General features: G+C 33.6%; 1 pseudogene; it reads left to right on the forward strand.

The window, feature by feature from the left end:
* The first annotated feature begins 20,844 nt into the window (after positions 1-20,844).
* LOC141507212 (heat shock cognate 71 kDa protein pseudogene) lies at positions 20,845-39,293 on the forward strand (annotated as a pseudogene).
* The last annotated feature ends 32,796 nt before the right edge of the window (positions 39,294-72,089 follow it).

Below are 72,089 nucleotides of genomic sequence, written 5' to 3' on the forward strand. Positions count from 1 at the left end.
GAGGGCCTGCCAATCAGTTGGGGAATGGCTAAACAAATTATGGTACATGAACACTATGGAATATTATTCTATAAGAAACCACAAATGGTTGGAGTTACAAGATTTGACGTTGAGCAAAGGGAGCAGAACCAAGAGAACAATGTACACATTAACAACAACATTATGGGGTCATCTAGGTGGCACAGTGAATAGAGAACAGACCCTGGAATCCGGTCTCACACTTAACAATTACCTAGTTGTGTGGCCTCGGGCAAACCACTTAACCTTGCAAAAACTTAAAAAAACAAACAAACCCAAAAACAACATTATGAGATGGAACTCTCAGCAGTCCAGAGAGCTGGGACAACTGTTTGTGAATGGTTTGGGACTATATTGTCCCCAACCAGAGGAAGAAAAACAAAACAAAACAAAACAAAACAAAACACATAGGAAAAAAAAATCCTTCCAAATCTGATGAACATCTTTCCCTTAATCCTAATTCCTCATGCCAAAAATTACTAATTTGTAAACATGTTTAATGAAATATGCATGTAAAATGCCTGACTGTTCCCTGCTGAGGGGAGGGTGGTGGGCAGGAGGATGGAGGGAAATTTTGTAACTTGGATGAAAACATATGGATGAAAATTTAAAAATAATTAAGAAAAAAGAGTCAAATAAACAAGAATTGATAAAACTCTTTTTATATATCTGGTACTTTTCTAAGTTTTAGAGATACAAAAAAAAGTCAACAACAGAGAAAAAACGAATTCTCTCTGCTTAAGTTTGAGATTAATTTCTGTCAATGTTAAAATCTCAAGAAGGAGACATGAGAATAACTTGCTCAAATGTGATATACAGAAGTGGACCTGGAGGGAATCATAGAATTACAGAGGACCAGGGGAAAGTTGCTTTAGGAAGATGAGATTTTAGCTGAGAATGAAAGAATACATGAGTCAGAGATGAAGAGAGAATTTAAGGCATAAGAGATAGCCAGGGATAAAAAGGAAACTAAGATGCAGAAAAATAAAACAATTTAACAAAAGTCATACAGTTAACCAATTACAGAGAATGTGAAAACAAATCTTCATGATCCAAAGGAGAACATGCTATTTACTGTATTATTATATTGTCTCTCATGCCATACACTCCAAACATACATATTTCAGAAAACAGCAAATGTCATGCCAATATGGGAGGCAATCAGGGTTTTAAGCATGTATATAAATATATATATATGTGTGTATGTGCATTTATGTATGTATTAAAAATACAACTATGTCAATTTAATTAAAAACAGAGAAGTAAAATTTTTAATTAGTAATCAAAAATATGTCCTCCTTGAGCATAGGTTCTATTTCCTTTTGTTCTGTAAATGCTGACCACCTTGCACAGAAGTACAATAAACTCTTAAATGTGTGTTAAACTCACTTAATTCCAAATCTCATATTACCTATGAAATATTTCAGGGCCTGAAAAGTTAAAGTAATCATTTAAGATCACAGAGCTAGTATGAAGCAGAGCCAGCATCTGAACCCAGTGTCTCAGACTTCAATCTAATTTTCTTTCCACTTTGCCATAATCATAACAAATGCCTCCCTGTCAAACCCAGCACTGACCTACTGATATGTTTTCCAGAAAGCAGTAAGCATAGCTAAAGGAAAAGTAAGCCATGATATGTCATATTTTCTTTGTTTTCATGAGAAAGTCAGTATAACACACACTTATAAAAGAACTAAGCCACTGGAATATGAAAATCAAAGAATTAGAATTTATTCATATTCTTTAAATGAGTCTATCAAGGAAAGAGCTTGTTTTAATCACATCAAGTAGATGCTTCACAACTCCAGAGTTTGTTACAGGTTAAACCTCTCTCTGTTCTTATAGGCAAAAATTAATGATTCGACCAAAAAATTAGATTAGCTAGAGCAAGTCACCTTTGAAGATCTATAGAATAGACCTACACAACATTTTGAAGCTGTCACCCCATGAAATAGAAACTTAAATGCTAAATCCCATGTGAATTAACAAATCTGATGATAACCTCCTTCATTCTTACCACTCCTAAGGAAAAAAAAAAACTTCCTTCTTTTTTTATTTAAAATCTCAGGCCTTTAAAATGTTGAGTTAGCTTAAAAGCTACAAGTATTGACCTAGCTACTGTCCTCTCTCTCTCTCTCTGAGGTTAATATAATAAAAAAAATAGATTTAATATTTGTGAAAGACCCAAATGAAAAATGAATTAATCCATATTACATTTGTCAGAGCTTGCTGAAATAGTGGCTTTGGCTTTGCCATTGTGTTGTGAAGTAGCAACTGGCTTTTGAGCTTGTGTATTCTTTTTAAGGCATTCTTAAGTTTCCTCATATTTCTATGGAAAGACAGTCATCATAAATGAGATGCTTAATGAATCTGATTATTATTAATGATAGTTGACATGTATATTTTATTTTTTGTTAATCAGAGTGCTTTTAATGTGTGACCTGATTTGATCAACAACCCACCCTGCTGGTTGCCAGGATTCACGGGGCTGTCTCCTTTGATCTTTTGAACTTTATAGATGGGCTTAGAGTCAGGCTTTAATAATTTTGGGTGCTGTAGGATTGTACATTATCATGGTTTTAGAGCTAGAAGGAACCCGAGAGGTCATCTAGTCCATTCCCCCTCCTCACTACCATCATCATCACTATTAGATCATTATCAAACCTAAATCATTATCTATTTGATGTTTATATAGCATTTTGAGTTTGTTTGTTTTCTCAATATTTCCTACATGTCTTTCCATTACCAACTTTTTTCTATTAGGTCACCAAATAGCATACAGAATAAACATAGGATTATATTATCAATGTTTGTGATTTTTTTTCATGTTCAGCTATTCTTTTTCATAGCTATCCTTGCAAAGTTCGGTAAGTAGTGAGACTTCCCTTGTAATTTTACAATGACTGCACAATTGGTGTCCTTGATCACTTGTCCCTTATAAACTTCGTCCAGGAGAAGCTAGGTTATCACTTGTCAGCACTGTAGTAGGAGGGATTTTCAGTAATGTAAGATTTGGGCTAGATTGAATCAAAAATTTCTCTATAAAATTATTTCCTGTGGAGGGATGGGAATTTAAGCAAACCTGGAAGGATTTGCATGAACTAATGCTGAGCAAGATGAGAACCAAAAGAACATTGTACACCCTAACATGAGGGTGATAAGCAACTTTAATGGACTTGTTGATTCCATCAGTGCAACGATCAGGCACAATTTGGGGGTATCTGTGATGGAGAATACCATCTGTATCCAGAGAAAGGACTGTGGAGTTTGAACAAAAACCAAAGATCATTATCTTTTTCCTTCCTTATTTTTCTTCCTTGAGGATATGATTTCTCTCTCATCACATTCAACTTAGATCAATGTATGACACGGAAACAATATAAAGACTAACAGACTGTCTTCTGTGGGGGGTGGGGGGAGGGAAGCAAGACTGGAAGAAAAACTGTAAAATTCAAAATAAATAAAATCTTTCTTTTATAAAAAAATTTAAAAAATATTTCCTGTGATTCCATGAGCTGAGACTCTAACAGAGATTCAAATATATGGGGGATAATAAGGATAAAAATTCTTGAGATATATTTTATAAAATTGGTGAATAACAAAAGTGTTTAGGTGTTTAAAGAAACAAAATTGAAGAGGACATTTACTGATGAGCTCAAATTATAAGATTAAAAGTTTTGAGTGAAGACAAGTAATTTGAGGCAGCCTTAGAATTACTGGTAAATTCTGAAAAAAAAAAAACAAGGAAACACAAAAAATTTTTAGCTATATTTGAGAGAAGTTAAGAAAAGGACAAATTTTTGTTTTTAGATAGGAAAATTATAATGGATGATCAATCAGCCAAGCAATAAGCATCTATTACATGTCTACAATGTACAAATAATTTCCCAGGCATTAGACATACAAATGAAACAAAAAGAACAATCCCTGCTTTCAAGTTGCTTACATTTTCTCAGTGATTATGGAACAAACATAAAACTATTTACCTCCTAAATTTATTTTTTTTCTATGAAGGGTAATGATCTTCAAAGGATGAGACACAATTTTCTTATCCACTGATTTAATAAACTCTATCTAAAGAATTATTATCCCTCATAGATTGTAAATTAAGGGGAATAATCTATCATTTATCTATCTATATCTATATATCTTTATATATGTAAAAGAGGAGAATATCTATAGGGGACTTAAGACAGCAACTTAGCATAGATGGTTCTTAATACATGCTAATTAACTGATTGACTATTTGAATGTCCCACTTACACAGGAAAAAGGTGTTGACATAAAAAAATCTGTGAAATATACCTTCTGAAGTTTATTTTTTCCTTACACTCATTGAGCTGTGTATGTGGGGGAGGGGCAGGAAAGCATTTCTAATTACATATAGTAAGTAATGGAAGAAAGAAGAAGAAATACACACAGAAGGAATAATCTGAGAAATTAAAATTGATGCTTAAAAATGAATCCAGACTGAGTATAGGTTAGCTGGAGATGATTTTTATCTGAATTTGTTTTCGAATCTATAATTATATCCTTGCACATTTTTAGCAGTAGAAAACATTTCCCCATGGAGTTGTACTCAGTTAAAGGATTAATTAGATTAAAAGATTCTAAGACTAATTCATTGAGATAAGAAATTGTGATTTTGGTCTCTACAAAGAAGTCTTAGAACCATGTTGCTTTTCTAAAGAAATTAATTATATCTTACTACTTATGTACATGTATATATATATATATATATACATATACATATATATATATATATATATATAATATCTATTCAGCTTACTGGATCTATTGAGAACAAAACAAAAACCTATTGGGATACAACCATATTTACTTAACAAAGACAAATGTTCAACTATGCAATTAAAATTAAATATGTATATTTGATATTAGATGCTTACCAATTATTCACTTAACAAAGTTGTAACAGATGTTGTGAGTAAATGTTACTCATCTAATGGATCGAATATTTAATCATAATTTATAGATTAAGTCAAATATTTATAAGCCCTTCTAGTAATTATCATTTGTATCATGAGAGTTAGTATAACATAGCGATTAGGTAATTGACCTTAGTGACAGTAATGTCTGAGTTCGAATGCTGGCTCTGACATACTGGTAGTGTGAACCTGCAGAAGTCATTTAAACTATTAATGTTTTATCCAATACATTAAGACAATAAATTGTAGAAACAGATCAAGATACAGTATTAAAGTAGTATTGTTTCAGTAATTTCCTATAGCAATGAAATCATTGCTTTAATCTTTTCCCTATTTTGGCTATAAATAGTAGTAGCAGTATAATTTTTATCATCATTAGCAGTAATAATACAATCATAAAATAGAATATATTCTAGCTATCTATTCTGGTATCAGTGTTCTTCAATTATAAATCTTTGGGGGGCAAATTTGTGGCATAGTGCATAGAACACCAGGTCTGGATTCAGGAAGACATGAGTTCAAATCAAAGTCTCAAATACTACCTCTGTGTCTCTGGGCAAGTCATTTAACTGTGTATGCCTCAATTTTCTCATCTGTAAAATAAACTGGAAAAGAAAATGGCAAACTGCTGTAATATCTTTGCCAAGAAAACCCAAAAAAGGGGCATGAAACGTCAGACATAACTTAAACATCTTAAGAATAAAAGCAATAAAAACCTTTTGAGGTCAAAGACCATACTAAATGTAATTTTTTGTCTCCTTCAGTGCTCTGGATTTAGTGAAGATTTAATAAATTGTTGTTGTATGGTTTGATATGACTGTATACCAGTTCAATAAGCAAAATAATATGCTCAAAAATGTAAGAGCTATTGTATAAGAACTAAATAAGGTGTGTGTCAATGGTATTTAAGACAAATTAAATTATTTTAAATATATGCCATTAATGAAACGTTATTTCATGTTCATTCATGTATAAAAAAGGAAATATTATCATTAGAATAATCTTCCTCCCACTACCTTTTATCTAATTCATAAATATGTTTTCTTGGAATGAAGTTCAGTTGCATTGGCAATGTCCTATTTTGTATATACAGGATCTAATCTTTTAATTCATCTTAATCTCAGGCTTCCCTGGCTTCCTTCAAGATTCAGTTAAATTTTAAATTTCGAAACCCTTTTTCTATCCCTCATAATTTTACTGCTTTTTTATTTCAAGTTGATCTTTTCTATGTCTTATCTGAATGTAACTGTTTGTATGCTATCTTCCCCATAATTCTATATGCTACTTGAGAAGAGGTTTATCTCTCTTACTACGCTGCTTGGTACATAGGATTGACTTGAATGTTTGTAGATTAACTATAGATCTTTTTGTTGTTGTTTATTGATCTTTTGTTGTTGTACAAAAATTATTTATACAATGTAGACATGTAATAGATGCTTATTGGTTGTAGACATGTAATAGATGCTTATTGGTTGTAGACATGTAATAGATGCTTATTGGTTGTAGACATGTAATAGATGCTTATTGGTTGGCTGATTGATCATCCATTATAATTTTCCTATCTAAAAACAAAAATTTGTCCTTTTCTTAACTTCTCTCAAATATAGCTAAATTTTGTTTTGTTTCCTTGGTTTTTTTTCAGAATTTACCAGTAATTCTAAGGCTGCCTCAAATTACTTGTCGTCACTCAAAACTTTTAATCTTATAATTTGAGCTCATCAGTAAATGTCCTCTTCAATTTTAAGTCTCTTTAAATTAATCCTCACTTCTCTTGATCAAATCATTTGCCCTTGTCCTAGAGAACCAATAATCAATTCCAGGAATGTTGGAATATTAATTTGCTTTTAAGAATAAGTAGAGGGGGCAGAGCCAAGATGGTGGCAGGAGTACAGTCTTTTCTTAGGAGCTCTCTGCAAAATATTTCAAAAAAGCTTAAAATTATGACTCTAACTAAATATTTGGGAGACAGAAGTCACAGAAAGATCCAGCCCAAAGGTAACCTGGAAAATAGTGGGAAGGCTCTGTTCCATGAGGTTGGAAGGATGGTAGCATGCCAGAGCAAAGGAGCTTCAGTCTTCTAGTGCTGCTGGCAGCAGAAGCAAGTTTCCTGACCTGCCACCCCAGAGCAGCAAGCACATCTTGGAAGATCAGCAGGGAGACCTTTGCCAGAGCGAGCGTGAAGCCCGCCAAGCCAATGTGGCCCTCCTTGGCGGTGGCTATCAGTGCATGCCAGATCCCAGGAAATGGAAGCAGACCTGTGGATCTGCCCAACAGCTGCTCCCTGAAAGCTCAGCCAAGGAAGGTAAGGGAATAGAGGGAGACTGCCAAAGTCTGTCCTATGTCTGTGGGACAGGACTCTGGGGCTTTGACCATAATCAGACTCTGGTCACAGTCTGGGGCCCCAGAGGGGTGAGCTTGTGGCTCACCAAGACCAGGAAAACAACCAGAACCTCACATCTTGAGGTCTTTGTGGGGGTGTTCCAATAATACTCAAAAGCTCAGGAAGCACCCCCGAACCAGGCACAAGTTGGGAAAATGAGAAAACACACACAAAAAAAGTGGAACCTGATCATAGACAATTACTTCGGTCCCATGGGGGACCAAAATACATAATTTGAAGATGAGAAAATCCAAGCTTCTGCATCTAAAGACTCCAAGAAATATGGAAATTGGTTATGACAGGCTATGACAGGCTATGACAGACTTCAAAAAAGAATTTGAAAATCAAGTAAGGGAGGAAGAAGAAAAATTGGGAAAAGAAATGAGAGAGATGCAGGAAAAATATGAAAATGAAGCCAGCAGGTTAGTCAAAAGAGATCCAAAAAAATTCTGGAAAAAATAACATGTTAAAAACCAGTTTAGGTAAAATGGATAAAACAGTTCCAAAAGTTATTGAGGAGAAGAATGCTTTAAAAAGCAGAATTGGCCAGATGGAAAAGGAAATAAGAAAGCTTTCTGAGGAAAACAAATCCTTCAGATGTAGATTGGAGCTAAAGGAAACTGATGCTACAATAATAAAATCAAAATTCAACCACTAATTCAACCAAAATCATTAAAAACTAGAAGAAAATATGAAATATCTCACTGAAAAAACAACTGATCTGGAAAACAGATACAGAAAAGATAATTAAAAAATTATTGTGCTACCTGAAGATCATGATCAGGAAAAAAAGCCTTGACATCATTTTTAAAGAATTTCTACAGGAAAACTGTCCTGATATCCTAGAAATAGAAAGTAAGATAGAAACTGAGAAAATCCACTGATCTCCCCCAGAAACAGATGCAAAAAAAACCCAACCCCCAGGAATATTAGAGGCAAAGTACAGTACTCCCGAGCCAAAGAGAAAATATTACATACAACATAGGAAAGGATAGTCAGATATAACACATTTTCTCTTTTAATTTTTTAAAGGTGGAGAGATTGGGTGGTTTGTCTGGGACCATGGGGCCAGGTGGTTGCTGGGTCTCTGGGGTGGTATGTGGGCTTGGGGCCTCTTGGCCCCTGGGCTGGTGCTCTGTCTGCTGTGCCACTCAGCTGCCCCACAGCACATTTTTCAAGAGGGACAGAGTGAAAGGAGAGAGAAAATATAATAGATGGTAGTGAGGAAGAATGGATGGAGGGAATTAGAATCAGCAATAGCAACTGTGGAAAAATATGGAAGTAACTTCTATAATGGACTAATGACAAAGAATGTGATCCACTGGAGACAGAGCTGATGGTATCAGAATGCAGACTGATTTATTTATTTATTTTCTCTTTCTTTCACTTTATTTCTCATGAGGTTTTATATTTTTGAATGGGGGGTATTATGTTTATTCTTAAACAAGAATATTTTAGTAATGTGTAAATAAATTAAAGAAAATTTAAAAAACAAAAAAAATGAGTAGAGATTAGAGGGTATGACTAAAGCAGAAGCACATTAATAGTGAACATATCTCACAAATTATCTTTAGCTATAAAGTTTGTTATTTTATATCTCTGTATTGAAGCTGATTATTTTCCAGTGTTATCAATCACTTTCACACTATAATTTTTGATGATACCCAGAGCAAAATGATATTGGTTTTTAGTGGTACCCCATTTTATAGAAAAGGAAATAAATATTGAAAAAAGTTAAGTGTTTTGCTCAAGATCACATGACCAGGGAATATTGAACCAGTACTTGAAGTTAACCTGAAATTCAGGATTATTTTGACTATTTTGACTCCTTAAAATAGTCGTTTTTCCTCAACATGGCACTAGCTTGCCAGACTTATGATCAAGAAGACACAAATTCAAATCTAGCTAGTGGCCATGAGTTTAGCCAGATCATGAGCAATTCATTTAATCCCTTTGAATCTCAGATAAGTGTTTAAAAATTATCAACTAAATTATCAATCAGATATGACCTACACTTTAATAACCTAAAATACTTCTGACTTGGTGAGCTTGTGGACACTTTTTGAAAACAATTTATACTTCATTGTTCACACACTTGTGAATGATTTTTAATCTATTCTACTCTAAATTCTATAAGAAAATGTAATGTTGTTTTGCAGTGTTATTAATAGGTAAATAAAAAACCAAAAATATATTTTTGTATATTGAATTTAGAAAGCATACCAATTTTCTGAATGATCTGCTTTTATCAATTCTTTCTATTTGAGATCTATTTGAAAGTGATTTCTCCATAATGATGGTTTCTCATTTCTTTGCCTTCCTTACTTAGCCATCTTCAAGATGTCTTAACTTTACCTCAACAACTCAACATCTTGCAGCCAGAAAGAACACTGTGGCCATCTCTCCTAGGCCAATGTTCTCATGCACTTACTTTCACATTCAAAGTTGTATTACATTTATTAGAACACTGGTTTCATTTTCTCTTCACTTTCCAAGTTACAATCTCATTGAAGATAGGAACCATTAAAAATTGTCTTTGAATTCCAAAAAAGCAGAGACTTCTATTTAGTAGGCACCCTATGAATATTTGTTGAAGGAATGAATGGATAACTGAAAAAAATGAAACAATTAATCTATAGTTAAGTAATACTATTCTGTATAATACCATAGTCCTGGATGCCACCACAGTTTTCTAGACTTTCTATTTTTAAATAAGGCATAATCTGTCTATTTTGAAAATCGTGAAGAGCAATGTGTTGCAAAGATTTACTGGAGTAGCAAGGTTTCTAGGCTTCCTGTTCAGTTCAGAATTTGTTTTCTCTCAGCAGTCTTTTTTTTTTTTTTTTGTAAATGAGTTAAGTGATTATCTTTGAAAACCAGCATGTTTTATATGCATATCAATGAGATGGATGAATATAGTGGTAATTGTCATAATGGGTTTTCCTCCTTTGCTTATTCTTGTTTATCACTCCAAAAGGAATGAACTGTCATTAAATCAACTTTACATTTAACAAGCAGGTTAACATATTTCAGTTTCCCCCACCCCCATTCCCATTGAAATTCTCCTGCATTCTCTTCACTGCTTTCCAACCTGATACTAATCTCTTCCTTTCAATTAGGGGCTTAGACTCCAAAGGGATCACTGAGACCTCTAGTTCTAATATTTTTCCACTTAGAGATGAGACCACTGGGTCCCAGAGAAATGAAGTTCTCAAAGGCTGCCCAGACAATTACTGAGCAGAGCCAGGAACAGATCTTGAATTTTGGCAATCTTAGTTCAATGCTAAGCACCTGAACTTCAAGTATTGAGAAATTGATACTAAATTCCCAATGGGAAGATATTATAATTTTGTTTTCAAGTCCATATTTATGATTTTGGGGGCATAAGAAATTCCTGATGACAAAATCCCTTTATCTGTGCAGGACTCTTTGATCCAGAAATACCGATATTAGATCTGTTTCCAAAGATTATCAGGTTAAAAAGGAGAAACAATCTATGTGCTCCACAATATTTGTAGCAGCTTTCTTTTTGGTGGCAAAGAATGGATATTGCAGGGATATCCATCAAGTTGGGGGACAGCTGAACAAGTTGTGGCATGTGATTGTGAGGGAAGACTACTCTTCTTTAAGAAATGATGAGATCGATGATTTTAGAAAAAACATTGATACACTCACATTGAAGCAGAGGAACTCTGGGCAGAAATATTGTAATGTTTTTTCTTTCCCCTTTTTCTGTATTACGAGATAAATGTAATCTTTCCTTTTTCTGAATTGGTTACAATCAAAGTTCTCTAAGCAAGTAATGTGTTAAAGCTTCCCTATAATGGACTAGTAGTCTGCTATTTAATCCTGTCAAATTCCAAGTTCTTTCAACAGGCTAACCTAGATATACATCATAAATTTCTGAAGGCTACCTCCTGTTAAGAAAGACCCTAAATCCTAGTCAAGTTGATACTTTCAGCTAAGGTCCTATAAATTTTTAATCTTAATTTAAGAATTGAAAGTTAATCTATAACCTTTAGTTCCTGCAGACATGCACAGAAACACAATATTATGCTATGTATTCAATCACTCCTTAGGATCTTAGTACCTTAGTACCTAAATCCTCCCTGCATAGCAGGTGGGCTAGGCTCCCTATAAAGGTCCTGCCCACTCTCTTCTCCATTCTGGATCCATATTAATCTAAGCCCAATCACTTTTTTATGGGTGTTTCTCTTTCCTCCTTCTTAACTCTCCTTGATATTCTGAACAACATATCTTGTGGGTTTCTTCTTTGCTTAAATTTACTACCTTCTAAAAATCTTCCTCTCTTTACCTTACTAAACAACTTAACTTATGAATTTTTTGCAGTAAATTGTAACGTTTTTGCAGTAATTTTGCAGTCAATTAAAATTTCTGCCTTTTCTTGCCCCACTATAATTTTGTGATTTCCTCGCTTAAAAAAGAACCTCAGCTGTATCTAGGATCTCCCCGCCCTCAGCAGATCTCTGTATCCAGCTGCAGCATGAAAAAATGAAGAGCAAAATGACCAGAACGAAGAAAACATTATATACAGCGACAATAATATTGTTTTAAGAACTTTGAGCAACTAAGCCATTTTGACTAAATACCCAAATTTACTACTAAACAACTTATGAAGCAAGATACTATCTGCATTCAAAAAAGGAAATAAGTTGAAGTATAGAATGATTTTACACATACATATATACTTGTGCCTAGGTAGGAAGGAGAAGGAATAAAAAATGAAAGTAATATGTTAATTTTATTATATATTTAAAAGGAAAAGTAAGTTGTACATCATATATTTGCAATTTCATATGCAATCCTTTTTTCCTTTTCTATGCTATGGAAATGCTTGTTTTATTTTTTCAAGTTCAGAATCAATCAATAAATAAACGAAACTGCCTGCAATTTGAAGTTTTAGGAGATAGTCAGATAAGAATGTTAAAATTTGAATAAAAAAATGTTTGATTACATCATCCTGTTTAAGATAACTCAGGAGATATTTGATGAGTTGCTCAAAGTTTTATTTTCTTTTTTTTTTTTTCTGAATGTCTTGCTTAGTGGAATATAATAAATTCCACATGGAGTTTTCATGATTATTAGTTTCTTTCCCAAATACATTGAGATTCTCAAGTAAAAGCATCTACCCTATTGCAGATATACCAAATGGCTATGGATTTACTTTTTATATTACCTTACCACCTTTGCAAAGGCACAGGAATGATCCTCAGGGGAAAAAAAAATTGCATCTTATGCAAGTTAGCTTTAGGGTGGTATAACATAAAGAACACTGGAACACCTGGCTTCATTTCCTAACTGCCACCAATTAGGTTAGAATTCTTGGAAAATGCACTTATTTCAGTAAGTTTTCTTCATTTGATGACTTTATTCACAGAAGGAAAGGAAGTTAAAACAGACCAGAGGAAGAGGTACAGATAGAGAATATTTAGCATATTATTCAGAGAATAACTGAGCCTCAAAAAAAAAGTCCTCTTTCATTCCTTCCATCCTCCTTTCTTTTCTTCCTTGTCCTCCTCCTCAGAAAATACCCAATGAGTGTTCAGTCTTCCTCCATTTTTATTTTGGTTTTACCTGTCTACAATACAATTAATACAGAAAGGGACTATTTCCAGAATTATGATGAATACTGGTATCTATGGCATGGAAAAGTTTCAGTGATGTGGAATATTTTCAAGGGAAAGATAGAGTATGTAGAATATAATTAAAATTAGGCCCATTTTACAATAGAAATAGTTCTGTATTTAGTGTCAGAGCATCTGGGTTCAAATTCTAATTATTTACCAATTTTAAATTATGGTATGATTGGCATTTACCTCCCTAGACCTTTGTTTTTGTTAATTGTAAAATGGGGAAATCCAAAATTTAGATAACCTGTGAGGTCCCTTCTAATGCAACATGTAAAATACTATAAAGTAAAAAGCACTTGTTTTTGTGAAAATAGAACTTCATGATTAGATTTGAGATTAATACAGGTCTTATTTAGTTCTAATATTTAGTGACTTTTTTTTTGAGATAACAATGCTGACACTTTCTTCCTTCCAGGGTTGTTATGTAGATAAAGTTTGATAAAGCTAATAAAGGCCAAAATGTTAGGAGAAAGGAAAAACGTATAGCTGGATTGCATGTGGGAAATGTAACATGACTTCTAAGGATCCTAGGTTTTCATCCTTGCTTAGGTAAATAAACAAGCAACTAATTAACAAATTAATTGATTTATACCCAAACAAAATTATCATCTTTTAAATCATAATATCCTAGAATTGTCATATGATTGCAAAAGACCACAATTTGAGAAAAAACCTCAACACAGTGATTTAAAGGTCAAAGATTTAGATTCAAAAGATCTTTGTGGAAAATTTATTTTATATTTAAATAATCTGGAATCCATTCCTTTTCATTGGACCTGACTTCTAAGTCTAGTTCACCAGGCAGTTTCTGAAGAACCTCAGGAGAAATGTGACCACAGCCAGGACCCAAAGCATCTGTTTATCCTCTAATTTGAGCTAGGACCCTTCCAAGTGGAACCCCTACTTCAGCTTACACAGTAAACAGAGAACGTTGGCTTGCCTCTCCCTGGAGAAAGTTAGGGGTGGCATGATCTTCAAGGCGGAGGCCAAACCAGTGTACTTGACTGAGATGGCTTTTTTTTTCTAGCCAAGATTTTTAGAGGCACCTGGGTTTCACAAAGCAAGTATCTATCCTTAAGTGTCAGAAGAGGGGATTAATCAACCACACCTAAAGGCTAGTCCAGTTTCTGCTGTAGCAGACTAATCCTATCATCAACTGATTACTTTTTTTTTTGCAAGAAGGAAACAATAGGGAGAAGATGAAACTTTTAATGTTTATTGAGTTCTCTTGCCTTTTCCAGGGGAGGTTCAAATATTGTATTATCAGATCAATCAAAAGGTTAAAAGGTCCTCATTTTAGATTTTTTGATGATTGAGACAGATCACTGCTCTAATTTATTGATTACTATGAGTTTAATAAATTGATCATACCCATGTCCCTGGTATTTTGCTGAGATGCTTGTGTGACCATTTCACTAAGGTAATATGGGTCAGGGGCAGCTAGGTGTTGCAGTGTATAGAGCACTGACTTTGGAGTCAGGAGTTCACATCCAGCCTCAGACACTTAATAATTGCCTAGCTGTGTGACCTTGGGCAAGTCACTTAACTCCATTGCCTTAAATAAAATAAAAAAAAAGGACCTATGGGTCACTATTAATAAAGCTATATTTTGTGCTAAAGAAGACTACTTCAGGATTTATTTTTTTTTTACTCTCTAAATCATCAATGCAGATCTTAAAGGACTCTAGGTGCAATCTCATTATATGTATGAGGAAACCAAAACACAAAGAGGTTAAGTTGCTTTCTCTAGTCACATAACTTGTTAGTGCCTGCATTCCAGATTCCAGAGAAAATGCCCTATTCACTACTGACAGGGAACAGCTATCAACAACAATGACCTAGAAGAAGTAGAATAAAAAACAGCATTAAGATTTTGTGTAAATCCATAGGAATAGTGGGGGAAAAAAACAGATCTGAGTTCACATGCTGGCTTTGCTATTTACCATATAAATAATACTGGACAAGTCTTATTTAGGACTTATTACCTTCAATTGAACAATGAATAAATTGGCTTCAGTGTTATCCAGGGTCTCCCTAACTTATATGATCTTGAGTAAAGGAGATAGGGAGATGTTGTGCCAATGGATTAAAGAAGTATTACCCTGTAATTCAGAGGATAAGAATAAGAGGAAGGTCTAAATATAGTATCATATGAACTAGAAGTATCCTGAATGCGAAGGTATCAAAGGTTTTCATCTCAATCATGATGGGAGGACTCTAAAATTAAGGATGTATCAATGTAAGCTAAATTATTAATTTTATCATCACCAGTACTGGTTGTTATAATCTCCTTGATAGTGTCTGATAAGAAAAGAGGTCCCTGGAATGCTATCCATCCCCTTTTGGTATATGAATTTACTATTAAAGCAACCTAAGCTCAAAGGCGCTCTATTGGCCAATGTTATACTGCTAACTCAATATAAAAATAAATAAATAAATGAATGAATGAATGAATAAATAAATAAATAGACAAATAAATAAAAAAACACAAAAATATTGCAGGGTAGATTTGGAGCACTGTTCACATATATTTCCCGGATTTTCTATTACATTCATGTCTGGTCTTGCCTCAATTCCTCTGGTAACAGCAAATTCATCACCTCTCATCACAAGGTGTTCTGTTAGCATTTGTAATGCTTTGCTATGATTGAGAAATACAATGATAAAAATAAACTGGATTAAACTGGATTTAACTGGATTTTCCATGTATTAAATCCAAAAGTAGATTTTCTTTATTTAAACAACTAAATCACCATCTTTGCATACAGGGTCATCTCCAGTACTCATAATCCTTATCTGGCCACTGAACCCAAACGACTTCAGAGAAGTGAGACTAGTAACTTCATACAATTCCCTTTCATGACCTGATATCCCTCCCAGATTCTATGTTTCAAGAAATAAGCAACCTCACTGACTATGGTGGAAGTTGAGAGAGAAATCAAGTTTCCACTTAATAACTCATATTAATTCAACTTAACATATTTATTAAGCATCCACTGTGAAATAGTTATTGTGTAAGATACAGGCAATATAAAAGCACAAATGACATTGTCTTTGTTCTTAATTCATCAAATTCAGTTAGAAAAGCACTTAAGTTGCTAAAGCCAGAAACAAGGTCTTGTGGATGCAAAGATAAAAATCAAAATGGTTATAAGGATCATGCATCTTTAGCAGGAGGAGACTTCCAGGTTATCTGGTCAAACTTCTGTCCTTTAAGAATTTACACTCTGCAGCAGAGAATGCTTGCACACATACAAGCATGAATAAAATTAATCTGAGGGTGGAGAGATCTCAAGAAAGACTACTCCCTTGAGGTGGCACATTCTTGTGCAGTGAGATTAAAACTGTTAAAAAGAGAGATGAATAGGACATCTCTCAAGTATGGGAGACAGCTTGTATTAATATGTGGAGATGGACATCAAACAAACTAACAAGCAAACAAAAAGAGATCGAATTCATGAAAGTAGAAGTAGTCTGGCTTTCCTGGAATATTAGGAATAGGGGTAATAAGAAATACATCTGATAAAATGGTTAAAGACAAATTTTGGAGGGCAATAAATTTTAAATAGAGATCTAATCCTGTAAGCAAAGAGGAGCCCCTACAATTCCTTGAGCAAAGGAATGACAGAGTTAGACATGAGGTTTAGAGTTAATCTTTTAATCATTAAGTGGAAAAACCTTTATAAAGAAAGAGACTGAATAGAGGTAAATCAATGAGGAGACTAAAGCTATTCTAAACAGTTCATGATAAGGACCTGATTTAATTATTCAATCAGTCAATCAAACAAATAAAAACCATTTGCTAGTACTATATCCCAGACTTTGAATCAGTACTGGAGACATATTTTTATGCAGAAACGTTTAGTAGGTACTAGCAAACTGAATTTTTGGTTGTTTTAAAAATCATTTGTGTAGTGATGATGACTGAAACTGGAGTAGCTAATGAGATGAACAAGGCAGGATACATAAAGGGAGAAGATGCCAAGACTCTAAGACAGTCTTGGAAATATTCACATTTGGAAAAGAGGAATGTATTAACAAGATAGAAAATAATCAAACAAAGAAACAAACAACAAATTGGGAAGATCAGTCAATGAGATCAAGACTATCTAGATTTTGAAAGTTGAGAGAGTAATCATGAAGAAAGGGTGGCCTAGTCAAGAGAAAAATGGAGAAAACAAAAAGTGAACCAATCAATCAATATATCAAACAAATTTTTAAAAGCTACTGCATTTAGAAATAAAAAGGTCATCATTAACTTTGGATAGAATTTTCTTATTTGATTGAGGAAGTAGGAAGGCCAGATTCCATGACCTGAGGAGTGAGGAGGAAGCAACAAAGTAGAAAGTATCAAGTGTATGAAATTGTTATCTAGGAGTCCGGAATTAAAAGAGAGAGGTGATTGAGGGGATGAAAAGGAGATAATAAATAATCTAAAAGCAAGTTTCCAAAGGATTTGAGAAAATGAAATAACCATGGTGAAGAAATATATAAGAGATCACTGCTCCACAGTAGTAACTAATTAAGAACTACCAACATCTGCAAAGAACATTAAATTTTATAAGATTATGGATAAGAACTTAGACAATGGAAAAATAATCTTTAAAACTATTGACAAAACTTCCTTCAGATAAATGTTCATCAAATAGCTTCTCTATGCAATCATTCAACATTCATCTAATCATCTTTTTTGTCTGATTTTACTTCCATCTGTGATGTTTGTATGTATGTATGTAGATATATATATATTCTGCTATAAGAGGCATAGTGATCTTAAAGTGCAAGCTTTTCTTGGATAGAAATGGAAACATAGAAATAGAGACTGAGTACTGCAAAGATAAAATGAGCTGGCGGCAGCTAGGTGGTGCAGTGGATAGAGCACTGGCCCTAGATTCAGGAGGCCCTGAGTTAAAATATGACCTCTACCACTTAATAGTTGCCTAGGTGTGTGACCTTGGGCAAGTCACTTAACCCCATTTTTTTAAATAATTAAAAAAATTTTTTAAAAAAGGCAAAATAAGTAATGCCATGTAATTAGTTCCTGGGAAAGCTGGAACTATAATGTCTTAGTTATAGTCAATATGCTTACTGAGTTTTTTTCTCTGAATGCTTACAGAATCCCATTTACAACACCCCATATTTATCATTAGAAAGTAACAAATTGTAAGGTTTTTTTAAAATATAGTCCTGTTGTACTTATAGCTAAAATGTATTTATATTTACTATGCCTTACTTTTTTTTTTTTAAATCTCTTGATTTACTAAACTCATTCTAAGTGTCCATAACATTTAGTAACTCCAGGTTAGAACTATGCTAGATGTAAAAATACATCAATGAAATGCAACAAAATACAATTGGATGTTTTAAACATGAGAAGAAAAGATGACAAGTAGCTATTAAGCCCTTACTTCATGCCATTCTTGTTGCTAATCGCTAAAGAGACAAAGAAAAGGTAAAAGAAAGTCAACTCCTGACCTCAAGAAATTTATATTCTTAAGGAGGAAAACAGAACACAGAAAAGCACTCCAACTCAGTTAAAAGTTGGAAAGTCAGAAGTACAGATTAAAGCTTGGATGACTTGAGCTCCTCCTCAACTTGGAACTCACAGGAGGAACTCACCAATGGCAGAAAGAGGCCAGCATGAAAGAGTTATGATGTAGGGTTAGATCAATATTTCTGGGACAGAAATCCCCAAGCATTGGGTAAAATTTCAGGATGAGATGGCAACTAAGGAATAATAATAAAATTCAGAAAGTCAGAACTAGATCCGGAAAGACAAATGTTCCTAGGAAATGGCAACACCCAGTTATAGACCTTCTCTTCACCTTTCTTTAATTTCATTAATTATAAATGCATTCATACACACATATAAAATATATATTTTTATACTATATGTGTGTGGATATATGTGTGTGAACTACACACATACACTACTCTAGGAAATGCTGAAATATGACTTTTTATGCCAAAATCTTTGACAGCATAACATTATTTATGTGGATAGGTATGGGTAAGTAAGTGAGTTAATGTTGCAGTATTTTAAGAAACCAGCTGTTCACAAACCAGGAATACTTCTGAGTGTCACGAATGATCAATTGCAAAAGTAAGTTGGAAATTTGCAACTTTCCAAACAAAATGTTTAAATTAGAGAGTTAGGTTTTTTCGTCAAGTTTGCTGGATTACTTCATTGCAACCCCCAAATTGAGGTTTTATCATTTTGAGCCGAGTTATGCACTGTAGCCCAGTTGTTGAGATATGTTTTTCTTACCCCCCAAGTGCCACTAAATTGGAAATGTCACAACCCTCAGGGGCACATGAGAATTGCACATTACACCACATCTACTTCTCATTTGATCCCGGTGGGCCTGGTATTTCCTCAAATTGCTGTGTAGAAAAGCCAATTTAACTTGATTGAAGTATGAACTGAAACTTATAAGCAAAATATAATAGTAATTTTAAGGTTGAAATCAGAAACTTTGTATTTTATCATTCTTTCTAAAATTAGCTCTCTTGGGGGTGGCTAGGTGGTGTAGTGGTTAAAGCACCAGCCCTGGAGTCAGGAGTACCTGGGTTCAAATCCGGTCTCAGATACTTAATAATTACCTAGCTATGTGGCCTTGGGCAAGCCACTTAACCCCATTTGCCTTGCAAAAAACTAAAAAAAATAAAATAAAATAAAATTAGTTCTCAAAGATTCATTCCCATCTATCTAATACTACTCCTACTCTACTCATATTCCACTTACAGCCTAAGTCCAACCATCTCCTCAGAGGCATGCCTTATCATTCCAAGATGTTCTCCCTTTTAAGAGAACAAAACATTTAAAAATGATAAAATAGTAGATTAGAGATAGAACAATAGAAGATATCAAGTTCAACTCCCTCCTTTTATATGAAGAAATTGTTGCCTAGAGAAATGGATCAACCTGCCTAAGTCACATAACCAATAAGTCTGAGATAGGATTGACTAATGTAAGCACTATTTTTCAGATTCTCATCTGTAAATTGTACACATTTTAAAGTTTCTCATGCAATGGAAACCATTGAATAATTTGACTCATTGTAAAATTATTAATTCAAGTTCTCAGGGCTACTAAGTGTTAAAGATGGATTAGAATACCATTTTTCTTTCTCTCATAATAGAATTTTCTCTCATTCATTGATCTGACAAATAGGTAGCTTCTACTTGGAGAATTCTGTTGACAGGAAGCTCATTATCTCTTGAGGCAGATCAATGCATTTTTGGATATATCTAAAACTCAGGAAATCTTTCAAACAATACCTAAATTTACTTTAGTGTGATTTTTATCCTTGCTTCAAATCCTAATCTTTGAATCCGAAAGGACTAAATCCACTCTCTCTCTCTCTCTTATATGTGATAGAACTTAAGAATTTTGAAGATAGTGACCATTTTCACAATTTAATTAAAACAGATTTTTTTTTTGCATTCAGTCAAAATTAAAGAATGTATCTATTGCATCAAATGATAGGGATCATAGTGCCTTGAAAAATATTTCAAAGGAGAATCAGAAGGTTTAACTTTAAGTCATGATTATATTATTATTTAGTCTCTTTGTGACCTCTACCAATCAACTTACTTTGGTTGACCTGTTTCCTTTTCTGTTAAACAAACACTTTGGAAGACAGCACCAAGATGGCAGAGTGGAGCTAGGAACTCCCACAAGCTCTCTCCCAGACCACTCCAATATCTCTAAATAATGATTCTAACCACATTCTAGCGTGGCAGAACCCATGGAAAGAATGAGTGAAACAAGTCTCCAGTCCAAGAAAATTTAGGAGATACACTAGATTGGTTATACCAGGGTTAGAAAGGGCCTGCATCCCGGGTCATGCCGGCTGCTGAGCAAACCAGCTCAGGCCATTTAGGAACTGCCCACAGGGTGCCTGGGTCCCTAGGAGCTACTGGATCTGTGGCAGATCTCTCAGTCCAGGGATTGCCAATGACAACTTTGAAGCGGGAAAACCTTACTACACCAGAGTTAGCATGGAACACAGTACAGGGCAGGCCAGGGAACTAGGCTAGGGAACCAGAAAAACAACCATGGAGCCACCAGTTGCTACTTCCAGAAAATTCAACCTACAGAATGTTTTATAAATTTATGAAATTCTAAATTAGTGATACCCTTTGATTTGATAAGTAGATACAATATTTTCTAGATTAAATAGTTTCCAGATTCTTTTTTTATTTTATATTTCATTTTATTTTTCCAATTATATATTATGAAAGTTTTTCAACATTCATTTACATGCATATGCATATTTTAAAATTACATAATTTCCTTCCATTCTCCCTTCCCATCCCCCTCCTACTCAGTGACAAATAGTTGGGTGAATATTGTACAAACATACTTGTGTTTAACACATTCACAGATTAGTCATTTTTGGTATAAGGAATTAGGATTAAGGGAAAAGAAAGAAAACCATGAAGTAGAAATTTTTCAAAAGTGAATGTAGCATTCATTCAGATTATGTAGGATTTGGGGTTTTTTTGGTTTTGATTTTTTTCCTCTGATGGGGATAGCATTATCCATAGCTGATCACCTGGGAATGTTCTGGTTCTCTAAACTAGGACAATGTTGTTAATGTGTAAATTGATCTCTTGGTTTTACACCCTTCGCTCAGCAACAGTTCCTGTAAATCATTCCATGCTTCTCTAGATTCTGACCATTTGTTATTTCTTATAGAACATAGTATTCCACAAAATTATATATACGATAACTTGTTCAGTTGTTCCCCAATCGATAGGCATCCTTTCAATTTCCAATTCTTTGCCACCACGAAAAGAGCTGTTATGAATATTTGGGAACATGTGTGACTTTTTCTATTTTTTATGAATTCTTCTGGATATAGTCCTAGAATTGGAACTGCTGTGTCAAAGGGAATGATCAATTTTATTGCTCTTCAGGCTTAGTTCCATATTGCTCTCCAAAATAGTTGGGTCAGTTTACAACTCTACTCACAATGCATTAATGTCCCAATCCTCCCACAACCTCTCTAAAACATCATTTTCCCTTTTTGTCATCTTAGCCAATCTGATAGATGTGAGGTTATACCTCATAGTTTTTTTTTTAATTTGCATTTCTCTAATCAGTACTATGATTTAGAACATTTTCTCATGTAATTATATATAGCTTTAATTTCTTTATTTCTTCACTTGAAAACATTGACTATTTACAAATTGGGGAATGACTTCTAACCTTATAAATTTGTTGAAATTCTCTATGTAATTTAGAAATGATATCTTTATTAGAACCACTAACTGTGAAGATTGTTTTCCAGCTTTCTGTTTTCATTCTAATTTTGGCATCATTGTTTTTTATTAATGCAAAAACTTTTTAATATAATATAGTCAAAATCATTCATTTTGCAATTTATGAAGTACTCTATTTCTTGCTTGGTCATAAATTTCTTCCCTTTCCATTGATCTGATATACTATTTCTTGGTCTGATAATTGATCTATGGTGTCACACTTTATGTCTAAATCCTGTACCCATTTTGACCTTATTTTATTATAGGTTGTGAGATATGGGTCTATGTTTTTGCCATACTATGTTTAAGTTTTCCCAACAATTTTGTCAAATAGTGACAGAAGCTAATCCCAGAAGCTAAAGTCATTGGGTTTGTCAAACAGTGGTTTACTGTTGTCATTTACTACTATTTCTTTAGAATCTATCCCAATCCACTGATCTATTACTCTATGTCTTAACCAGTGCCAGGCAGTTTAGATGACTGCCACTTTATAGTATAGTTTAGATCTAGTAGAGCTAGGCCACCTTCCTTTACATTTTTTTCCCATTCATTTCCCTTGATATTCTTGAAATTTTGTTGCTCCAGATGAATTTTATTATTATTGTTTCTAGCTCCATAAAATAATAATTTTTTAACTAAAGATTTTATTTATTTTGAGTTTTACAATTTTCCCCCCATCTTACTTCCCTTCCCCCACCCCCCACAGAAAGCAATTTGCTAGTCTTTACATTGTTTCCATGTTTACATTGATCCAAATTGAGTGTGATAAGAGAGAAATCATATCCATAAAGAAGAAACATAAAGTATAAGAGATAACCAAATCAGACAATAAGATAGCAGTTTTTTTTCTAAATTAAAGGTAATAGTTCTTGAATTGTGTTCAAACTCCACAGTTCTTTCACTGGATACAGATGGTATTCTCCATTGTAGACAGCCCCAAATTGCTCCTGACTGTTGCACTGATGAAATAAGCGTGTCCATCAAGGTTAATCTTTACCCCCCAAGTTGCTGTTAGGAGGTACAGTGTTTTTCTGGTTCTGTTCATCTCTCAGTAAAATAATTATTTGGAAATTTGATTGGTATGGCACTAAATAAGTAATTTAATGTGGGTAGAATTGTCATTTTTATCATATTAGCTCAACCTAACCGTGAGCAATTGATAATTTTTCCAACTATTTAGATTTGACTTTATTTGGGTGAGAAATGCTTTGTAATTGTGTTCATACAGTTTCTGGGTTTGTCTTGGGAGGTAAATTCTCAAGTCTTTAATGTTGTCTTCAGGTATTTTAAGTGGAATTTCTCTTTCTATCTTGATCTTGGACTTTGTGGTTCTTATATAGGAATGCTAATGATTTATGTGGGTTTATTTTATATCCTGCTATTTTACTGAATTTGTTAATTGTTTTAAGTGGTTTTTTTAGATGATTTTACTGGGTTCTCTAAGTATACTATCAAATCATCTGCAAAGAGTGAAAGTTTTGTTTCCTCATTGCCAATTTGAATCCCTTCAATTTCTTCTTCTCTTATTCCTAAAACTAACATTTCTAATACTATATTGAACAGTAATGGGAATAATGATTATCCTTGTTTTGCAGATCAAGTAATTTCACATAAAAGAGGTAAGGAAAGGCTTTTACAGTGAAGGGAAGGGTAAAAGGAAAGGGGAAATGAGTGAACCTTCACTCTCATTGGAAAGGGCTCAAAGAGCCCTTAAGATAGACAACTATTTTATCCTAAAGGATAATAGGAGAGAAAAGGTATGGGAGAAGGGGGGGGGGGGAGTAGGTGGTAGAAGAGAGGGAAGATCATGAAGGAGGGTAGTCAGATACAACACACTTTTGAGGATGGACAGGGAGAAAGGAGAGAAAGAATAGAATAATTTGGAATAGCATGGAGGAAAATACAGGTAGCAATAACAACTATGGGAAAAATATTGAAGCAACCTAATACAGATTGAGACACAAATTTTTTCCCCTCACTTTATTTTTCTTGATGTTTTTCTTTCTTTGGGGGAGATTGTGTTTACTTTTAGAACATGATTTTGGTAATAATGTGAATAGAATAAATAATAGTGATTTACAAAAAAATAAATAACATTTTGGATCTGATGATCTTCGAAGTACCTTCCAGTTCTTATCTTCTCTGATTATGTGAGATGACCTTTTTAAATCTTTTTCCAACATAAGCTTCTATGAGCCTATGCAAAATAAGTAAATTATAAGAGAAAAATCAGATGAAAAATGAAGGCATTTTAGAAGAAGGAATATATCCCAATATATCAACTATCTGATCATTTTCCCATCCTCTCTTAAGTCCTTTAGGGAAGATTATCAAATTAGATTCAGTACAGTCTCTTCTGTGGAAGCAGATATGCATTTATCTGATAAGCAATGCTAAATTGCAAGTACCTCATAGTTAGAAACATCTTCCTGGGATGTCAGTTATTTATTTTACTTCCACTTCAGTTGTCCAAGGATATTTATGAAATTTTATTGCATATTATCATGGATCCCTTTGAAATCTGTTGAATCTGTAACAAGACTGAAATCTCTGGTAAATGAAAATATCTTGCTATTGGGTCAAAGACCTGCATGACAGGAAGTATTTCTTGGGGAAATGATAATAATCTACTTATGTTTTGCCAATTGGAAAGTAAATGAATCAAGTATCAACCATCATTTCCCTTTTTTTCTTTTGAATGAAATAATAGGAACAATAAATAGCAACAATTAAAAAACTGAGTTAATAATTAAGTATGCATATTGTTGTTCAGTTGTTTCAGTCATGTTATTTCTTCATGACCCCATTTGGGATTTTGTTGGCAAAATATTGGAGTGGTCTGCTCTTTCCTTCTACATGTCATTTTATAAGTGATGAAACTGAAGCAAATAGAGTCAAGTGACTTTCCCAGGGTTACATACCTCATAAGTGTCTGAGGTCAGATTTGAATTCAGGAAGAGAAGTCTTTGTGACTCTAAACTCAACAAAGAATCAAGATTTGAAAGACATACCAACATACCCATACTTAATTACAAAATTCTAATATTCTTGTTTGGACTTTCAAGTGGATATCTTATGAAATACAGTTGTTTTGTAAATCTGAAAAATATGGCAATAAGAGTTATAGAAGAGCCTGTATCCATGAAAGTTTTTTTTTAGGTTTTTTTTCCAAGGCAAATGGGGTTAAGTGGCTTGCCCAAGGCCACACAGCTAGGTAATTATTAAGTGTCTGAGACCGGATTTGAACTCAGGTACTGCTGACTCCAGAGCTAGTGCTCTATCCACTGTGCCACTTAGCTGTCCCTCATGAAAGTTTTTTTTATTATTATATTTTAATGAAATTGATTTCCTTTGTAATACATACTTCATTAAAAAATCAATTATGTCATCATACTTCAAGATCACTTCATCCGTGGCCTGCACACTTTATTAATATTTTGTAGCCCCAGGATATCATTAATTGAAGGACAGAGTAGGAAATTTCTTTTAAAAACTCCATTTAAGGAGGATAACCAGGTCAGCTTTCTCTTTATTTTCTGACCAATGTCAAAGAAGTTTCACTTTTGGACTTCTTCCTCCTCCTACAATGGGTATACCAATTCCACCAATTAAAATTTTCCTTTTGTGATTCTGTGTGTTGTTTTCCTCATTAGACTGATATCCTTGAGGGATATAATTTTTTTTTTATATATTTTTATTCCCAGTACTTACTGCAGTCCCTAGAATGTAGCAGGTGCTCAACTTTTTCGTGCTGGAGCATGCCTTGTTGATAATACTATTTTCTGCAAGTTTCATTTTTTATTTAGTTGTTTTAGGTTAATTTAGAGGGAAATTAGGAGGAAACTAATATAAAGTACAATTATACTTAATCTCTTGTGAAATTTGTCTTTTGGTCCAAATTTGGCACAAAATATTTAGCATTGGTACTAAAGGGAAAAAATATATTCAGCACTGAAAAAGTTATTGTGTTTTTAAAACCCTTATTGACTGACTGCATGTATCCATGGTGTTAGAATATCATTGAAACCACATGTAGGGGGAAGCTTGGTGGCACAGTCCATAAAGCACTGGCTCTGGAGTCAGGAGTATCTGGGTTCAAATCCGGTCTCAGACACTTAATAATTACCTAGCTGTGTGGCCTTGGGCAAGCCACTTAACCCCATTTGCCTTGCAAAAACCTAAAAAAAAAAAAAGAAACCACATGTAGACACCTTATAGCTACTTTGAGTCATCTCCAAACATTAAACAGTATATTCTACTTCATTTGTTTTTGTCATTGCTTGTAAATAAAATTTGAGATTTTGCTGAGTAATGTGGTAGTTGAATGTTTTAGGTTTTGTATTTTTTTTGGAGGGGGATATGTAGCAATGAATGTTCCAGAAATATACTTAATCCCAAAACTTATGATAACTGAGGGTAGAGTTTATGAAGAGGCTGACATTTCAAAGTTAGACCAAAAATCATTCCTTGTATCTTAATTTTTGTAGGCATGGACCTTTGGACTTTTGAAAGGATAAAGATTAAGCAGAAATTCCAGGGATCCACAAATCAAGAAGTGGTTTACAAACAAAAATTTCAAATGAGTTTAAAATGGTGGGTTTGAGAGAAGCAAAAAAAAAAAAAAGAAAGAAAAATGAAGAATTACTTTACTGTGCTAATGAAAGTAATCAATAGAGAAAAGTGACTCACTTTAGGGGAATGGAGATGGAATCTTTCACTCTTCAACTGAACTAGAAGAAATTATTTCCAAGATGGCAGCATTAAGTTACCAGGTGTCCAGAGCTTTTCCCCTCAGAAAACTAAATGAAACCTCTGAGCAGACATTAAAGCTACAGATCCCACCAAAAAAGAGAGACTATATCCAAAGAAGTTTTCAAACAGTAGACATAGTGAAGAATCTTCAGTGAAGAGCTGTCACTTTTGGGGAAAAAGAAAGGTAAACCCCAGCTAGGTAGAATAGCAGGAATGTCAACAGGAGAATTTTAGCAGTCCAGGTCCCCACAGCTTGAAAACAGCCTAGGTCCTAATAGCTATATATCAAGTTAGCAGGGTGAATCCCAACCCAAAACAAAGTCTGAACCCCGGGAACAAAACAGGGACAAAAGACAGGACTGGGTTATGAACAAACCACTGCATGGGCAGAACCTGAACATAAGGGAGGAAATTAAAATAAACCTCTGCAAATGCAATGTGTGGACTGAATAGGCAACATCTTGATCAAGGACAAGCCAAGGATAAGACTCCAGCCCCAGCACAAACGCTTGGGTCTGTACACCAGGATTAGAGCTTAGACATTTCAAGATGAGCCAAAAAAGCTAAAAGAATGCTCACTATAGAAAGCTGCTATGCAGAAAAAGATGATGGCAATGCCACCTCAGATGAAGAAAACAGTGAAAAATTACCCACAGGAAAGTCTCAAAAGAGTCTATCAATGGGATGCAAATCCCAAAGCTCATAAAAGTTTTTTTAAAAAAAATTAAAACCAAAGAAAAAAGAAGAAGAAATAGTGGAAAAAAATGAGATTCATGCAAGAAAATTATGAAAAATTGACCAAAAAATCAACTCCTTTAAATGTAAAAATAACCACATGGAAAAAGAATGTAACTCTTCAAACAGTATTATCGACCAACTGGAAAAAAGGAATGCAACTCAGCAAAGAGTAAAAATAACCAACTGGAAAAGGAAATATAAAAGTCAACTGAAGAAAATAAAACCCTAAAAAAATAAAATTCAACAAATAAAAGCCAATGAATCTATGAGACAAGAAGAGTTCATCAAACAAAATAAAAAGACTGAAGAAAATTGAAGAAAATGTAAAGTACTTTTTAGGAAAAACAAACAACCTGGAAAATCCATCCAAGAGAGATAATTTATGCATTACGGTACTAGTAGAAAGGTTAGACTCAAAAAAAAGGAACCTGGGAAACATCTTGCAGGAAATTATCAAATCTGGTAGAACAAGAAGACAAAAATAGCCTTTGAAAGAATACATAGGGGACAGCTAGGTGGCATAGTGGATAGAGCGCTGGCCCTGGAGTCAGGAGGACTTGAGTTCAAATGTGACCTCAGAAGCTTAATAATTACCTAGTTGTGTGGCCTTGGGCAAGCTACTTAACCCTATTGTCTTGCAAAAAAAAAAAAGAAAGAAAGAATGCCTAGATAGAACTCTCAGTAGACCATATGTGGACTATGTTATCCCCAACCAGAGGAAAACAAAACAAAACAAAACAAAACAAAATACAAAAAAAAAAAACCCCACAACCCTTCAGAATCTGATGTAAACTTTATAAAAATGATCTCTTATGTATCTTTTCCCTCTTAATCCTAATTCCTTATACTGAAATAACTATTCTGTAAACATATTTATCAAAATATATATTTATAATGCTAACCTGACTGTTTGCCACTAAGTGAAAGAGGGTGGCTGGAAGGAAATTTTGTAACTTAAAAATATATATGTGCACATGGATGAAAATAAATAAATAAATTTTAAAAATTAATAAAAAGAAAGTATAGAAAGAACTTCAGAAAGAGACCTCAGGATAAAAACTCCAAGGACTATCATAGCCAAATTTCAGAATGCTCAAATAACGAAGAAAACACTACAAGCAGCAAAAAAGAAGCAATTTAAATAAAAAAAAAAACGCAATCAGACTTAGACAGGACTTACCAGCTTCAACAATGAAGAATCAGAGGACCTAGAATACCATATATGAGAGGGCAAAGGACCTTGGATTACAACTAAGAATTTACTACCCTGCAGAATTCAGCATATTCTGTGAGGGAAAAGATGAATATTCAATGAAATAGAGGACTTCCAAAATTTCCTATAATAAGGTCAGAACTGAACAGAGAATTCTATCTCCAAATACAAGACTCAAGAGAAGCAGCAAAAAGTAAAGGAAAACAGGAAGGAAAAAACAGAACAAAAGTTATTCAATGTCATCAAATTGTATACAACCCTATGACAGAAGATAAAACACTTGGAAATCTTGAGAATTGTTTTCCTCTTAAAGAGATTAGATTTAGAGGATATGGGTAGGATTGGTTGTTGTCTTTCCACTGTAGAGAACAGGATGACATGACTATGTTTGAGACAAAAAATGAAGATGAAAAGCAGGGGTGTTTACTGTAAATTTTTTGTGACCTACTTTAATTCTGCTTTTGTCACAAAGGTCACGTTTTTTGCTCACTTTCTCTGATGAGGGTATCCTATACTGGGTGGTCAAGAGCCAGTGTCTCCCATACCTTACAATCAATCATAAAGTTCTTAAGAAAGACCTTCAGAGTATCCCAGTACTTAGAGCACTTTGAGACTAGTTAATCAAACCAAAAGTAATTTTAGAGGCAGAAGGGTTGGATTTAGTCCACATTTCAGTTAATAAAGATTTAAGTACCTTGGTTGGGGAGCTAAAGGGGTGGGGAGTGGGGGAGAGTATATGCTTGGGGTGTGGTACAAGTGATTCATGAAATGATTTGGCTTTGGATAATGTTTTGTCTCAAGAGGATTGTGCATCCTTGGAGGGTTCTTGAAAAGGAGGTAAGGTATAAAATGATTATAAATTGATGCAAATCATGACCCTTGAGAAGTATATTTCTAATGAGACAGAAGAGGGTAGACTACTTAGTGACTTTGAGGCAATTCTGCTTATCAAATAATCATGGAATTAATAAATCAATCTGTGATTGTACTTTGAGCTTATCAAGCAATCAATTAATCAAGATTTTATTGATGGTACTTAGTTGATAGTACTTGATTGATTGTACTTGATTGATAGGATAGTATTTCTTTTGATAAGTAACACCAAATGAAGAGGTACAATGATCTATTTTATTAGAGGGGAAAGAAGGGAGTAAATTCTATTGAATAGATTTGGCCAAGAGATTTGGCCAATATTCATTCCCATTTGGGTTTAAAAAACAATCCTATTCTGCAGAAAGAAAAGGGAAGGGGTGGCTAGGTGGCAGAGGATAAAGCACTGGCCTTGGAGTCAGGGAGTACCTGGGTTCTAGCTGTGTAGCCTTGGGCAAGCCACTTAACCCCATTTGCCTTGCAAAAACCTAAAAAAACCCAACCAACCAACTAACCAACCAACCAAATAAATAAATAAATAAATAAATAATAATAGGGAAGAAGGGACTGATAAAAGAGAAGGCAAAGGTATAAGTGAAAATAAACTGAAAGTTAAATTTTAAAAGAAAAGTTAAAGGGGAAAGTGGTGAGGAGGTATAAGAGGAAAGGAAAGAGAACAATATAAATGGGAAAGTGAGTAAGGAGGGAAATACAGAATTAGTAGTCTTAACTGTAAATGTGAATGGGATGAACTCTTCCATAAAAAAAGAAAGTGGATAACAGAATAGATTTAAAAACCAGAATCCAGTTGTTTGCAAGAAACACATTTGAAGCAGGGAGATATGTACAGGAACAATGTAAAAGGATGAAGCAAAATGTATTATGCTTCAGCTGAGGTTAAAAAAAACAGATATCTCAGAGAAAGTAAAAGAAAAAATCAATCTAACTAAAAGGGATAAAGAAGGAAATTACATCTTCTTTAAATGTTGTAGATAATGAAGCTATATCATTATTAAATCTGTATGCACCTAGAAGTATAGCTCCCAAATTCCAAGGAAAAAAGCTGAGTGAATAACAAGGTGACATAGCAAAACTTTAATAATGGGGAACCTCAATCTCCCTCTCTCAGAACTAGAAAAAGCTAACCAAAAAATGGACTAGAAGGAAATTAGGAATGTGAATAAAATTTTAGAAAACTTAGATATAATAGACCTCTAGAGAAAACTTAATGAGAATATCTACAATACATGGCACCTAAATAAAAACTGACCATGTATTAGACCATAAAAGCCTTATAATTAAATGCAAAAAGACAGAAAAAATAAATGCATGCTTTTCAGATCATGCTGCAATAAAGTTCCATGTAATCAAGGGGCGTTGCATGAAATGATCTTAATCTCTTCTAAAACTCACATTTGAAAATCTACAGGCAAAAATTAATTGGAAACTAAATAATTTAATTTTAAATAATGAGAGGATCAAACAGCAAATCAGAGAAATAACAAACACTTATTTCCAAGAAAATGAAAACAATGAGACATCACACCCAAATTTATGGAATGTAGCTCAGGCAGTTTTTTAGGGGAAACTTTATATCTCTAAATGCTTATATGAATAAAATAGAGAAAGAGGAGATCAATGAATTTGATATTCAACTAACAAAGCTAGAAAAAAAGAACAAATTAAAGTCCCCCCAATTAAATACCAAATTAAAAATTCTGAAAACCAAGAAAGAGATTAATAAAACTGAAAGTAGGAAAACCATTGCTCTCATAAATAAAACTAAGAGTTAGTTTAAGGAAAAAACAATAAAATAGATAAACATTTGATTAATCTGATTTAAAAAAAAGAAAGAAGAGAACCAAATTACCAATATAAAATTTGAAAAGGAGGAACTATCCACCAATGAAGAGAAAATTAAAAAGATAGTTTGGAGTTATTTTGCTGAACTGTATGCCAATAAATTTGGTAACCTGAGTGAAATGGATGAATATTTACAAAAATATTTATTGCCCATATTAATAGAAGAGGAAAAAACTACTTAAATAACTTCATTTCAGAAAAAAGAAATGGAAGAAACCTTCAATAAATTCCCTAAGAAAATGTCTCCAGGTTCAGATGGCTTTACAAGTGAATTTTGCCAAACATTTAAGGAACAATTTTGTCTTTTTCTACAAAAACTATTTTAAAAAACGGGAGAAGGAGTTCTGTCAAACTCCTTTTTATGACACCAATATTATGCTGATACCTAAACCTAGAAGAACCAAAACAAACAAAGAAAAACATAGAACAGTCTCCCTAATGAATAGTGAGGCAAAAATCTTAAATAAAATTTTAATAAAGAAATTACAGCATACCAGGTAGACAATGATGGTTCAATATTAGGAAAGTGCTCAACATAATCGAACAAATCAATATCTAAACCAACAGAAATCAATAGATGCTGAAAAACCTTTGAAAAAATACATCCATTCCTATTAAAAACACTAGAAAATATAGGAATAAATAAAGTTTTCTGTAAAATAATAACCAGTATCTATCTGAAACCATCAACAGATATTAGATGTAATGGGGATAAACTAGGACCATTTCCAATAAGAACAGACATGAAAAAAGATGCCCATTATCACCATCACTATTCAATATAGTATTAGTAATATTAGTTTTAGCAAAAAGAGAAGAAACAGAAATTAAAAGAATCAGAATTGGCAATGAGGAAACAAAGCTTTCTCTCTTTGCAGATATAATTGTATTCTTAGAGAACATGTGAAAATCACCTAAAAACTACTTGAAACAATTAACAAATTTAGCAAAGTAGCAGGATATAAAATAAATTCACTTAAACATATTTCATTACCCTTCCACCTCAACATCCATTTTTCTTCTGAAATAAGTAATTCTGTAATCTGTCTGCACTATACAAAATGATCTTTATCTCTTCAAAGACTCACATTTTAAAATATACATGCAAATTTTCGTCTAGTGCCAGTATTTCATCTTTTAGATTCTTAGTCTCCTTTCCCAGATATTTATGCAGGTCACAGCCAGCTACTATGGGTATACACACAAGCTCTCTCCTGAGTCCTCTTCTCTTCTCTCTCTACAATATCTTTTTTTGGTGATCTCATCAGCTGCTTTGAGTTTAATTATGGCCTATATAAGGTTCATTCTCAGATCTTTGTATCCTGCCCTAATATCTCTCCAGAGTTCCAGTTTTACATGACAAATTACTTTATTCTGATATCTCAAATTGGGCATTTCACAAATGCCTCAAACTCAGCATGTCCAAAGAACTCAGTATCCAATCCCCCTCCTCTCCATACTATCTCCTCTTTCTATTTTCTCTTTCACTTTCTAGAATCTCTCTATTCTCCCCAGTCATTAAGGCTCATAACCTTGGAATCATCATCAAATTCCTCTTTGATAGTCATGCTACATATTCAATGTTTCCAAGTCTTGCAGTTACTCTTGTTGTCTTATATATGTTCCTTTTACCTATTCATAGAGTCACCACCCTGAAGCAGGCTTTCATTTTAACATGCCTAGAATATTGACATAGGCTATTATTTGATCTCCCTGTCTCAAGTCTCTTTACTTCAATCCATTTCCATCTAACTGCCCAAGTAATTTTTTTATAGTACAATTCTGATTAAGTGAACCCCTTGATAAGTAAATTACCATGATTCTGACTAGAAGAATATAAAATGTTCAGCTAGTTTTTCAAAGCCCTTTACAAACAAATCCTTTCTACCTATCCTCCTTACTTCTTCCTTTGCAGTATTCTATGTTCCAACGATACTGGCCCTGTTGTAGTTCCTGATGCAAGATATTTCTTCTCCTGACCTTTTTTTTTAAAAGGCTTTCCCACAGACCTGGCATATTTTCCTTTATCTCCTTTGCCTCCTAGCTCAGAGGCTTTAAAACTGTTCAATACATCCAGTAAACACTTTCAATGTTTCCCCCCTGAAATTACTTCCTATTTATCCTTTAGATCTGTTATATATGAAAGTATTTGTAATGCTTATATATCCCATTGAACTCCTTGTGGAAAGGAATTGTGGTTTTTAATTTTCTTTGGATCCCTCTATCATCTTTCTCATAGCTTTAAAACACTGCCTACCTAGCCCATAATATGTGTTAATAATATTTGTTGATTGATTGACCACTATAGTTCTCTATGGTCTTTGATGTCATCTGACTCTGACATTCTATTGCTTTTGTGATTTGTAATGGCATAAATTTAGGAGCACTAGAAAATAACCTTTCCTCATGTACCCCAGTCCTACTCCCTGAAATCCTTTATTTGCTTACCAATACCTTATATTATTGTTAGTATATAATTTTCATCTTGTCTCTTTTCAACTTTATTTGGGATTTTCTTGGCAAAATTTCTGGAATGGTTTTCCATTTCCTTCTCTAGCCCATTTTACAGAGGAGTAAATTTAGACAAACAGGGTTAAATGACTTGCCTCAGGGGCAGCTAGGTGGCACAGTGATAGAGCGCTGGCTCTGGAATCAGGAGTACCTGAGTTCAAATTCGACCTCAGACACTTAATAATTACCTAGTTGTGTTGCCTTGGGCAAGCCACTTAACCCCATTGCCTTGCAAAAACTAAAAAAAAATGACTTGCCTCAGCTCCTGCTGACTCTTGGGCCAGCACTCTATCCATTGTACTACCTAGCTGCCCTATACCTCCAATATTTTTGGTTAAATAAATACTTCAGGATAGTTGAGACAATGACAAATTGAGGTACAATCTTTTTTCCTAGGGTTCATAGATAAATCTTGAACATACAGAACACTGGGGTTGTTCAGTACAGCAACAATCCTTCCTCTACAGAGGTGAGCTATGACCCTGGCTTTGCAGTAACTATATTGAAGGAACCTGAAGTTGGCAGTGATCTTGACACCACTTATTTCTGTGTGTGGGAGTTTTCCTACATGGAAAAGTGGAAATTATTGCTAATGACCAAGGAAACAGGTCCACCCCAAGCTACATCACTTTTACCAACTCAGAACATTTAATTAGTGACATTGCAAAGGATTCAAGAGGAAGTGATCACCAATAACACAATTTTTGATACCAGAAATCTGATTGATCAAAGATTTGATGATTCAGGTTTACAGTAACACATGCTTTGACCTTTTACGGTGCTGAATGACATAGTCAGATCTAAGGTCCACATTGAATTAAAAGCAGTGACCAAATATTTCTATCCAAAATTATCTTCTAATGTCTTGACCAAGATGAAAGAAATTGCTGAAGCTTACCTTGGGAAGACTTACAAATGCTGTGGACACAGTACCAGCCTATTTCTGATTCCCAACGTAAGACCACAGAGGATGCTGGAACAATCACTGATCTCAAGGTACTCTGAATCATCAATGAAACAATTGATAATGCTGTTGCTTATGACTTGTACAAAAAGCTTAATAGAAATGCATTGATCTTTGACTTTGGAAGTGGTACTTTTGATGTACCATTCTTTCCATTGAAGATGTAAGCTTTGAGATCAAGTCTAAATGTGGAGAAAACCACTTGGATGTGGAGGACTTTGGCAAACATAGGGTCTATCATTTTATTGCTGAATTCAAATGAAAGTACGAGAAGGTCATTAGTGAAAACAAGAGACTTATTTGCTATCTGCACACTACTTGTGAATGTACAGAGTGTAGCTTCTCTTTCAGTACCCAGGTCAGTATTGATAATGCCTCCCTCTATGAAAGTATTGACTTCTATTCTTCAATCACCCAAGATTGTTTTGAAGAGTTGAATACTGAACTCTTTCATGGTGCATTGGATTCTGGAAAAGTCCTTAAGAGAAGCAAAACTAGATAAATCACAGATTCATGAATTGTCTTATTGGGAGTTCCACTGGCATTTCCAAAATTCAGAAGTTTCTGTAAGACTTCTTTAATGACAATCAGCTTAAAAAGATTATCAGTATTGATAAGACTGTTGTCTATGTCATAGCTAGCTGTCTAGGTTGTCATTTTGTCTGGTAATAAATTTGAAAATGTCTATATCTTGCTACTGTTGGGTGTCACTTTTCTTTCCCTTAGAACTGGAATTGCTGGTGGAGTTATGAAAGTTCTGATCAAACATCATATCACTACCCTCAACAAGTAGACATAGATCTTTACCAGCTATTCAAACAACCAGTCTGTCATACTTATTTAGATTTATGAAGGTGAGAAAGCAATAACAAAAGATAACAACCTGCTTGACAAGTTTGCGCTCATAGGAATCCCATTCCCCCAGCACCCAGGGGTGTTTCTCAGACTGTAAAAATATTGAACATTAATTCAAATGGCATCCTTAATGTTTCTGTAGTGGATAAGAAAACAGATAAGGAGAACAAGATTGCCATCAACAATGAGAACAGTTCTCTGAGCAAAGAAGGCATTGAGTATATGATCCAGGAGGTTGAGAAATACAAAGTTGAGAAGCAGAGAATCAAGGTATCTTCTAAGAATTCTCTTAACAATCTGATGATTTCAATAAGAAGGCTACCATGGAGGATGAAAAACTGCAATACTAAATTGTTGTTTGAGACAGAAGATCTTTGACAAATGTAATAAAATAATCAACTGTTGGATAAGACCTAAACTGCTGAAAAGAAAGAATTTGAGCATAAGCAGAAAGAATTGGAGGTCTGCAATTTCATCATTACAAAGTTGTACCTGAGTCCAGGGGACATGCTTGCCTGGTGGGAATGGAGCAGCCCATCTGGAAGTACTTCTTCTGGACTCACCATTGAAGAGGTCAACAAAATCCATCAGAAGAGCATTCCACACCACTTTCTAGAAATTGAAGGACTCCAATTTGTAGCTAAGGCAGTAACTGTTTGAAAGTAATGTTCAGGCTCCTGTGTAAATCTGGTCATTCTGAATTCTTGAATGTGTAAAGAGAGACAACAACATTGCATTCTATCAGTACTGTAAACAAGTGGAAAAGGCAGCTAGGTAGCACAATGAATAGAGTATTGGCCTTGGAGTCAAGGGGGAAGGGAGTATGAAACCAGTCTGAGACATTTGATACTTTCTAGATGTAGGACCTTGGGCAAGTCACTTCACACTGATTGCCTCACATCCAGAATTATATCTAGTCATCCTGATTCATATCTGGACCAACCCAGATGGCTCAGAGGAGAGAGTGAGGCTGGTGACAGCACAGTACCTCCTGATTCAAATCTAATTCATGTACTTGTCCTGGCATCATCTCCTTTGATGTCATCTTTTCTTTGAGAAGGATAAACATCATCATCAAACAAATGGAAATACAATTCTTGTCCTAGGAAATAAAATCTATATGAAATTGAGGGGTGGGGAAGAAGAAAATGCTGAATGCTAAGATAAATGGGAAGAAAAAGTAAATGAATCAAAGAATCTTCTTTCCAATACCATATTCTTACTTCTAACAATTAGGAATCAAAGTTTGGGGACCTTTGTGGGTTCAATATCCTGAATAGAAGGGAGGTTATTATTAAGTTTCTGTGGCTTCCATGACACTATTGAATTTATGCAGAATGAGTAAGTAAACCCAAGAAAACAATAGATAGGCTACTTATAACAAAATAATTGCAAAGAAAAATAACAAAATAATTAAACAAAAACTAATGATAAGTTATGGAATATTACAGACATTGTCAGAAAGGATGGATGTATTAGTCTACCTTGATTTTTTGTATTTTTCTTTATATTTTTATCATTTAGTATAAGGAATAGTACCGAGTAGGGGAGGAAAGAGAAGGTATTAGCAAATGGAGGTAATGCAAAAGCAAATACAATCAGCACAAATTTTTAAGAAAGAAAAAAATTAAATATATATAACATACACATTTATGCAAATATATCTAAGCACATTTATCTGTTTCTATATATATCTATATAAATATAAATATAGATACAGATAAATATATACACTTGTAAAGACAATTAATGAGTTAGTTGAGTGGCAGGGAATGTGGAAGATTTGTTTTAAACAGAAAAGTTTTCCTGATGGGTTTTGAATTCAGGTACAAATTAAAGACAAGTTTGGGGAAAATTATTTTGTTTGACTGCATATTTGTCACAAAGAAATTTATTTTTTTTTCAGTGTTGTGGTGATGAGAGAGAGAGAGAGAGAGAAAATAAATGCCTGTTCATTTTAAAAATAGAGAGGTGGGAGGGGTGCTCCAGATGTGAAATATTTTTGTGTGCTTTTGGAGGAGGTTACTATCTTATTTGTTTTATTTAACTGTTTTGCCTTGTTAAAAGAGAACCCTCACAAAGTGGGCGTAATCTTTAAATGTATGTACTGTATAAACAAAGATATCAAAACTCAAAGTGACAGAAAAGGCTAAAAGAATGAACAATTTCATAGACTCAGTAGAAATTTAAGTGACAATCTTTCATTAATTTATTGCTCACTGAATGAGAAAAATATGATGCATTAGTTTATGTATTTTTGCCTTTAAGTTTTTGTGACCTCATGACCCCTCAGATACTTATCTCTTCCTTTTACAGACAATTTCTTGAATATCTAGCATATATATCATCTTTTCCTCTCTCTGTCTAATACATTCTGATTTTAATTCTCCAAGATCACCAATGACCTCTCAATTGTTATAGCTACTATACTTTTTAATAGTTCTTTTTTCCTTTTTTCCAGTAAATGTGGTTAGTTATCCTATCCTTGTTAATGCCTCCTAATTCCTATTTAGCTTAGTTTTGTAATAAAATTTATTCTTAATAAATTCCCCATGACCTATCTGACATGCACACAAACACTTAAATGTGTTTATATATATATATATATATATATATATACATATATATGTATAATCCTTTTAAGTGTCCTGATAATGAGAAAGCTCTTATGAGTTACCAATATAATTTTCCCATTTAGAAATGGAAACAGTTTAATTTAAGTCCCTTATGATTTCCCTTTCCCATTATCTTTTAAGTCTCATATTTGAAGATCAAATTATGTATTCAGTTCTGATCTTTTCCTTATGAAAGTTTAAAAGTCCACATTTCATTGAATGTCCATCTTTTTCCCCAAAAGAATATGTTCAGTTTTGCTGGTTGATTCTTGGTTGTAATCCAAGTTCTTTTTCTTTCTGGAATATCATAATCCAAGCCCTATGATGCTTTAATGTAGAAATTGCTAAATCTTGTATTATCGTGAACATGGTTACATGATATTTGAATTTTTTTCTAGTTGCTTGCAATACTTTTTGCTTAGACTTTAACAAGAGTCCTGTCTCAGTGCCAGCAAAGAAATCCCTTTATTCTTCTTCTGACCAACTATTTTACCCCCTTAGCTATCTGTGGGACAAGAGCTCTGGAAGCATCAACAGCAGCAGCTGCTGCTGCTGTTCAATGGTTCCTTAGTCCTGATTCTGGTTTGCTGGGGCCTGGTCTGCACTGGCATGGCCCATCCTGGACTGCAACAGACCTTTCCTTTTGACCTTCTAAGTTGTTGGGCTAGAAAATTGTTTTACTCTATCTTTTTGTAGGTTCTACGACTCTAAAATTTGATTAGAGTCATTATTTAAAGTTATTTGGTGGAGTTTGGGAGAAAGTTCAGCAAAGTCTCTACCTTTGCTCTTTCCTCTTTGCTCTACCTTCCCTCAGTCTTATAGTTTTCCCTTGGGAAGAGCCAACAATCTGTTTGGAAAAGATCTAAGACAATTCACTGATGATCAAACATACTACTCACTTCCTGTAGAGAACTGGTGAACTGTATATGCAGAATGAAGCATACTTTTAACAATTTCTTTATTTTATTTTATTTTTTGATTATGTTTTCTTTTTCAATACTGCTAATATGGAAATAATTTACATGACTTTACATGTCTACTTGGTATAAAATTGCTTGCCTTCTCAAACAGAAGAAAGGAGTGGTGAGGGAAATGAATGTAAAATTCAAGATTAAAAAAATTAACGTAATTGGGAAAATATTTAATGAAATAAAAAAAATTTAAAAGAAAAACTACCCAGGAAAAACAGCATATAATCCTTCAAAGGGGAAAAAATGGGTATTTAGTAAAATAGGGAACTTTCTAGTATTCCTGATGAAAAGAACAGACAGAGAATTTGAAATGCAAATATAAGACTCAAGAGAAATAAAAACATAAACATGAAAGTGAAATCATAAGGGATTCATTAAAGTTAAACTGTTTACCTTCCTATATAGGAAGATGATTTAAACAACTCCTTAGAAATTTATTATTATTAGTTAACTAGAAATAGTTATATAGACAGAGAACAAGATTATTATTATTATTATGTTAGGGTGATCTTCAAAAAATAATGGAGAGGTGAAAAAGATGGAAGCCTTGGGAGAAGGAGGAAGGGAGCAACAGAATGTGGATATATTTTTCACATAAGAGGTATGCAATGAAGAACATTTAGAGTAGAGGGGAAAGTCATGGGGAGTGTGCAACTCTAGAACATCACTCTCATTGGAATTGTTTCAAAGATATAAGAATATTTAAACATAATTTGATATAGAAATCTGATTCAATAGGGACTAAGACTGGAAGAGGAGAGGGTAAAGATTATTTTAATTATTTTCTCATATCTCCAGCATCAATTGCTTTTCTAGACAGGAGGTAGCTTTTTGGGTGATGGCATATCACTGGGGTAGCCTCAACTGCTTTAAAAGTTTTTGTTGAATGATAGAACATACCATCATTTTCTCCTTTCCCAAATTTTCTTTGTTCTATAACACAGTTGTAGGTACCTCCCTGTCCTCTGCCCTTTTTTCTCCTTTGGTGATCTTATATAATAGCATGACTTCAATTATCAATTTTAAAATGATAATGATGATGATAATACTACTACTACCATTGCTACTACTAATAATAATGATAATCACCTACCTCCTAGGTGTTAAGTATTTCACACAATATGTCACTTATAGTACAACTTTAGTAAATGTTTATTCTCTTCCATTTCCCTATATTTTCAACCTTTATCCCTCCTTTGAGTGTCAGTCTCACATTTCCATAAGTACCAGTTAGTTCTGCTTAGATATGGTGCTTAACCCTAAAATTTAGCATGTCCAAAAAACAAAACCAAACTAATATCAAAAGACTCTCTCCTTTGAACTTTTTTGTTTCTCTTAATGACAGCATCACTCTCCTACTCACCCAGCTTTAAAAGCTTAGAGGAATCTTTCTTTTGCCTTTTCTAGCACATAAAATCTATTAATTAGTCTTATCAATTCTTACCTTCACAATACCTCTCAAATCTGTTTTCTCCTTTTGATTTCTACTAACATTGTTTAATTCAGTCTTTCATGACTTTTTTCTAAAAATGTGTACAATAATTATCATATGGTTTTCTTTTCTCAAGTTTTTCCTTTCTACAATGTATCCTTCAAGCTTCAGTTCAACACATTTGTTTGAACTATTAACACAAGAGACTTTAAAGATACACAAATGAAAAGTGACATAGATCCTGTTGCTTACATCTAATGAGATGGGTAAGGAAAAAACAATTACACAAATAATTAAGCTGCAAAGTTAAATAATGAAATGATCAAAGAATAGCTAGCAATGCTAATGTACTCAGGTGATGAAGATTTGAGTCCATATTCGGCTTTAGACACTTAAGCAAGTAGCTTAACCTCTATTTGCCTCAGTATATTCAACAATGTGGGAATCATAACTGCATCTATGTCCCAAGAAGTCTGTGAGGATCAAATGAGATTTTATTTGTAAAGCACTTAGCAAGGTACCTGCCACATATATGCCACATTATAAATAAATGTTTCTTTGAGAAATTTAAATTCTGAAAATAATATCAGAATTATAGGACCATAGATTTAAAGTTGAAAAGCAGCTCAGAAGCTCTGGTCTCATTTTAAAATGAGAAAATTGGACCCAAGAATTTTACTTGTTCAAGGTCATATAAGTAATAACTTTTCAGAGGTAGGCTTTAAACCTGTGCTTTCACTATACTGTTAGAACTCTTCCTACTATACCACAATTTTGATCCTATCTTTCCCTTGCTTAAAATCCTCAGAGGCTTCCCATTGCTTACCAGATGGAAAGCAAAGAACCCTAAAGGCAAGGAATGTCATTTTTCCACCTTTGTTACCTTGAACAGAGCAGACATTTTGCAATGTCTCCTTGATCAAGATCCCTCAGAGTAATTCCAACCTACCACGTTTCCTGGCTTATCATGGTCTCTTTCACCTATTCACACACTTTATTCTAACTGACCAGCTAACAATTCTTGCCCTGATCCCTTTCTACATACATACATTTCCCCTATGCCATCAGCATCAATGCTTGGCTTTAACTCTGGAACATGATGCCCCTACTTTTCTGCATCATTTTGTATATTGTCTGCCACCATAGGACAGTAAGCTCTCTTAGAGCATGAACTGTAGCTTTTCCCCTTTATTTTTATTCCCAGAACTTAGTGCAGTGCCTTGTGCATAGAAGGTCATTAATAAATGTTTACATAATTTAACTGAACTGAATTCAATCTATTCCTCATACTTTAATTAGCTTCCTTTTGAACATTCACCAACTGAAATTATCCCTTTCTTTCATGGCCTAGGTGGATGAATTTTATTTAATAAAGATGCTCTATGCTTTCAGTTATAAATGAACTTATTCTCTCTCCTGATCACATTTTCTGTATCATTGCACTTGACCTCTCCTGTATATTTCTTACATTTTACTTGTATTATAATTACTTGAATATATTCAAAGTCAGGATACCTGACACCAAAACTTACTTGACTATCTGGGCAAGTCTCTTAAACTGTCTGAGACTCAGTTTCCCCATTAATAAAGTGGGGCTAATCATATCCACACTGCTTCCCTCATCAGATTGTTGGGCTGAGAATATTATTTACAGCTAAAGCTATATACAGTGATTCTTTCATTTTGTGTCTGATCCCACTGCTAAGACTGTAATTATGTTCTTTATCTTTCATTTTCCAGGCTTATCATGAAGTCTGGCATATAGTTGGTGCTTAATAAATGATTGCTTAATTTAAATCTCAATTAACTGGAAGGGGCTAACAAAAGGATGAGGCTGGCAATATTCCAAAAAAAGAAAAAAATAATAAAACAAACAAAATATGAGTAGGAAAAAAAGAATTTTTTCTTGTTATTTTTCTATACCAGGCTATCAAAATCCACTTCAAGGTTTTAAAGTCAGCAGTTCTCCTCCCTAGTCTCTCCTGTTACTGCCACTAAAATTAAATCATTGTTGACTTTTTAATGCCGTATTTTTGGCAATTTTGAATATGACTTATTCGTGGCCTCTGCTAGTGGAGGGTCTGACAACTAATATGCTAAAGTACAAAGTAGGTCGTGCGTTTTTAATTTCTGAATCCTATTAGTCATATATCTGATGATCTCTGATTTTTTTTCACTTGCCCCTTTGGAAAATGTTACCTGCTTGAAGACATAGTCCATATAACTCTTTAACAAAGAAAGTAATCAATGTTCCCTTACTCTATCTCTCACTTCCAAATGACCATACTCAATCTCTTTGCCATTATATTTGCTTTCAATGGACAATAAGTCTGTTGGAGTTCCCTGTTCACCTTTCCTAGCTTTCTAGTTTCTTGTCTGAATGTGCTTCATCATTTTCAAATTTTTCTTTTGGTGAATTCAATACTCAAATAACTATTATTTTGCAATGCACACACTGTAACCCCAATTTTTCATTCATTGGCTTTTTTTTTCATTTTCTGAGGAAAATTGTGCTTCATTACAGCTCTATTCATCTGTGGTAGGTAGACTCCAGTGCTATTCCAGGCTTGGTTGAGTCTCTTTTTCTTTTGTTTGGGTGAGGGCAGAGGAAAAATGTTTGAGGAGCTACATGCTGTGCATTTCATTTACTAGCATACTTACTTTTTAATGTTTTAGTGGAAATCCCATATTTGCATCTGCATTTCTTCTTTTACATTTTTTGATTCAAATATACTGATATTGTTTCTCATATCTAGCTTCCTTAGGTAAGAAAACCTCAAACAATGGATATACTACCCATCTCCTGAAATAAAATTGCCATGGCCAGACCAGTCATCTTACATTTGCCCTTAAGCAACCATTTCCTCTATTGCTGTTTGAGGCATATTCTACCTCCTGATGCCAGTCCAAGCATCCAAAAGGGATATGGAAAACCTTCAGTAAAAAGAAGAGCAAGTTTGCCTTTGATTTCATCTCCCACTTCCTGCTATGCCAGTCCATTGAAGGTGGGGATGAATATTCTCTTACTTGATCATGCTTTTCCCATTCAAAAGACTATGAACTCCTGTTCGTCATAATCCAAATCCATTTCCATTCCTCCTGCAACCTAATTCTTCATTCCCATAAACCTTAATCCTCAGACCCTAAAGGTTCATCTTATTTCCTTCATGCCCTTCCACTGTGCCTTCTGGATTGCTTGTTCCTTAGAAAGCAACTTCCCTTCACCTTAAATATTTTCCTCTCCTACTCCTTCCTTCTAATAATTCTTACTAAGTTCTGCCTTTCCACTGAAGCCACAGTCTCCCTGTCCAGTCTTTCTAGCACTCTGGTACCTTTACTTATTCTTGTCAACTTACTTTACTGGTTGATATGGAAGAGTTGGCATACTCCGCTCTCCACTGGCATTTTTAGGTTCTTCTCCTTCCCACATCACTAACCTTCTCTTCCTGTTAGGTTTCATGTGGACATCTATCACCTCATTGAAATCTTGGTAACTATTGTCTACAAAGTGTCAGGTTATTCCCAAGGCTTACAACTTTTCTCTCCTCCCCAATTCTTGCCCTCATACATACATCCAGCATACATATTAATTATTCTTCAGACTAACTACTCACTGTCTCCACATATATACTTCCTTTGAACTAGTCTATCATGGACAGAAAAATGATCATGTCATGAACCTTGTCATATAGAACAATATTAAAAATTCTGGAATCTCTTTATATGATCATACTCTATTGACTTTTTACCTCTCCTTTCAGCTTCCTTCACATAATTCTACTATTTATCTACACCTTGACCTCCAGATTCTATGATCCCTCACTTCTCTTTTGGGTCAACTTTTCTGAACTACTTATTTTTCATAGATTGATTCCTTGATGAATCAATTCAGCTTCACACTGCCCTCACCTTCTGTATCCCTTGACCCTTTAACATACTGCTGATTATATCTAGCCAAACCTCAGCTTTGGATCACTCCCACCATTCATCACCTTTACATGTTTTTTTAATGATGATGGAGAAAATCATACAACCAACTTTTCTGGGTCCACCATAAATTTATGTTATTGGGTCCTCACTGCTGCTAAACCTTACTACCCTATCTATCTTATCTACTCACTATCCCACTCTCCACAATGACTTTTTTCTTTTTGCAAGGCAATAGGTTTTAGTGACTTGCCCAAGGTCACACAGTTAGGTAATTATTAAGTGCCAGAGTCTGGATTTGAACTCAAGGCCTCCTGACTCCAGGGTCAGTGTTCTATCCACTTTGCTTCCTAGCTGCCCCTCCACAATGGCTCTTAAAAACATTTTTCATCAGGGTGGCTAGGTTGCACAGTGGATAGAGCACCAGCCCTGGAGTCAGGAGTACCTGGGTTCAAATCCGACCTCAGACACTTAATAATTACCTAGCTGTGTGGCCTTGGGCAAGCCACTTAACTCCATTTGCCTTGCAAAAACCTAAAACAAAACAACCCTTTTTCATCCTTTTTAAACTGCTCATGATTTTCTCTTCCCTAATGTTCAGTTGAAAACCTAGCTTCATATTTCTTTTTTTTTAAGTTTTTGCAAGACAAATGGGGTTAAGTGGCTTGCCCAAGGCCACACAACTAGGTAATTATTAAGTGTCTGAGGCCGGATTTAAACCCAGGTACTCCTGACTCCAGGGCTGGTGCTCTGTCCACTGAGCCACCTAGCTGCCCCCTAGCTTCATATTTTATAGAAGAAATAAGGTTTTTCATTTTAAATTCTACCTTTTTAACATTTTTTTTCATCTTCTATCATTTAGGTGTCTTCTACTACTTTCTCCTCCTCTCCTGACCCACTTAATGAAATGATTTTCCTTACTAAGCCTAATCCCTCTAATTATTCAAGTGATACCTTCAATACCATCTCCTCCAATAGATTGCTCCTTCTGTTCTCCCCACTTTTTCACTTATTTTCAATTTCTTTGAGACTCTGTGGCTCATTTCCTGCTGCCTGTGAACATAGACTTGTCTCCTATCATGAAAACACAATAACAACAACAGCTATAATAAATATGCCCTTGTTCCATCTATCCCTGTTATCTTATATCTCTTCTGCCCTTTGTAGCTAAATTCCTTAAAAATCCCATGTATACTCTGTGACTTTACTTTTTCCTCCTCTCAGTTTCTTCTTAACAACATAATAACTGCTCTCCAACCTTATGATTGCACTGAAACTGCTTCTATAGAGATCGTAATTTTCTCTAGGTCTTTGGGGGTACCCCTGACTTATTTTCTTCCTACCTATCTGCTGACTCCTTCTTTCTCTTGTTTTCTGGATTCTCCTCCAGTCTTAGACTCTTCTCTTCTCAAACTATACTACTTCATTTGGTAATTTCATCAGTTCCCATGGATTTAATCTCTATGCCGATGATTTTCAAATTTACCCATCTTTCTCAAACTTTCTGCTGAACTCCAATATCAAATATCTGCTTTTTTCAGATATCTCAAACTGGATGTCCAGTAGACATCTTAAACTCACTATATACAAAATAGAAGTCATTATCTTTTCCCCAAAACTCTCATACCCACTCCTATCTTCCTTGCAATTGGAGAAGACAACACTATTCTCTTAGTCAAGCAGTCTTGCAAGCAACGAGTGATTCTGGATTTCTCATTATCTACTACATTTCAAACCAAACCACTGCCAAGGCCTACTTATTTCACCCTTGCAACATTTCTCAAATATACTCCTGTCTCCCTTCTAACATTGGTACTATTTTAGTACAAGTCCTTATTATCTTCTACCTAGAGTTCTACAAAAGCCTATTGGTGGATCTCCTTAACTCTAGTTTCTTCCCACTCTAATTCATCTTCCATTCAGCCACTAAAGTGATTTTTTTTCCTAAAACAAAAGTCTGGCCATATCACATCTCATACTACACCACTCAATAAATTTCAGTGTTTTCTTATTGTTTCTAATTGCAAATACAAAAGGTTTTGTTTAGCACTTAAAACTCTTGATAAACTTTTCCACTTAAACCTTTTCAGTCTTCTTATATCTTTCCTCTTTGGTATATATTTTTCAATAGAGTGACACTGGACTTATGGCTTTTCCGCTAAGACCTTCCCTGTATCAACTGAGGGCATTCTCTAGATTATCCAGTAGAATAGGTTCCTTCTTTAACCCAGCTTTCTCATTTCTCCATGTTACTTTAAGCACCAATGAAAATCCTATGTGTTTGAGAAAGCCTTCCCCAAACCTTCTTAATTCCAGGCTTTCTCCCTTTGAATTTTTTCCTATTTATTACATATGGAGGATTTGGGGGTATATATATTTGTTTGCATATTGTTTCCCCATTAGATTCTAAGTTCCTTCAGGGCAGGGACTGTCTTTTGCCTCTCTTTTTATCCTTAGAGTTTAGGTTAATGCCTGGTACTTAATAATATTTACTACTAAATTATTATTGGTTGATTTTTATTGAATTATTAATTAATTGATTAACAATTCCAGTACAAAATCATATTCAACTTGACTCCACTGCTTCATTTGTTTCTTGTTGCCACAAAATTATATTCTAAGTCTGGGAAATCATAATTAGACCCTTGAAATTATTATAGGATTAGAAGGCTAAAGAACTGGTTATTCTGTGCTTATTCTATGGATATTACAAAGTTCCTTCACAGTTTTCTCATGTATGAATTGCTTACTCATGCATGAATAAGTGATCATGTTGGTTCCTCTGATTTCAGTGATTCTTTATGGAATCACAGTATCATAAGGTTGTCACATAGGACAAAAATTTTGCAGATGAGGTTTCCCCAGCGATATGCCATTGCCCAGAAAAAGCTACCTCCTGTCTAGAAAAGGAGTTGAGGCAGATAGCTTCAGATATTCTTTTCTATAGCTTTGGTTTAGTGTTTCTATAAAAATCAGAGATGCATGTAATCATACAATGACACAGATGCCACTGAATTTTGAATTAAAGGGTCAGAGTTAGAAGGAATTTTTAAAACAACCATATCAGAGAAACACAAAGGAATCCTAGATGAAGCTATCTATAACTACCAAACTATATACTATTGAAAATAGCTAAATTATAGGAAGAATCAAGATACTTATAAGTAGATAATAAAGAAAATATAAGAATCAACAATAAAACTCAAGTTTTTAGGTGACTATCCACCTGAATTTTCAGATGTATCAAGGAGAAGAGACAATCTAAACATTGTAATGTAAAGAAGCAATTTTGAACTCTTAGACTTTAAGATGATGTGATGGAATGAAAGCCATGATTAGAATTAAGGAAAATTTTTATTCAAAAGAAAAGATAGATAGATAATAATATTGATTTAAACAAAAATGATCAAGTATAAAATTCTAGGATCTAGAAGGCATAAGTATTAGAAAAGCACTGGGATAATTGAAGGAACATCAGTGTAAGCAGATTTTGTGTATGTGTGTGTGTGTGTATGTGTGTGTGTGTGTGTGTGTGTGTGTGTGTGTGTGTGTGAGAGAGAGAGAGAGAGAGAGAGAAGACAGGAGACACAAGTGACAAAAATAGAACTGTTCATAAATTTTTGACTTATTAAAGATAATGTCATCCTCCAAAAAAAAGCATCCTATTCTGGAATGGATTTTTAGCAAATAATCAATTATTTGTGATAAAAGATCTACCACTTGATCTCAAGATTTGTGATAAAGATAAATAACTAGCCGGTATCTGAAATTTACAAATAGATTTCCAAAGATCATATTTCAAAGATTTGAATATTGAATATTGAAAGTTAATAAATATTTATTGTTCAAAAATTCTAAATTATATTTCAGCTTAAGACCCATGAGAAACTTCTAAGAACATAATTCTGAAAAACAAAACAAAATAAACATACATTAAGATAGTATAAGAAAGGGAGCAGCTAGGTGGTACAGTGGTTACAGTACCAGTCCTGGAGTCAGGAGGCCCTGAGTTCAAATATAGCTGGTTTCAGACTCTTAATAATAACCTAGCTATGGGACCTTGGGCAAGTCACTTAACCCCATTGTCTTGCAAAAACCTAAAAACACCGCTAGTATAAGAAAACACTGCCATAATTTATAGATATTCAGTGTGATAGCTTGTGGTTAGTCACCTGTGATGAAGATCATTTAAGCTAGCACTAAATAAAGTATCAATCAGCATGCTCACTGTCATCATTTTTCTTATTGTACCTGAAAAACAGCAAAATAACAATAGCTACAGAAATAAAGCAGCAAAAGCAGTAGTAATAACAGCATATTTCCCCATATAATTAACTATACTTTGCAAAACTATTTTAGCTAATGGCATATTTTTTGGGAATAATTCATACAATTTAATCAGAAACTTTTGCCCATTTGATGCATTTTAGAAAGTAAGCTGTGAATTCAGGTGTGTTGGTTTTTGTAAATCAAAATATTCTCAGAGGTCATTGGTTATTGTTGTTCAATCATGTTTTAGTAGTGTCCAACTATTCATGAACCCATTTAAGGTTTTCTTGGCAAAGATATTCGAGTAACTTACCATTTTATTCTCCAGTTCATTTTAAAGATGAAGAAACTGAAACCAATAAGATTAAGTGAAGACTAACACGTTTCTGAGAACAAATTTGAACTCAGAAAGAGGAGTCTTTCTAACACCCAGCCTGGCACTCCATACGCTACTCTGCCAGATTGCCCTATCAGAGATCCTAATAGTTGGCAAAATTCTATGATTTTTCTTTGGGAAAAGCAAATGATCTATCTGACAAGGATCTAATTACTTATCCTTTTTTGGATGCTGGTGGCAAATATATGTGTTCATATTCTTGGTAACTGCAAAGAATTCTTATATTCTCTCTATAGCTCCTATAGATTTGTTAGTTCTCAAATGGCTATTAATAATAGAATCCACAAATTGATTTTGTGGAGAAGGATGTCACAAGCTTGTAATCTCAGCAGGGTTTGCAGATGAAGTTCCCAGAGGAATTTGCAAAGTGATGTTCAATGTTCAGATATGAATTTAGACTAAATGATTGCTTACATTTCTTTTGTCTATGAGGTTTTGAGAAACCTTGAAGCTCAGAAATTAATGCATCCAAAGAATGTTACATGTAGAAGGGACTTTGGGACATCCAAAAATCAGAGAGAGAATCCTAGACTATAGTTGATCAAGTATTAACCTATGGGAAAGTAACTTAGAACATAAAATATTAGTGCTGGGTCATCATCCATATCATATCTATCATCCTGGTTTCTTTCTAGGCCTTTCCCCCCCTCTACATTCCCTAACTTAATGTTCTAATAAATTCAATTATAATATTTATATTGCTTACTCCCAGTTTGATTGATCCATTGCATAAAGACCATACAAATTAAAACAATTCCGAGGTACCATCTCAAATCTACAGGACTGCCTAAGATTGCAAAAAAAGTAAAATGATCATTGTTAGGATGTGGGAAAACTAGGACACTAATGGACTATTGGTGGAGTTGGGAACTGATCCAATCATTCTGGAGAGTAATTTGAAACTATGCCTAAGGGGGTAGCTAGGTGGCTAGAGTGGCTAGAGTGGATAGAGCACCAGCCCTGGGTTCAGGAGGACCTGAGTTGAAAATCCAGCTTCAGACACTTAATAAAGCTATGTTCAAGACACTGAACTCCATTGCCTCAAATAAATAAAATTAAAAAAAAAGAAACTATGCCCAAAGAGCTCTAAAACTGTGCATACTCTTTTTCATCCAGCAATATTACTACTAAATCAGTATGCCAAAGAGATCATTAAAAAGAGTAAAGGACCAACATGTACAAAGATATTTTAGCAGCTCTTTTTGTATTAGCAAAAAATTAGAAATTGAGGGAATGCCCATCATTTGGGGGAATGGCTGAGCAAATTGTCATATATGAATGTGATGGAATACTATTATTTGTGAGTAATCATGAACAGGTGGATTACAGAAAAATCTTGAAAGACTGATGCTAAGTGGAGTGATCAGAACTTGAAAAACATTGTACCCATTAATGAAAGCATTATGATGATCAACTGTGATAGACAAAGCTCCTTTAAGAAGTTCAGTGATAAAGGACAATTCTAAAAAATTGTAATGGAAAATTCCTTCTACATCCAGAGAAAGAACTATGGAATCTGAATGCAGATCAAGGCATATTATGTTCTCTTTTTAAAATTTATGATTTTTTTCTTTCTCCTGTTTTTTCCTTTTGTTCTAATTCTTCTTTCACAGTATGACTAATATAGCAATATTTTAAACATGATTGTGCATAACAGATTACTAAGCTGTCATGGGGATGGGGAGGGAAGGGAGGAAGTCAGAAAACTATAGAACTTAAAATCTTACATAAAATAAATTTTGAAAGCTGTCTATGTGTACTTGGAAAAAATAAAATTAAATAAAAAATATTTCACTGATAGTGTTTGTTTTTAAATCACTTCGATGTCTAAGTGACACCCATTATGCCTTATCATCACTTCTCCCAGCAAACCATTCATTATAACAAAGAATTTAAAGAAAAAAAATGAATGAATATGGGGGAAAAGTCATTAGAACTTAGTAGAACTTGGGGAAAAATTACACTATAAACCATGCAACAAATCTTTGGATTTCCTGTATGTCTTCCATATAATAGGGGAAAATGTCTTTTCATATTACTCTTGTTGAGTCCAAGTTTGTTCTTCATAAATTTTTAACATTCACTTAAACTAGTGTGTGTTTGCATGTGTTTGTGTGTGTGTTTGTGTGTGTGTGTGTGTGTGTCTGTGTGTGTGTAGTGATTATGCTTTTGTCACCCCCACTCTTTTATCTTGCTTTGCTTAATTCACCTTGCATATATGGTCATACATTTACATATTTCTCTGAATTCATAATATTCATAATTTCATATAGAATAAAAATGTTAAGTTCATTTACCATAATTTGCTTAGCCATTCTGCAATTTATAAGCATCTACTTTATTTTAGTTTTTTATTACCAAAAACATGTATGTTAAAAATCTTACTGCATATGTAATCTTTCTGTCAATCTCCTTCGTGGATTATATACCCATCAGTAGCAATTGAATCAAAAGGCAAAAACATTTTGTTGATTTTATGCATAATTCCAAGTTAAGTCCTAGATTTTTACTTTAACTGCAAGCTGACATCACAGATATTAGAAATTTCAAATTGAATATCTCATTAGCATCTCAAACTCAGAATACCCAATATAGTATGAACAATCTTTCCCTCAAAAAATACATGTTCTGAACTTCCTTTTTTTCCTTTGAGAACATTAAAATCTTTCTAGTCAGGGGCAGCTAGGTGGTGCAGTGAATAGAGCACTGGCCCTGGAGTCAGGAGTACCTGAGTTCAAATCAAGCATCAGACACTTAATAATTACATAGCTGTTTGGCCTTGGGCAAGCCACTTAACCCCATTGCCTTGCAAAAAAAAAAACAAACTAAAAAAAAAGATCCTTCTAGTCATCAAGGTGTGCAAGCTCAAAGTCATTCTTGACTTCTAATTCTCACTACATATTTCTAGTTTCTAGATCACCTTTCCAACTTTCCCTCTTCTCTTCCTATTTTCCTCCCTTACCATTTCCCCCTTCTCTCCTCACTTCTTTCCTTCCTCCCTTTTCTCCTTTCCCCCTTCCTCTCTCCTTCCTTCCTTCCTTCCTTCCCTCCTTCCTCTCTCTCTTTCCTTCTCTCACACACAAACATATACATACATACATACATACATACATACATACAAGAAGGAAATGATTTTATTAAGAGCCTACTATGTACCATGCCAGACTTTGCTAAGAACTTTATTACTATTATCTCATTTGATTCTCATAGCAACCTTGCTATTATTGTCCCTATTTATGCTTAAGGAACCCGAGTCATGCCAAGGTTTATTAACTTATCCAGCTAGTACATGTATAAAGTAGGATTTAAACTCAGATGTTCTCAACTCCAGACCAGCATTCTGTTCACTGTGTCAGATAGCTATAGCTACCATCTAATTATTCTTTCTTTTTTAAAAAATTTATTTAAGGCAATGATATTAAGAGACTTGCTCAAGGACACACAGCTAGGTAATTAAGTGTCTGAGGCCAAATTTAAATTCAGGTCCTCCTGACTCCAAGGCTTTAGTCACTGTGCCACCAAAATGCCCCTAATTATTCCTTTTTTTTAGTCTTTTTTGGTTTTTGCAAGGCAATGGGGTTAAGTGGCTTGCCCGAGTCCACAAAGCTAGGTAATTATTAAGTGTCTGAGACCGGATTTGAACCCAGGTACTCCTGACTCCAGGGCCAGTGCTTTATCCACTGCACCACCTAGCTGCACCACATCTAATTATTCTTAAGGAAAGCTCTGATTCAAAGTTTATTTTTGCTGTTTCCAAGAAGAATGACAGTGGGCAAGTCATTTATCCTTCTGTACTCTTTGCTTTTCATTTGTAAAGTGTCTGAAGCTCCAATCTTGTACTCACATCTTCATGACTCCAGGTATAATATTTTGCTTTCTGCTCAACTTTCTTTCCCTTCTCTCTTCTTACATAGCCTCAAACCTTCTTCAAGTCACATAATATCTTGCTTGGACTATTGTAAAAGTTTTCTATTTTTCTCACTATTCTAAGTATCTCCTCACTCCAATCCATCCTTTATATAGCACCAAAATAATTTTCCTAAAGCACTGGTTGGCCAAATATCAGAATTCCTTCAATCTCAATAATTTCTTATAGCCTCTTATTATTTCTAGGATAGAACATAAACTCTTCTGTTTAGCATATACAGTTCTTTATAAACTTTTCTAATTTCACATTTCAAAGTACAAACTTCAAGTGCCATTTACAAGAATTCTTTCTTGATCCCCCTGGTGTTTCTGTCTTTTCTTCCCAAACTATCCTGCATTCAGTCTGCATAGATTATATATGTAAATTTTTTCTGACTTGACAGAATATAAGCTCTCTCTGGAAAGAGACTATTATTTTTGTCTTTATATCTTGAGTACTATATTTGGTGTCAGGCACAAGAAGATATCAGTTTAATAAATTTGTATTGGTTGATTAATAGATACATAGATATTTAAGTCATCTTAGAATAGTCAGAAGTCAACAAGCATTTATTAAGTACCTACTATATCTCAGGCATAGTACTAAATACTGAAAATAAAAACAAAGTAAAATGATCTCAATTGTCAAGAATTTCTCAAGCTCCCCAATTGGTAAGTGGTCAAAGGATACATATGAATAAACAGCTTTCAAATGAAAACATTAAAGCTATATATAATCATATGAAAAAAAAAGTTTCAAATCACTATTGATTAGAGAAATACAAATTAAAACAAAAATGAGGTATCACCTCATCCTACCAGATTGGCCAAGATGAGAAAAAGGGAAAATGATCAGTGTTGGAGAGGTTGTGGGAGGATTGGGACATTGATGCATTGCTGATGGAGTTGCGATCCTGTCTGGAGAGCAATATGGAACTATGCCCAAATACCAATAAAACTCTTTATACTCTTTGATCCAGCAATTCCAATTCTAGGTCTATCTCTAGAAGAAATTATAAAAAAATGGGAAAAGTCCCACATGTTCCAAAATATTCATAGGTGTTCTTTTTATAGTGGCAAAGAATTGGAAAATGAGGGGATGCCCATTAATTGGGGAATGACTAAGCAAGCTACAGTACATGAATATTATGGAATATTATTGTCCTGTAAGAAATCATGAATGGTTGGACCCTAGAGAAGTATGGTATGACTTATGGGATCTGATGCTGAGCAAAGAGAAAAAAACCAAGAGAACAACGTACAAATTAACAATATTGTGAGAGGAATAGCCTTGATGGAAGAAGTTCCTCTCAGTGGTTCAGAGAGCTAGGACAACTGTATTAGACTGGCTATGGACAATGTTATATCCATCCAGAGGAAGAAAAAAAACAAACCAAAAGCAGCCCTTCAGAATCTGATAAACACAATAAAAAATAATCTCATGCATTTCTTTACCTTAATCCTAATTTCTCATACCAAAAATGACTAATATGCAAACAAGTTTATCAAATATATATATATATGTATAATGCTAACCTGACTGTTCTCCACTGGGGGGAGGGGAGTGGGAAAGAACAATGGAAGGATATTTTTTAAGTTAAAAATATACATGTGTATATGGATGAAAATAATAAGTTAATTAATTAAAAAAAGAATTTCTCAATCTAATCAGGCAGACAATATGTCAATAACTATATACAAACTAGATACAACATAAATTGGAAATAATCAGCAGAGGGAAGGCACTGGGCTTTCATGGAACCAAGAAAGGTTTTCTATCCAAGGTGAAATTTAGTTGGGACTTGAAGGAAAGCAGCGAATCCAGGGTATGAACATGAGATGGAAGAAAATTTCAGTCTTAGGGGATAGTTAGAGAAATTGCCTGGAATCAGATTTTCTTTTATAAGGAAAAACAATGAGTCAGTATCACTGGATCATAGAATATATGGTGGGAAAAATGTGAAAGAAGACTGGCAAAGTAGGAAGAGGTCAGCTTATAAAGGAATTAAAAAGTCAACCAGAAAGTTTCATAGTTGTTCCTGGTGTTGATAGGGAGTCACTGGAATGTGTTGAGTAGGGGATATGACATTGTTAAATTTCTACTTTTAACAAATAACTTTGGCAGAACATCAGAGATTGGAAACACTTTCCAAAATAAGATCACAGACTATTGACAATACTTAAAGCTTTGTTAGCATACAGAATATAAGAGTGGGGAAGGGGATTCAATTAGAGTAAATTGTCAGAATGACCTCTAGAATTGATAATCAACAAACATTTATTAAGTCCCACAAACTAAGCCAGGCACTGTGCTAAGTGCTAGGGATGCCAAAAGATAATTCCTACCTTCAAGAAACTTACAATCTAATGGGGCAGACAAATGTCACTAAGAAATGATTAACAGAGCTAAGGAGCCGAGTTTGAGGATTATAAAACATTAGAGCTGAAAGTTATTTTTGAACAAAAAATATCAAAGATGGAAGGGACCTTAAAACAAGTGTGAGAACAGGGTCATGGAATGTTAGTGAACAAAGGAACTACTCCTACTCCCTCATTTAGTATACAATAGGAGACAGGCAGAAAATTGTAGAGACAGAAAGAATGAACTGACTTGCCCATTGTATAGAGGAAAAATCAAATCTGCCTGTTGACCCTCACTGACTCCTCCTTACCTCAGTTTCTGAAAGCCCTCCTGTCCCTGCATATCTCCTGTCCCCAACATGAAAGGACACTGGACAAATACTTGAGTGATGTGTGTGTGTGTGTGTGGGGGGTGTTTGTGTGTATATGTATGTGTGTGTGTGGGGGGTGTTTGTGTGTATATGTATGTGTGTGTGTGGGGGTGTTTGTGTGTATATGAATGTGTGTGTGTTTGTGGGGGGGTATTGTTTCATGTGATCAATGGACATTCTCTTCATCTCATACTGGCCTATATGCTCATAGTTGGAAAAACAACAGTTTTTCACTTATTCAAGGGAATGTTCCTAGAAACCAGCTATTAGGGTGACAACTAATTGTGTTTGTTTTACAGACAAGTGGAGTTGCTTCCTTGCTTGAGTTTTAAGTGTGAAATACATGCCTAAATAAATCGGAGGCCTCAAGGAAGCAACTACTTAGTAAGCAAACAATGATCCAGCCTTAACTAGATTTCCAGAAAGCTGCTGCAAATGTAGGGAAAGAGACGACTCAGCAACTAGGATATATTTTTTGCTTAAAGGAAGGAAATGGAAGCAAGTAATTTATGAAGCATCTTAACTCTAAGGAGTGTTCAGATCCTCAGTAAAAAGCCTTGTGTTGGTTTAAAAGCTCTGCTAGTCATTGAATTTGCACTGGGGTGAATGGTACCTGAATATTTCATATCATGGGAAACTAAAAAGAGTGCCTACTGAAACTAAGCCCACTCATTAATGCCTTTAATAATTTTCATTTTCCTAGATGACTGATTATATTTTTTCAGAAAAGATTCAAGTCTCAAAAAAAGCAAATACATGAAGAGACGTGATTTAAAAAAGGTGACATAGGATTGGAAATAAGGGAACCATCTTCCCCAGATAACAAATATATCACTTTTTATCTTCTGGATCCTTCGACCTTATTGTAAGGAGAGGAAAATAAAGGAAATAAATAGTTATATTGCACCTATTTTGTTCCAGATACAGTGATAAACTGAAAGCCTTCCCAAAAGGGAAGAAAAATGTACTTAGTGTAGCAGATAAATCAAGTATAAGATAGCTATATATTTCATGTACAGAAAACAAATGTATTAAGATAGAAATGTATTGCTTGAAGATTTAAATTTGGTATCATCAACAGTAATAATTAATATCCTCTGTTAATTTTAATTTTTCCATCACCTATTTTGACACTATCAGTTCTCTCAAGACCCTTATCTTCTAGCCAACCAGATCAGGGCTCACTGTCCTTCATGGTTTTCTTCTGTGAGAAGGGCGACAGTTGTAGAACCCTCATCTTCCCAGGAAATCGCAACTGAGGGAATCAAGAGTTCCACACCTGTTGAATTCATGGGGTTGCCATCTCAAGATCATTTGTTTTGTCTTCTATACTCAGGAAAAGAAACACAAGAAGAAAAATAAGCCAAGATCTCAAGGTTCAAGCTTAGACTCACCTATGGAATTCATGTAAGAGTAGCTACAGTGGCTGTCTATTATCAGAGAGGGGAGGGAATTCTTCCCTCTGCCTGAGAGAGAGCAACAGTGGAAGTTAATTGTGCCTTTAAAGTTCAATAAGTAAATAATTTTCCATAGCTCAGTCAGCAATCCTTTTTGACAAAGTGTCCCACTGTTGCTATCAGAGTACCAAAGGAGTTCTATATCATTGGAAAGTACTAAATACTTAAACACAAAGCCACACATGTGATTCATTTGAAATATCAAAGGTATCCACAGTTGAGAATTACTAGTCTAAACACACACATACAGACATATATTTAGATATTACAAAGTAATTTATATCTGTTAGAGTTTATATATATATATATATATATAATATATATAGACATAACAAAGTAATTTTATACAATTTATAGTTCATATATAGGTGTGTACAAAAGTAAATTTTAGCGAAATGATGTTAGCAACTCAGGCATAAGTATAATTTTAAGGAGGAGAAATGCATTTTAAATATGAAAATATCTCAATAATGCAAATATATATATATATATATATACATATATATATATATTTACTTGCTTTGACCATTATAGTCACTGAAGTCAATTAAGAGCTGTCCATTATGAGAAAAAAGGCACTAGCCAATATTAAATATCATTGTGGCTGTATAGATGACATTGGGATTTTAAAGGTTGTACCATCCAGGAACAAGCTCTAGAAAAAGTACTATTAAGTAGGAAAATCACAGCTAAATAAGACAAGCTTGAATCCCAGTCCAGATTATATTCAGAGAATCATCACTGAATTTTTTAGCACTGGGGTTTAGATATAGCTAGATCAATCTATCTATAAGTTTGGGGGGGGCATGAGATAGAATCTACACAATTCAATTCAAATTCAGTTCTTTATTAGAAAGTAAATTAGACTTTTGCAAGAAAGGCATACTTTATTTTATACAAAGAAGTCAAGTATGTATGATCCTGTCATTGTAGGGAGTTTCCTTCACCAATATTCACTGAAAATCTTTCTTGAATGTTAATTCATTTGCCAAGATCATAGCTCTATCTGTTTCACAATACTACTTCATTGATAAGAAAGTGATATAACCAAAATACTATTTAAAAATTATAAAGTTTGATGTAGTTCTTAATTACTATTACTATTACCATATGTTAATAGATAGTCATGCTGTCCCAGCAATATCCATTTGTGAATTGAATTTTAATTATATGTCTTCCGGTCACATTTAGATAGTACTAAGTTGAATTGTTAGTGGTTTAATGGATAGGATACTGGGCCCTTAGATGAGAACACTCCCCTTCCTGAGTTCAAATGAGATCTCAGACACTTACTTGCTGTCTGACCCTGGACAAAAGACATTTAGCCCAGTTTGTCTCAGTTTCCTCATCTCTAAAATCAACTGGAGAACGAAATGGCAAACCACTCCAATATCTTTGCCAAGAAAATTTCAAATGGGGTCATGAAGAAACAAATATAACTAAACAACAGTACAGTTTATTATAGTAAAAATAGTAACAATAATAATGATAAGTGATTCAGTTTCAATAAGGGCAATAGAAGTAGGATATGAGAAGAGAAATTGGATTTGAAGGCTGAAGCCTTCAAAATCCTTCCTTGACTCTGTAGTTACTTGATTAAAAACATAAAATTTAATTAAAAATATTTCCCTGAGACTTCATTTGGTACTTTAATTTATAACTGGTTAATTCTACTGACATCCAGAACTGTTAGAAAGAAGAAACTTTGCAAACTTCAAAATACTATGCATACTTGAATAGTCAATATCATGTAATTCTTTTCATCTTTTTTTTAGGTGTTTTTTTTTTTTTTTTGCAAGGCAATGGGGTTAAGTGGCTTGCCCAAAGCCACACAGCTAGGTAATTAGAAAGTGTCTGAGACCAGATTTGAACTCAGGTGCTCCTGACTCCAGGGCCTCTGCTCTATCCACCGTGCCACCTAGCTGCCCCATATTTTCATCTTTTTCCATGGAGTTCAGCTAGAAATACTCCCAAATTAGTTGTCACCCTACAGCTATGTTTTCACTCTCCAGACTTTCTTGACCTGTTGCCCAGCATCCTACTTCTTCTGGGGTTCTTTTACCCTATGGTCCTCTCTTTTAATTAATGAGTCCTTGTCCTTAACCACAACATCATGAAAGGTCCAGATCATGATCATTTCATTCTTCATTCTTCATACTTTTCTATCTACTCTCCAGAAACCTTACCCCATTAACCCATCCAATTGCTTTTTATCCAGATTACTTTTATATATGATTTTCCTAACAATGGTAGGAGATCCTTGAGGGTCAGGATTATCTCATTTTCTTTTATTTGTATTTTTAATTTTTAACACAATTCCTAGCATATAGAAAACAATAAATATGAAATTTCTATTTTTCTACCAATCATTATTTAGATTCAATTTCTTATGTACTTGTGCAAAATTAGACAAAATAATCCCTTTGGTATTTTAATTGAGTAAATAGAATATAAGTTTACATATTTATTCATTTCTATAACACACATATGTACATATATTAAGTATATTCATTAAGGATATGGATTAGTTCATTTTTTTGTCATTATATCCTGTGTCTGACATGTGGTTGATGCATTAATAGATGTCTATTGATTGGTTGATCGATTTTCATTATCTACATTACTATGTTATTCATCATTATTCTGTAAGTTTCTTATGGACCAAACTTCCTAGACTGCATTTCTCTCAGTGTTTAGCACAACTATTTATACAGATTAGGTATGTGGTAAATACCTGCTGTATTTGAATTTGTTTATTTCATGGTAGCAAGAGAAAAATTGTTGTTTGTGTCACTTAAAGACCAAGTATTTCACATTGTAATAAGAACTACTGCTGGGGTTCTCAAAGCATCTAATCTAGTTCACTATAAAGGATAAACTATATTATCTTCAACAAATTAATTTAATTGTTACCACGATAGCAAAAAGAAGGGATGTATCAGCATCCCAATGTTCCCCTGAGAATAGTACTAACAGTCTTTCAGGTAGCATACAAGAATTCAAGTGCAGATCATGTTTCTACAGAATCTCATGCTTATTGTACTCCCTAATTACAATAGTAATTTCACCTCCTGTATTGTCTTACTTTGTGTTTCTCTTAAATGAACTATATACTTTCAGAATGCACATAACTGAATATTCTCCATTCATAATATTGTAGGAGAAATAATAACTTAACAATGCCAAATTTCTAATGAAATTATTCCTAGCCTCCTCCTCTTTTTCTCATTTGAAAATGATGCACAGCACAGACATAGATACATGTTGGTTATGTAATTTTTTGGTAATCTAAAGAAACTTATTGACAGAAGATTCTTTGATTTATCAACTAATCTAGGTAAGTTGTTTGTTTTTAATTGAATTTTTTGGTTATTTTTGCATTGAATAAATACAAACACAAAGATTTTCATGTAAAAAGGAGAGTGGAAAAAAAGGATTATTTTTCAAACTACACATCAGAAGAGTATGTCTTGCTTACTATAATTTATAATAAATTCTATTTATAATAAAATCTACTGAAAAACACTAGGCATTCACTTCTACATATTTCAAAGTTAAAAGAAAAAAAGGTTGAAATTCTTTAAGAGGATTCAGATCTTTTTTGTTCTTGCCTGAAATTGCATGGGGAATGAGATTCTTGCCACCAAATGCTTCAAGTCATATATATGATTATTTGTCACTCTTCCAAGTGATACCACCTAGTGTAGTGGTGTCAAATTCAAATGCAAACAGGGCAATAAGCCATACATAAGGCTCAAAACAATTTTGATTCCCTCGATTTTCCTTTCTCTTTCCTTTTGATCTTTCTTACTCATTTTAATAATTCATTATAATATAGTTATTATTTTTTTACACTAAAGGGGATTGTATCATTCTTTGTGCTTGTACCACCAACAATTAGTACAGTATATCTTACCGAAAGTGCTTGAAAATACATGTTGATAGAATGCTTGCTTTGTGGATCTGTGGTTGATTATTGTATATATATTGCTATTCAAAATTCTCTTAATTTTTTCTCTTTGCAATGTTCTAATAATCACACAAATATTTTTCTAGTTCTTCTTCCTTTTATCCATACCAATTTATATAAATATTTTATAATTCTCTAAATCTATATTTTTCATTACTTTTTTATACTACAATTGCATTTTATTACATTACACTCATATAAGATAATGTATTTAGTCATTTCACAATAGATAGACCCTCATAATTTCTAAGGTTTTTTTCTTTAAAAATTACTAATATGATTTTTTAAATCTATCTATTTATCTATCTATCCCCTTTTTTCCTTTTTTCTTGTATATTTGTATACTTGTACTGTTGGATCAAAGATATGTAGTTTCAGAACCTCATCAATAATGTATTAATATATATGTTCTCCTGAATCCCTTCTACAGATAATCACTTTTTGTTTGCCATCTTTGTTAACCTGATAAGTGTGAGGTACACTTTAGAAATGTTTTAATATGTATTTCTATTAATAGTCATGATATGAAACATGCTTCTCATTGCTTTTTATAATTTGTTTTTCTTATTTTGAGAATTACCTATTCAAATGATATATAGTATGACAACTTTTGAGTAATATTGGCATGTCTATGTGTGTAAAACATAGCTGTGAATATTAATATATGCATGCATGTATCAATGTACATGAATATTTAACATATATATGAATCTATATGCATGTGGATTTATACTTTATTACTAATTTATTATGCATCATATCAAGTCTTCATCAGAATGTTATTGACAAAATGTCCCTCTTTTTATTTTGATATTAACTGAATTGATTGTTTTGTGCTAAAGTTTTTTATGTTGTCAAAATTTTCCATGTTGTCTAATATTAGTAATAATAGTACTGTTTTGTTGATGATGAAAATAGTTATAATAACAGCTAATATTTATATTGTACTTTAAAGTTTCCAAAGCATTTTAAACATAGACACATATACATTTTCTTATTTGACACTCATAATAACGACATGTGAGATAGTTGCTATTATCTTTACATAAGAAGAAATAGGCTTTCCTAATGTCATATATCTAGAAAGTCACTGAGGAAAGGTTTGACTCAATTTCTTGACTCCAGATACAATACTGTATCCATTGCAACATCTATCTGCCTCTTCCTATTAATCTTCTTTAGCTTACTTTTTAGTCCATATTTAAGAAAGGAATCCTCTTTTTGACTTTTTAATTTGTGACTATACATAGTTTTTTTTGGCAAGGTAATGGGCTTAAGTGACTTGCCTAAGGTCCACAAATAAATAATTATTAACTGTCTGAGTCAAATTTGAATTCAGGTCCTCTTGATTCTAGGGCCACTACTCTATCCACTCTGCCACCTAGCTGTCCTTTGACCATACATTTAAATAAATAGGTTCAAAAACATATCCCTGGACCATGGTTTAGAATAGAGATGACAAATATAATGCCATAACATTTTAAAAATAGAATAAGGATAATGTTGATATATATTTTTAAAGTCAACATGTATTTTTGACCCCATTTCCATTTCAACACCTCTGGGTTAGAAATGTAACTATCTTCAAGCTAACAATGAGCCATGAGTCCTGTCCATACAACTACTTCTACAGGCTCACATTTCCCTCTGTTGTGACCCATAATGGTTTTCTTATACTTTGATGAAATCTAGATAAACTATAATGAAAACGATTTCTTAGACTTCTGTTAAAAGCTAAAAGCAATTAGGTTAGGCTAATATGATCTGTTGTCAGTATGGCCTTTTCTCTCAGTATGATACAATTGGTAATAGCTTTAACACTAGAACAATGTGAGCTTTCCATTCATAGTGCTCTGCTATTAGCACACTTCCTACAGCTCAATCATTGGATGCTGTCGGAGAACCACAATATCTTCCAATGTACAGGCCCCCTTTCTCATGGCGAACTCATTGCATGCTTCCCTGCCCTTCATAAAGAAAAACCTTTCTTGGGTCTCACCAGCTTCTCCGGGATCATTCATATGGAACCCTTCTCTTCTGCCTTCAAAGTTCTTGTTTAAATATTATTTACCATATCATTTCCTTGCATAATCATCTTGAATATATCTAAAATAAAATTCAACATTTAGGACTTATAACCTTCAAAAAATATTATTCCAAGTTACATTTCCAAATGTCTTTAAGATTACTTCCCTTGATGTATATATTCATAAAACATTTTATATATTTATATATTTATAAAACATTTTATTTTCTTAATCATTTTTTTTGCCTACCAGAATTCTAATCTTCCATCAAGACTCTTTTGAGATGCCATTCTTTTATGAAACTTTCCTTAAGTAATTCATTCCCAGTTAATGATATCCTAACCCTCTTCAAGTTACTTTGTACTTGGTATGATATGGGATGCTCTTACTAAGCATATAACCTCAAAAATTGATTGTTTACCTTCCTAAAAGTTTCAGAATATTTTTTCCCTTCAGTAAAAAAAGTTTACCTTCTTGATCAGAACCAGGTCCAGAATAACAGTTCCCTTTATCACTTCATCTATTTTTTGAAGAATTAAATTATCATTAAGGCAGAAACAGACTTCTAGGAAATGTCTAGATGAATACAGTCCTTATGCTCTATTCCAGATTTGTTTTCTGTTTTCTGAATTTTTCATCTAACTCTTTATTCTGCCCAGGTGATCTGTTATATATTCAGATTACAAATTTTATATTTACAGGAGGCCTTACAAAATAATCAGATAGAACAGCAACTTAGAAAACATTAGGATCTTATGTGAATACATTCACACTCAAATAAGAGAAAGTTCATTTTCAAAATTAGACATCAAGGGTGGGGAAAATAGAATCAAAATTATGAAGTCACAAGGTCTCAGAAACAATGTTCGTTGGGGTCATGGAGGAATGCAAACCAGCAATAATGTTCTAGGGTGCTTGCCCCTGGACTTGGCATGTCAAGGATTTCCAGCTCTCCTTTACTTTTCCTAGTTAATGTATAAGAGACAGAAGAGTGATCTTGCTTCCTCTATACTAGAATAGTTCACCTAAAGAAGTAAGGATCATGAGTTTTACATGGAGAAAAAAATCTTCACTTAGGGATCTGACTTGTGTTCTACCTCTGATGCAGTGGATAAGGATTCTTTCAGGACTGGAATGAAAATAACTTGCTTTTTTAAAAAAAGTTGCATTTATTTTATTTTTAATTTATAGAATAAAAAAACCATTTATATAACAGCATAGTAAAAATAACTGCACATGATAGTGCAAATAGATTATGTTCACTTGCTATTCAATTTCAATATATAATAAATTTATTGTGTAAATTTTTTTTCCTCTTTTTTCTTCCCCTTCCCCTTAAAAACAGTCTTGCTGTTACTGCACAACTTTCTCTTAGTTCTGTTCATTTCACTCTTTGGTATCTTGTGCAAGTCTATCATTTTTCCTAAGATCATCAAGAAAATCCTTTCTTATAGTGCAGAATATATATGTGTTTTATATGAGTATAGTATATGTGTTTTAGGTTTGTTTTGGATTTTTTTTTGCAAGGCAAATGGGGTTAAGTGGCTTGCCCAAGGCTACACAGCTAGGTAATTATTAAGTATCTGAGACCAGATTTGAACCCAGGTACTCCTGACTCCAGGGCCGGTGCTTTATCCACTATGCCACCTAGCTTCCCCTTATTATATGTGTTTTTTAAATATGCATGTGTATATTTATACCAAAAGTATGGGGTTTTTTGCAAAACAATATATTTTATTTAATATATTTAAATATTATTAGGCATCTCTAAAATTTTTCTGGCTATGCAAAGTTACTGAAAAAAGCTATTGACCTTACAAATTAGTACCACTTCTTCCTCTCCTCCAAGAAGAAAGATTTTTGTATTATATCATTTTGTTTTTAGATTTTTCAAGGCAATGGGGTTAAGTGGCTTGCCCAAGACCACACAGCTAGGTAATTATTAAGTGTCTGAGGTTGGATTTAAACCCAGGCACTCCTGATTCCAAGGCTCTATTCACTTCGCCACCTAGCCACCCCTATTATATCATTTCTGTTTCTGCCTCCATTGACCTTCCAGAACTTCCACATCTGAGAATTTCTCCTTATAATAAAGTGTTTAATTTAAGCTTCATATTCTTTCAAAATATACTAAGGTATATTCTTTCAGAAAGTTGCTATTGCACCAGGTCTCAGTTATGCGTCAGGTCAAATCTCTTTCTTTGACATAAGATCTCTAGTTCACCTTGTTCATTACCCATTTGTAGTTCATCTTTTTCATTAAACATACATTGTATATTTGATACTATGATTTTTATCACTGGCTTCTTAAAGGATTGTGTCTCCTGTGAATCACAAGGCTATTCTCTGGCAGTATTCTTCCTATATTGTTATTATTCATTATGGCTATGATATGTTATTCATTATGTTATTCGTTATATCATCAGTCATATTTCCTTTTTCAAGTTAAATCCATCTTAATCAGGTGAGCAAGCTTCAAGGCAAATGTATTTTATCAAAAACTATTAGGTGCTCTCTATATCTGGTTAAATATACACAATTCCTATAGTTTAACCATAATTTAGAAATCTATATCCTATTCTCCATGACATCTTTCTCAGTTGTTCAATGAATGATTTTTCCTTGAAGTTCTGTACTCTCATTTTCCTTTTTTTCTTTTTGAATTTATATTCTTAGTAACTGCCATGTAGTAGGTAGCTAATAAATTCCTGTTTAATTGATTAATTTCTTAATATATCTATTCCTTTTGAATACTTATCTTTCTTATACAACAGCAATGAAAATATTACCTTTGACCCTAAAGTGTTCTGTTTCTCTCTGAGGACTTTGAGCTCTATAAGAATTGAAAATATCAAATTTAAGAAGTTTTCAAGAAAAATAATGTTTATTCATTACACAATAGTCACCCACTTCCTGAATTAGTTACCTGGAAGGAAAAATAAGTATTGAAGTTCACGTATTTTAGTCTTTTTCATGACTCATATGAGAGAAGACTGAGCTAAAATTCCTTTTATTTTTTGAATCTGAAAAAATTTCAAAATGTTCTAAAATTGCAAAAATGTTCTAAAGGACAATGAAGTCTCATTAAATTCAGGAAAGTGTTTCAAACTCTAGAATTGCTTGAGCAAGCATGTTACAAACATAACATACATGTATACACAAAAACACATAGGCAAAGATACCAAGCACTATATTACCAAACTTGCCTTAGTCATATCAAGTAAGTTCCTAAGTCCTATCCATACTCTCTTTGTACTTCTTTTCTTATCTGTCTCCTCACCTCTATTTCCACTTCTCCCATTCACTTGGATTTCAATAAACTCCATATAGATATTCATGCCACTACTAGACTCCACAATTTTATGTATATATCCATTCCCATCATTGACTCACACACACATGGAAACAGGACCCCAATATTTGAATTTGAAATTGCCTTGCAAAGACGTCAAACTACTTCCAATTCTGTTGCCACTCTGCCCTTCCAGTATTATTTCATATTATACCCATTCATGTACTCTGCTCTCCATTTCCTCTTTCTCCCTTGAGGATACTTTTGAGTTCTCCTTCCTTCTTTATTTATACTCTTCCTAATGTCTGTAATGTTTCATATTCTCATTTTCATCTATCTTACTATTACTGGGTTTACAACTCAACTCAAATACTCCGATTTCCACTCCTAAGGACATAACCTACTCCAATCCCACAGATTATTTTGTTTTATAATTTTCTAAATAATTATCTATTCAATTCTTAAGTCCTTCAACAAATATCGATTAAGCATATAACTTTAAGAAGAAGGCTATGCAAAGCATTTAGAATGATGAAAAAAATTAGATAATACAAGATCCCTGGATTTCTGGAATAAGGCTTACAGGCTAGTAGATGGATAAAATAGTGGAACATATAATCAAATACATAATATTCCATGAAAAATATGTTGGGGAGGCATGAAACAATATATACTGTTAGTACCTTAGGGAGATTCATTCAAAAGTGAAAAAGCTCTATTTGTCACATTTTCCACATTATATTCTTTTACAAATTTTTATGGATAAATCTTCAAAAAGAATATTAGACAAGTAGTTTAATACCAGCTTCATTATTTCTGTAATTTCTGAAATTAGTTTAATACTATCTTAATAATGAAGCTGGTATTAAACTAATTACTCGTCTAATGCTATTCTTTTTGAAGATTTATCCATAAAAATTTGTAAAAGAATATAATGGTGGAAAATGTGACAAGTTCTGTATGTGACCTTCTGTTATAGTTTTCAAATAAAAACATTGTTTTTAATATCAAAACTATAGACTTCATAGAAAATAGAGTCTAATATTGTAAAATTCAATTTGAAATAAATTTGATTTAATAATAATTTAATAATTAGTAATTTAATAATAATAAATTAATAATAATTGTTTTTAAAGTACTGTTTTATTCTTATAAGAGTGAATTGGGGTGGGGAAAGGAGGAAAAAAGAGATATAAAAAATAGAAAGACAAAGACAGACACAGACACAGATACCTAAATAGACAAAGAAAGGCAGAAAGACAGAATGAGGCAGAGACAGTCAGAGATATAGGCAGAAAGAGACAGATGCAGATTGAGAGACTGAGAATGAGAGAGAGAGAGAGAGAGAGAGAGAGAACATGAAAAAATGAGAGAGAATTTAATTAAATATTTCTTCATGAATGGGCGTAAAAGTAGGAAAAATACTGGGGCAAATCAATTTTTTAAAGAAAAAAAGTTTTTTCCAAGAAAGTCAGCACTCTGATGCATGGTCTTAAAAGACTTTAAGCTATAGGCAAATTTAAATTGATATTGGCTCACTATAAAAAAAAATATTCTTGGAGGGGGGAAAATGCTTTATATAATTGCTTTAACTAATTTCATTAAATTCCTTGTGAAGATATTTTCAAATTCATGTATCTATTTGAACTTTATCAAAATCATATTATTCAGCAAGTCCAGTAAATAATTTTGCATATGCTTGTATATAATCTATACTTCCCATTTGTCTGTAAGTTTTAGGGGGTTTGCCCTCTAGATAGCTTCAACTGTGGCTTCCAGTTCTAGATCTATGAACTATGAATCTAGGTTATCTGTTCAAAAGATGATTTTATTCTTGACTCTGCCTCTTAAAAACTGCATTAACTTGGGTAAATCACCTACTTTTGGCACAGATTCCGCATCTATGAAATGAGTTTAGTGATATTGGCACTCACTTGCCTATCAGATTGTTGCATCAATCAAATGAGATATGAATATGTATGAAAGCTTTCCCCCATCACTAAAATACAAAAAAGAATATCAGTTATTCATTCATGCAATTGATATTTCTAATGATTTTCTGTGTTTTCAAAGAGTGCAACATTATTCTTACTCCTAAAATTACATGTTTGGTTAAGTGGCTTTTTGAACAGCCAAGCAATATAGTGATCATCAATAACACATTTATGAGTAGAAGTAACAAATTCAAAATAAATAACCAGCTAATAGCCTGGATCTTAATTTGAAAAAAATTTCTAGCTGTCTTATTACATTCATATTAAACTATAAAGGTTGAGATAAAATAGAATATCAAAACATGAAAAATAACATAGAAATGTTATGCATAAAGTCCCCTATGATCATTAGGCAAAATTAGTAATCAAGAGCTATTCATTTAAATGAATAACATACTCTATAAGGCTTGAAGTGTTTAATGTGGAAAATATTTAGACTATACCTTTTCTGCATTAGTGAGCAAGTTAGATATTTATATCTATAAAAATGGTGATAATAATTTTCTTCTTTAATAGTCAATGGGATGCTTTGACAGTATCATGTCATTAGATCAACTCAGTCCAGAATGTCTACTTTATGTCATTTTTGCATTTAATTAATTTCTATTCTATTCTATTCTATTCTATTCTATTCTATTTAAGGATGCTGCCCATGCTGTGAAACAACCTGATCCCTTTATCTTTATAAAAATTTCAAGATTCTTTTGGACATCATGGAAAATTGGGTCTTACAGTTTTTTTGTCTATTAATTTTATTTCTGTTAGTAGACTGTAAATCCCATGAGGTAAGAACTGCACATGATCAAAACATTGTATTTATCAAGGACTTTGCTCAATGATCTGTATACCTTCAATGCTTATTCCTTCTACTTTTTGCATGAGTAATCTTGGTCAAGTTAATATGTCTCAGGGCCTCAGTTTCCCCATCTATAAAATATTGCTGTTATTGTTGTTGCTCTTATGATGACTGTTGAAGTCATAGTTATTATCCATCTTGAATATTCTTTCCTGAAACATCCCATTATATTTTGGGATAGATCTCATTATTAGGAAATTATTATTTTTTATTCCTAGTTCAATAAACCATTTTACAAATTTCACCCACTATTCCTAGCTTGGAACCAAACTGAACAGCTTAATACAGAATTTTATTTCATGGGAACTCAAAGGTTTTTCACCCTAACCTCTACCTGAAGAATTAAATTACTCTTCTGTATTCTGGGGGGGAGCAGTGTCCGTCATCTCTATTTGAAAGCTACCATTGAAAGTGATCTCACTTTATAAGACAATGCATATTATTACTGGACAACTATAATGATTACCTAATTGCTAGAAAGTTCTGCTCTATATTACACCTAAGAATATCCATGCATTTCTCTTATTGTTCTGCCCTCTGGGTCCAAGAAGAACAAATGTATTAATTCTTTCATTTGAGATATCATCAAAACTTTAAATATAATTAAATCAACACAATTCTAAATCAGATCTCCAGGCTACAATTTTCAGTTCTTTAAAAAAAATACAGAACAAGGGAAGTAGTTGTACATATCATACTAATCTAGAACAATATCACATTTAGAACAAAGATATCAATCTAGAAGAGTGGGGGGAAAAATCCCACAACCAAAATCTCTATTCTAAATGCATGTCAAATGCTGAAAGGCAGATATCATTCCCCACCTCATCTTTGAAGTAATTCCTTTTCAGGGTCACACTTCCCCTCTTCTTTTAATGACTTACCTATAATAGATATAGTTTCCTTTTCTCTAAGCAACCTGGGAATCTTCTGGGTGCTTGTCACTGCATGACATGTGTTGGCTTATTTTTTTTTCTTATAATGAATATTTAACACAATATTATGGAAGCAGTCTTGCTCAAGATGGCACAGTTAGTGTCAGAGCAAGGACTCAAAGCCAGCACTTGTGAATCAAGGTTCGACAATAAGTGTGATGGAAATAACAATTATCATGATATTGATTTAAAGCAGAATTGTTATTGTGAATCACGTCCTGATGCTTCATCATGACCCAGGAGTGATTTTGTCTTCCTAAAATCTTTCCTATCAAAATGCATATTCTTAGGGATCTTTGCAATTGGAAAAGTCTGAGTTCAGGTACAGTTATTAATTGCAAATCTGTCACCCAAGGACTAACCTGGGATGGAGAGTTTCCTTGGTATAGGACATGATCCCGTGATTAATATTTTGACTATTCAAACCCCTAAATCCCTCAGCTAATAAGATATTTAGCATCTGTGGAGAAAGCATCCACAGCAATAAGACTAATGATCATGGCAGAGTTTTTCATTTTTATTTTCATTATATTATGATTTCCTTCCCCCAATGAAAACTTGCAGTAAAAAATAACGAATGACATGAAAAATAGGGTAAAAGAACATGTCTTAAAACATTTGTAATATTCTACTATCATTTTTTTCTTCCCTGTCAATAAACATTTATTAACTGCTTACAATATACTAGGCATGCAGTATGCTAAATACTGGAGATACAAGAAAGCAAGAAGCAGTTCCTGATCTCAAGGGGTTTCAAGTCTTGTGGGAGAGTCAAAATAAGAAAAATCTATGCATGAACAAGAATTAAACAGGATAAATTGAAAATAATTACAAAATGAAAGACATCAGTATTGAAAATTTTAGGAAATGCTTTCTGTAGAGGATAGAATTAAAAAATACTTTCTGTTTATTTTTTATCTGTGTTGTTATTATGTATGTGTACGATGCAATTTTCTTGGATTCATGCTATTTCCTAAAAGGTATAAGATATTTCATTTGTGTATGTATATGTGTCTTTATATTTCCAGAAACTTACAGAGCATCTGGTATAACAGGAAAAACACTGGGACTAGATCTGTCGTTTCTTTGATCTAGGGAAAGAGATAATTCCCTCTGTCAGTGTGAGTTGGTAAGCTTCTTGGTAAGTTGAAGTTTCAGTGATTTGTTAGAAAGCCCTGAGAGGTTAAGAGTCTTATTCAGGGGACACAGTCTATGTGTCAGGGTTAAGACATAGGTTATAGTTAGCATTTAGCAAATGTTTCTCGAAATATAAATTGA

This window comes from Macrotis lagotis, chromosome 1, assembly GCF_037893015.1.
Source record: "Macrotis lagotis isolate mMagLag1 chromosome 1, bilby.v1.9.chrom.fasta, whole genome shotgun sequence".
NCBI lineage: Eukaryota > Metazoa > Chordata > Mammalia > Peramelemorphia > Peramelidae > Macrotis > Macrotis lagotis.